The 53,556-nt window shown below is 45.2% G+C and overlaps 1 protein-coding gene across 1 annotated transcript; it reads right to left on the bottom strand.

The window, feature by feature from the left end:
• Positions 1 to 2,152: 2,152 nt before the first annotated feature.
• Gr68a (Gustatory receptor 68a) lies at positions 2,153 to 18,573 on the bottom strand. Its single transcript, XM_075673718.1, has 7 exons — positions 18,387 to 18,573; positions 14,925 to 15,187; positions 10,931 to 11,196; positions 6,803 to 7,058; positions 6,233 to 6,301; positions 4,318 to 4,407; positions 2,153 to 2,685 (listed from the first exon to the last, which is right to left on the bottom strand). The coding sequence occupies exons 2-7, from the start codon at positions 15,138 to 15,140 to the stop codon at positions 2,584 to 2,586; spliced, it is 999 nt and encodes a 332-aa protein (XP_075529833.1). The 5' UTR covers positions 15,141 to 15,187; positions 18,387 to 18,573; the 3' UTR covers positions 2,153 to 2,583.
• Positions 18,574 to 53,556: the final 34,983 nt, after the last annotated feature.

Here is a 53,556-nt window from a genome sequence, read left to right on the forward strand (position 1 = left end):
CGACCGAATGAGTGTTTTGTACATGACTAATTTTGAAGATGGAGGTACTTTTGCGAAGTTACGATGGAGGTACCCCAAAATTCGATTAGCGTCGTTAATTATATACGAAATGCGGTCTGCCTAAGAGAGGTTTGATGTTATGTGAATTCCAAGGTATTTATACGAGAACACAGTCTCCAGAGCAGTATTATTGATGTGGCAAATGGACCAGACAGACGATGTTCTAGATATGCACATATCTTTGCATTTCCTTATGTTAAGTTCCATCAACGATATGTTACACCATTTGTTATAGCGCCAAGGTCAGATTGAAGGGCCTTAGTGTCATCAGCGCAGGTTATTTCTCGATAGACAACACAATCATCGGCAAATAAGTTAATGTAATGTGAAGAAACACAGGAAGATAAGTCATTAATGTAAACAAGAAAGAGCAAAGGGCCTAGTACCGTTCCTTGAGGGACCCCAGATCGAACAGCAGTATGCTCTGAATTAACGTTATTTTCAGACACGAACTGGGAACGGTTAGTAAGAAATATTTCTTGCCAAAAGAGTACTTCGGAGTTTATGTTAAGCTGGCGCAGTTTGTAGAGAAGCAGTTTATGACATACCTTGTCAAATATTTAGAAAAGTCTAGAAAAATGCAGTCAATTAGAGAACGATCAAGGACTGCATGAAGTTTGTGAGGAAAAGATATTAGTGGGATTTCGCAAGAGTATGATTTGCGAAAACCATGTTGTGATGATGAAAAAAACGAATTTAATTCGAGAAAGTTAGCAAGGTTTGAAAACAAAATATGCTCAAATATTCTGCAAGGAATGCTGGTGAAGGAAATGGGCCGGTAATTTAATGGTGATTGCTGGTTATCAGACTTGAAAAGTGGAATCACCTTGCCGATCTTCCATTCAACTGGCAGGGATCCCGTGTCCAATGACTGCTGAAATAGCTTGGTTAATATAATGGATGAATACACATTTGTGGCTTTCGAAAACTTTGTGGTAATCCAATCGCAGGCGGGTGAAGAGGAAATATTTAATTTGTTAATTATATTTTCACCACCGCTAAAATTCATTATTATAGGAAACGCAATGGTGTATTCGGAGCATGATAATTCTGGAAGTGAGACATTTACGCCATCAGAAAGGTTGCGCGAGAAAACGGTGTTAAGCACGGATGCACATTTCTCGGGCGAAATGTCACCACCAAAGCTATCGATAAGGGTTACTGTGTTATCAGCTTTGGGATTTACAGAGCGCCAGAACTTTCGCGGATCAGTTATCAGCATGCATGGTAAAGTGTTTTGTTGATAATTCTGCTTCGAGTTTTTAAGGGAGGTCATGTATTCTTCGGAAGCCTGTTTGTACGATTCCCAGCTCATGTTACTAGGACGTAGCCGGGATAATCTATAAAGCCGCCTTTTTTTCGTTTGCTAGCCGCTGAAGGCTAACATTAAACCATGGTGCATTGCGATTTAAAATTAGACGGTGAAGAGGGATGCACTTGTTGGATAATTCAGCGACACTGCTTGGACGCAGGGACCGCATTATCGATCCCTCTTGGACTTCATTAGGTCAGCAAATCTTTTTTCATTCATTTAATCATCCTTATTCACCCCCATCCCATACCCTTGTATGCCCTGATCATTTACCCTCGCATTAAAAAAAAAAATCTGCGACACTAGCTATAAACATGCTCCAGTTGGACTGAACACTACGGTCGCTGAAGTGGTAAAAGAGTATGTCTATAAAAGTGCAGAGCTCAGGGTTAATTGCCTCAAAGTTAGCGTTCTTGTAATCTCTAGTAAACTTATATCTTTTTGATGTTTAAGGTCATGAAGTGTTCATCTGAAAAGTAATGAGTAAATGATAATTTAAGCCATATAAGATGTAACGTTAGAAGTAAAATCGGGTTCAGATGTTAGCAGCAGACGAAGAGTATTCGACACGGATGGCGTTATTCTGGTAGGTTGACGGACTAGCTTGCCGGACAATTCGTCAGACATTACCATCACTTGTGATTTCATTGCACTGACAGCAACATCCTCATCCACTCTATTGTAACCCAACCTTGCCTGGACTCAGTCAAGTTGTAACCACTGAATATGTTTAATGTTCGTGCGTATATTGTGTCGGGCACACACGTCTGAATCATTCATTTCTGATCGTGGCGAATTAGCAGCTAGACTTTGATACTTGTCAGCATTAATTTATTTAATCACGTGTACAGACTTCCTACAGCGCTTAAAATATAGAAGCGAGAAATAGTGGTGGAGATCGAGAGGCGTAGAAGTGTGCTACATACATAGAGCACCGTGTTTCGAGTTAAGTTTACTTTAAATTTACGTTTAAGTTTATTGAAAACGTCTTCATTTAGGTTTTAAACAAGCGCCAAGCGCAACTTTTTTGTTTTTTCTGAGTCATTATTTTTGTTTGGTGTTTTTTCGTTGGTTTTACATGCACATAGGCATGGTGCCGTCACTTCTTGTTCTGTATTAGAAAACGAACAGGCTCCTGCTCACGTTGCGGTTTTGAGGGACCTCGTACTGTTTGCACACGGTGCATGCTTTGCATTTCTAGGTGTTTTTGCCTAGGCGATTGTATGGTTTGTGCACTGTTCAAGCGAACCCCTCAAGTAGCTTTCGTTCGTCTGGACCAACACGACGGTGTACGTGATAACAGCACCCATGATCTGAAAATAGAATGGGGAACACATGTGTCGGAATGTGCGCCATGGTGGCCCCAACCTTCGCCACACTTTCAGCAAATGTGCGAAGCGGGGCTTGCTATCACTCTCGCGTTCGATCTAAAGGCATTTGTCAAATCACAGCCAGTTGTGTATATGCGAAGAAGTGCGATTTTATCGATGTATCCAGCTTAAGACTAAACGTAGAAGACAGATGCACCCGGGCTGCGAAATTAAATTGCGGGGTTCACTATCCCGTAACAGTTCAGAATGCCATAGGGGACACCGTAGCGGAGGGATTCAGGTTCATTTTGAACACTCCGAGTTAACTTGGACCCGAGCCGAGCGGTACACGGGCGTTTTCTCGTTCCGCTCTCGTTGGAATGCATCCGCCGCGACCGAGAATCGAACCCGGGACCTCGTGGCCCAACAGCACGGCGCCATAGCCACCGAGTCACCTCGGCGAGTATACCGTATGGGATATTTCTGAGAGGGAGCATAAAATCAACGCTTCTCAATTAATCTTTGCTGTCCCGCGCGGTGCGTAATACCCCTGTTGCGTTCCGCTGGCAAGCGTCGTGGTGCAGTCGCCCAACGGGGGAGCGGTGCGCGATATGGCTCCGAGGTGCCCTCCAAATGACGTTCGGAGTGCACGCCGCGTCGTTTTGTGGTCGCCTCCGCACGACGGAGATTAGCCACACTGGAGTGCGCCCAACAATAGATAAAGAGGGGTAAAAAAGCAAACAATCAAGCACGAAACATTAAGCAAGTAAAGCAACAGTCTTTTTATGGTTCCATTCATAAATATAAAAAAATAATGTACACTATGGTCGGTACCCTAGTAGCGTACTTATTTTTTCAAGCCGATGAAGTGACGCTAAAGCGGTGACGTAAAACATGTTAAGTAAGCGAGCTGCCGCAGTTCTGTGCGAGTCCACCATAACATTGCGAACAAAGCTTCGAAATGGCAGTAGGTTCGTATCCTTAAGTGGGTGGGTGTGTGTATATATATATATATATATATATATATATATATATATATATATATATATATATATATATATATATATATATATATATATATATATTTCAAGGAAATGTTTCGTAGGCCCAGTGCATAGGTATAGTTCAACGGTTTAATGGTTTAACGGTTCAACGTGCCCTGGCCCCGGCACGTTGAACCACTAAACATGCAATTTTCTTAAGTGTGCCCCTTCGTTTCTTCAACCATATACACACATATATACTGACGCGATGATATCAATGTACGTGCGATTAGATAAACATTCGTTTTAAAACAACGGTGAAACGGTTCCGGGTCATAGCGAGAATACCAGGATTGAAAGCCTTATCGTTTTACGTAAATATTTTAGCTTTTAGCGATACGCAGTACATGCAGGCTCAATTGCAACACATCTCGGTCTTGAGCAGCTTGCTCGAACATGTATGTACTTGACGCGATTAAGGCTTCACATCGAGTCGTCATGTCATTCTTATTTTCGCGCCCTTTGTATGCTTTTGTTTTCCACACCCTTGTTCGATGTCACCCAGACGTCCATTATACGAAATACACCGACCTTTTTCATGCGCTATAATAATTCCCAAAGCGAACTACAAGGAGTCACAGTCGTTACTCACATCGGCAAACGTCGACAGGTCCACCACAAAGAACCCGCAGCCCGTAAACCTGAGGTCGTCGTGCTTCATGCTGTTCAGCATCATCCGCAGCTGCGAATAGGAATGTCTAGTGGCGCCTACTGCTGGAGGTCTCGGTGATCGCATGCCGTGAAAGCACATTTCGCGCTCGTCTGACGCATCTGCCTTATGTGTGACCTTGCGACCAAATCATGCCTTGAATAGGAAGGAAAGCAAGCCGCATTCGCAGTTTGAAGGGACGCCCAAGAAATGTACTTGATCAGTTCAACCTAATGAAGTACTCTTTCAAAACGCTATTAAAAATTAAGTGTGCCCGAGTAGACACTGTCAAATCCGTGACGCCACGGCGAGCTGGTGACGTCTAAGGTGCCGTCCGCCATCTTTTTTGGTTTTTGCGTTTTTTTCTTGCTTGCCCAGCCTCCTCCTAAGGGTGGCTTTTCTGTTTCCTTTCTTTTTTTGTTTCGATAGACAGGTAGTTCAGTCTAAGTCGAGAAAGAACATCTTGACAGTGACCCTTTCATCAGTTGAAATGTTTTTTATACCCCTGTTACACGGGCACTTGCAACGGCCGTTAACGCAAACGGCAGTTGAACGCCGCAACGGCCGTGGGAACGGTGGCGGCTGCGCTCACACGGCACTTTCCATGTTCAGTAGGTGCCCTGCCCTTTCAACGAGTTATCACGTGACTCTTGAACTTTTCACCTCGCCAACTCGAAAAACTTTTGTTTCTGGATCCAATTCGATCCATTGCGTTGCAAAATGGCTGCGTTTGTTGTGGTTTCAACGTGGTGAAGCGTCCCATTTTACGTTCCATCGCTTGTACTAACCGCAGCACCACTGTGCATTTCCTTTTTTCTTTCGTACCGCGAGTGACCATCTGCGCGATTCAGTAGGTGCAGTGTTTAACGTGGTGCAACTTTGCGACGCGCATCCGAGAACAGCCGTGGAATGGCGCTTAGCCGGCCGCTTATGAATGCGACCGTGATCGTCCACCCGATTTGCTTCTCCTGGTTGCGCACTACGAGGCCTTGTCTGCAAAAAGGGCTGAACTGCAAGCTGTGCGCATTAAGAAAGCGTCAATTAAGAAGAAGCGGAAGGCGGCCGAGAAGCGATGCCGCATCCTCGCTGCACTCTCTGTGGTGATGTCTGCCAGGCAAAGGAGTGTGTGGACGCTTTACAGACGACCGTCTTGGTACGACACCACCGTGCCGACGTTGTCGGATCAAGATTTCAAGGCCAACTTTCGCGTGACCCGTTCCACATTTGCCTACATCGTGAGCTCCTGTCCCTCACTAGCACGGGAGGATACGAACATGCGAGCTTGCACACCCCTACACCAGTGCTGCTCGCACCCCTCTCGCTACACAGACTGGCTGAACAGAGCTGGTTGAACAGTGCCGTCATCCTTGTGTACACGGGCGCATTGTGTTTCTGAGCTCGCAGTTCGGCAAAGTGATCCTGCCACAAGTTAAGTAAATGAGTCAGTGACGCTGTCCAGGCAAAGCGTTTTTGCGCCGGCGCGCTCGCCTGCAGCGGGGACACGTTGCTGCTGGGGACTGCCATCTTGCCTTTTTCACGAGAAAACAGACGGAAACGGTGGCAGAACGGAGACCGGCGAGTCAATCGCCGTTGGACTTCCAACGGCGCTGGCGCTGCCGTGTAACTCCGCCTAACGGCCGTTAAGGCGAACTTTAACGGCCGTTCGAGTGCCCGTGTAACAGGGGTATTAAGTGTTTCATTTGAAGCAGCAGAGTTATTGAAGAATATCATTGATGCTCTTGAATGTGTTACTGGGAACGTTCACTGCTCTTGATTATTTAATATAAACCGTTGCTTATCTGTGAGCAGGCAGAATTTAGCTAAGACATTAAAACGACGCAAGCCACAATGAACAAACCTGTGCTAGCAGGTCGTCGGAGTAATCAGCCATTGACACTCCTTGCACTGCGCTCCGCAAATCGATGACCTGAAATATAACAGCGTGTCCATTATGCCACATTTTTCAAGCCAAAAATTAAATGAAACAACTTTTGGTTACTTGACGCCCATGCGCTTATCTGTACACTCCAACATGGTATCCTGTTTATATTTGTAACTGCTAAGGTACGGTTGTAAACTTTGTGGGCTTCAATCTATTTTTTTTTTAAGTTACCCGCCTTGGTTGCTTAGTGATTTTGGCGTTGAACTGCTAAGCACGAGGTCGCGGGATCGAATCCCGGCCACAGCGGCCGCATATCGATGAGGGCGAAATACGAAAACACCCATGTGCTCAGTTTTATGTGCACGATAAAGAACGCCAGGCGGTCAAAATTAATCCGCAGTCCCCCGGCGTGCCTCATAATCAGATTGTGGTTTTGTCGCGTAAAACCCCATTTAAAGAAAAACCTTTTCTTATTTTTGCGATGTTAGGTAATTTCTCTGATCGATGTGCGCATCTCGTGTTCGGAATAGCCGCACAAAGGCTTACGGCTCCCTTCATCCGGTGCGTGGTGACGGTGGGCAGCAGGACGCTGAGCCAGTGCAGCGAGCCGAAGAAGAAGAAGAAGAGTCGGACGCGGAACTCCAGCTCCGGGATGATGGTGTAGTAAGCGGCCGCGCACAGGATGGCCACGCTGTACGCGTAGGCGTACAGCAGGCTCGGACCGAGCAGCGAGCTGGCCAAGTCGACGCAGTTCTTCAGCAGCGCCAACTGGACGCGCATGTGGTCCACCAGCAGCACTTTTCTGCGAACGCGCGCTCCGCATAATTAACGTGCTTCTGCCACCGCGTCGTCGTAGCTGGTTTTCTTAGCTCTCCCCGCCTTGCAGACTTGCCGGGCGTACTCGCTCTGCTGTGAAACGTCTTGCACAGGAGGAACAAGTTTGTGGCATTTGATCAACCACTTCACTCTAAATAGATTCTAAGATACGCATTGGGTCGACGTAATTTCTTTTTCTGTAAAATTCGGGGCCTTTGGCCGATGTGTTGATGACCGAGCGGCAGTGCATGAACTTTCTGTTACGAATACATTATTGTTATTCTTAACTTTCTGTTAAGAATACGGTACATTGCAAATCATGCGAGGCCAGATTCACCAGTATGAGCGTAATGGGCAGAAGTAACGAGGTGCTTCCACGATAAATGTTGGAGGCATAATACATGAAAAGAAAGAAAGATACCTGTGTTAGCGATACGTCTGTGGTGGTGTGCGATTCTGTGTTTGAATTCTTTAGATGCTTTTTTAAACTAGCACGTGTATTGTTATTGACCGATCTGTATGACGCGCAGAAACTTGCCGCGCATGTGTGGCTGGCTACATGTGACGCTGTTTTCTCAGAATAAAGGTAGTTGGCGCCAATTCCTTTCGCCTGTCTTATCCTTGGTGTTTTGCGTCTTTTTCGGTGTATAAAGCACGCACCAGCCAGCCCAACAACAAGCTTTATTCTGATACTCCCAATGCGCATTAAAAGTCTGGCAGTAGAACTTATCTTACGGCGACTGTGGGCATCAGTGCGATTATATATATAACATTCAAGCAATGTATCGGCGCACTGCATTGCTGATGACATGTTTACTTGAGCCTGTAAAGCAGGCTGAGAATGCTAATCGCATTAATGCACCCACTCGCCACAGCGCCACCACAGACCACAGCGCCTACACCGGGGGGCCCCAAACTGCGGCCCGCGGCTGGATCCGGCCCGAAGAGACCTCCGGACCGGCCCCCGCGGTGGTCCTTCCGATGGCGGCCGGACCGTAGGCAGGCCGTTATTCTTCGCAAAGCCCCCACTCTTCTCCATAAAACCTTGGGCTATGGGGCTTCTTCCCGAGAGCCGGCTTCACTGCAGTTACACGATCAAGCCGCCTCGCCTGAGGCAGCGCCGACGCATCCGCAGGCGCCTCGCGGCCAACGAGGTATCTCCTCGAAACGGGGAGAGGAAAGACTTCACTGATCGGGGACCAATCGTCGCCTGCTCGAGTTTATGCTACGACTGCTTTTCCCTCCGCGTGGCCGTCGCGTGCCGGCCTTCGACGCGTTCGTCGTCGCGCGTTCAGGTGCTGCGGTCGACGGTGGGGCTTTGTCGCCCTGATCCATCCCCTGTACAAGACGTCAGTAAAAAGACAAGTGCGGCAAGCTTTCCGAGACGTTAGTCACAAAATCTTAGTAGTTCGCGCTCGCAAGCATGCAAAATAGAAACGATAATGCTCCTTTTCACACATCTGGTGCAACGCTATGGAGGCTAGATAGGCTTTGGCTGTGGCTGCGTTCGCGCCTAGAAACAGTTCGGCATTTTCTGACCAATATTTGCGAAAATGTCCTTCACAGTATAGGCTCAGTTACGAATGAAAAGGAAAATATCTTAGAAATAAATAAACCACGTACTTATGCGGCTACTAACACGTTGTCTTATATCACTTTGCTGTTCGTTGTTTTTTTATTTTTAGCGTTATTTATTTGAAACCCGCCGCGCAAATGCTGCTGGCCCGCAGTGAAGTTCTTATGAAAGAACGCCCGCGGAGTGATTCATTCTGGTAACCGAACTTCTTGCCTAGCCTTCACAGCGTTACACCTAGTGTATGAAGCCGAGTACAGAACGATTACTCGACAAAAGCTTGTTTTTTACTCGTCCTGAAACAATAACATAAAAACATGCACGGAAACATCGCTAAAGCCTTAAGTACAAGAATTTCAAAGTATGCTGGTGCATTCCATAAATTTCTGCGATATACGGACATTAACAGGTAATTTAGCGGTAGCAGAAAACTATTCGCTTAGTTTCACGATCGTCATCGATGGTTTCTTTACATAAGTTTTCGTCTGTTGCGAACACATTTATTGCCGTTGAAGACGCCCTAATGTGCATTATAAAGGATGCGGTCATATTCCGTATTTCTTGTCGGTAAAAGTTCCAAAATGAAATCGATCGCCAGCAAGTTGTGTTCGTCATTTTCTAGCTAACAACAATAAACGGCTAAATTGTTAATTATAATGAGGTTTGAGAATTCTGATTACAAGTTCTCTCTTTTTGCCACTTCGCGGTTTTTCCGAGCGAGCGTGCGCGCGCCTTCGTCGCTGGCATTTGGCGGTAAAAACAAAGTTCTATAATAACTGTAAAAATGCTTATTTCGCTCCTTTTCTCGTGCTTATGCCAGAAGGTCAGCACTGCTAGTTAAGATTAGCAGTTCTTTGAATAAAGCAGGTCGCTTAATTGGAGCAAAATACTAATTTACCCATTTTATTTGTGTCTTTATTGTCCGGTCCTATGGCCAGAAGGCTTCGAGACCTTGGTCAGGTAAAGAGCATGAAACCTTCGAGATGAAACCTTCGAATGTCACAGTGAATAAAAGTTCACCAAACGTGTCCTGCCAACCGAAGCCTGCTTTGGCGCCGACCTTCGTTCTTTTTCGCTGCCGCCGCTGGCACTGCAGTTCGGGATAGCCGACTCCCGAGAATGAACTTATAGCGGCAGCAAGCATCTTTGTCGCAACAGAATTGCGCAGACGCTCGAGTCTACACGAGGCAGGTGCTGCTGGCACGCGTCGGCACGGGCTGTCGTTCGGATCTCTCTCTCTCTCTCGGAAGGCCGACGCTTCACCGGCCACAAACCGTGCGGCCAAACGGAATCTGCTGAACTTTCAGCGTCGGCTAAAACAGCGCACGTCCTCACTTTTATCACTGGGACGCGTAACTTCCTCTTTCGTTTCGCGAGCGGGATCAACGTTTCAGGGACCAGAGCCGCAGCAAGCTAAATGTGAGCGGACGGCAATTGAATTAAAAGCAGCGAGATGAAAACGTATGCACGATAGGAGACACAGACGTTGGTGAGCTGGGTACAAATGTCCACCTGCTTCAGTTTTCACGTTTCCCTCACTGCCCCGTCTTTCATGCTGCCTAATAATCGCAAAAGCCCAAACTCGATTCATTTCGAAGCCAGTCGGTCTCGCGAGCTCTCTGAGTCACCGCTGTAAGTTCGCGTTCAAACTTCTAGGCACGACGTCCTGCAGTACCGATTCCTTTGTCACTGTTTGAACGGCACACAGAAGCGCCGTTTGGCGCTGTGCGTGCATTTGATTTTGTCGCAAGCCCCGTTAAGCTTTACGCGTTTCCCTAAACTGGGTTTTTTCGCATTATGCGCAACTACAGTGCTGCATTTTGTGAAGTAAGAAGCGCGCAAGACTGGCATGGCAATGATCGACCATGTTCTCCTTACCAATAAGACGTTCTGCAGATTTTCAGTCGATCTGTTATTGTATCTTTTTTCGGTTGAAGTGTTTTTAATCAAGTAAGGTCGACACCACGTCACTGCACGCCTCCAGCAGCGCCGGCATACTTGGCATACGGTCCCTTTGTCGCAGTAATGTATAGCAACAGTGAAGCTTCTGTCGTGGGTTAACATATTGCTTTCAACAAGTGCGGGCAAAGTGCGTGCAATCCTAGCATGCGTGTCAGACAGAATAAAAAGCATTTGATGAAGACTGAAATGAGCGAATACGTTTCTGCGCTGTCCTGAACGTACATTTACGAGCGCCGATTGGCCTAAGATTAGTTTGTTCTGCACGGAACATTGCGCACCACCGTGTGTGCCGTCAAATTACTTGTTCAAACACAAAAGTCCACCTGCTTTCCGGAGTGCTCCTCGATCGCAGGCACTGGTCCAGGTTCCTGTAGATGCAGCCCAGGTAGAGCGCGACGGCCCTGGAGATGTACATGAGCAGGAGCCGAGTGCTGAGGCACATGGAGGACAGGTACACGACACCCACGAACCCATTGCTGACGGCTAGGTTCATGACAAGCGGGTCCAGCTGGCGACCATCTTCTGCCAGCAGCACCGTGCCGAAGTGGGAGTGGACGTTCAGGGCCACGTTCAGGATGATGGCGGCAACCTGCGTGGGACACGCTTGAAAAGACTGCTCCGCTCTTGGTCCACTGACAGCGGAATCATTAATGCGAACGCACTGTATGGCTCGCGGGAAATCCGGCGTTGGCGTGACCACGCCGTTGTCCGAAAAGGCTACGGTCCCACCGACCCTTGGCGTTAATTAAGGTGAATTAAGGCAAAGTTAAGTAAGATAGAGTTAATTAAGGCACTCGAACCCACAACCTTTGGGATTAAGGCGCAGTTCTTTAGGGCGCTCCAACCCACGACCTTCGGTGGGAGTCGAATCCACGACCTTTGGTGTTAATTAAGGTGTTAAGGCACAGTTATTTAGGTAGAGCTAGTTAAGACACTCGCACCCACGACCCTGCGCTGTGCGCACCTTGTGGCAAACACCGTTGGTCACGTCGCGGCACTTCTCCTGGCGCGGCCGCAATGCTTTCGCATTCATCCACGTAAGTTCCCCTTGAATATTTGTCTTTCACTTTTGTACTTTGATGAGTCTGTATATATCTGATAATCACGGAGTAAAACCGTAAGTGCTCCAATGTGACTGATAGCATAATTAATTAGGATCGATTTTAACGTCACTTAGACTGCCCACCCGAAGCCATAATAGTGGGCCCAACAATTTGAGGAGCACGCTTGTGCAATTGCCAGTTGCTGAACATCCCTGCTAATTGCGAGCGTGTCGTCGGCCTCAGAATCGTGGTCGTCGTCATCCTGGGTAAAGTGAGGCCGATAACTGCGTGCCAGTCGGAACCACTGCCGCAGTACACACGTAGCGAACCGTTTTCAGTTGGGGCCCCTCACTGCAGCGGGTTCGAAATTGACAGCACTGCAAGTAGAACATGAAAACGTATGCACTGGCAGCCATAAAAAAGTGAGCACAAAAGAAATAACAAAATGATGCGGGCAAATTGTGTTGCTCTTCCTTGGTGTCCTTTTATTCCGAGCCTTGCTGAAAGGGAAGTCAACCAACTGTTGTCGGTGTTCCGCGGGAGGAAACGAACGATTCGCCTGCTGCGGTGCCATCTTTTTGCTACGATGGAGACAGCTGCAACCCGCGCACCGATGCCTCGTCATGCCGGTATGTTCAGACTGCTGCTACACACGGTGTGATTTCGCTGCTATCGTTCGTATACCACTCATGGCCACTGGCCGTAGCTGCTTAGTGGTTTTGGCGTCACGCTGATTAGCACAAGGTCACGGGGTCGAATCCCGGCCGCTGCGGCCGCATTTCCATGGGGACGAAATGCAAACGCCTGTGCACGAGATACTGGCTGTTCGTTAAAGAACTCCAGGTGGCCCAATTTAATCTAGAGTCCCCGACTACGGCGCGCCTCATAATCAGATCGTGGTTTTGGCACGTAGCACCCCATAAATATTGATATTATGCCTGGCCATCCTACTTGCCGCATGTGCGCAGTACAGATATGAAACGGGCGCGCGAGCGACCGTGCGCAGCGCAGACTCTGGCCAGATTCAGCGTCACTGCATGCATGCATGCACGGTCGCAAAAGTTCGTATCGTCATCAGGAAGTACAAGATGAACTCATTTGCACGACGCTCCTTAGTTTTGCACGAACATTGTCAATAAAAGCATTTCACAGCTAGCGACTAGCAGTTCACAAAGGCGCGTCGTCCACTGGCGCGCGGCTCCGATGACACCCGCCCATGAATCCAGTGGCCACCGCAGCCGATGGCGCTTGCGACCCGGCCGGAGCTTATAAGTAGAGTACTTATTTTAGAGCACAGCTATTGTAGGCGCCCTGAGCGTCGGTGTCGGCTTCCCTCGTAACCGAGCGAACGAGCTCAGCGAAGGATGAAAGACTGAGCGTGGAGCGCAGCGGGAATGAAAGACGGCGATAGCGAAGAGAGCGCGAGGAGGAAAGCGGAAGAGGTGACATACCCGTGATATTTTGGTGTAGGTGCGGGATATAAAACTATTTACACGGTGTATTTACAAGAGATACATAAACATCAGCTGAGAATCCCGAGAGATGATGATGATGATGATGGCCTCATGTTATGGCTCATACCCACACTGGGGGATTGGCCAAGAATTGGGTGCTGAAACGTTCACCTATTCTTTTGAAGTGCCACTTATTCGATGAGAAAAAAAAATTTAACGAAAGAGAGATAAGAAAACATACAAAAACAAACAAAATGCAAGAGAAAGTGAAAAAGTTATTCGTTTTGTTGACTGGATGTAACTGCAAACGGCATCAAAAACGTCCCTGTGGCTGCCCCCTATAACTGACGCACCGAAAGATAGTATAATTTCTGGTGATAACATTAACCCTAATTTTGCGAACGGAAGTTCTAGATGTCTTCTTCTTAACAATTTGTATCTTCGACATACCAAAAAATAATGATCTAGTGATTCTGTTTCTTGGCAGTATGGACACAGAGGTGACAGCGTCAGACCAGTCCTGTGTAAATATAGGTTTAATGGAGGGACACGGCAGCGTAATCTCGTGATTGCTACTTCTGATTGTCTTGATGGACACCACTGGATTTTCCACGGAAATTTGAGGTGCTGATATTCTGTCCATGTTGTTATTGATTCACTGATATCTCTATGAAATGAATATTTTCTATATCTAATTGCTGTTATGTGAGCCGAGGCTGTTGCCACTTCGTCGTCTTCACCGTCGTCGACATTGTCCTCTTTTCCCACCGTAACAGTATTACGCGTTTAGTGGCTGCTTGGGCTCTCTTTGACGTTCGCCAGCTCCACGACTATTATTGGCTTCAGAGATCGGGATACTTGTGCACAGCACCACGGGACGCTGCTTCCTCGCTTCCATCTAGGGCTGGTCGTCTGCTCGCACGAGGCACACGGTACGATCTGTCCACGGATCGGGCGTGCGACTTGTGGCTACTACGACGTCCAACTATTTCCAAGTTCCAACAGGATGTAGCGTTAGTAGATCGGACGCCGTACCCGTGACGATATAAATATATTGTTACGGGTACGGCGATGTCGCGAGGTGCTGCCAACTCAAATCAGCCGCTCCACTGCTGCGCAACCGTTTTCGTGCCGCAGCGGCAACGTGTGGCGCCGCAGTCGTTATCGAGGAAGCACCATGGAGGTCGTAGCGCAATGTGGTACCGGCGCTGTAAGGTCAGTGCATGCAGCATACACGAACACGCCTTGGACGTAGCGTGCAGTGTGGAAGTGCAATGTTCGGATATAATGAAGCGAACAAAGAGACTTGGGTATCGCGAGGAAATTTCACCAGACATAGGCAAGTGTTTGCAAAGTCTTGGGTATGGAAGATTATCTAAGGAATGAGAGAGGTCATCTTGAGGCAGACAGCTCTACCCTAGCTGCTGCTATGCGCCGGGATCAAAGAAATGGAAAACAAAGAGGGCTGTGAGTGATGATGATGATGATGTGTAGAGAAGGTGTCAGTAAAAATTCTATAAGATGAACTTTCACAACCGCGAGTCGAAACCGTACTGTGCAGGAATGCAAGTAATGTGCAAATTGCTCTGAAATTGCATTTGCTGTCTGGTCAAGGTTCCAGTATTGCGTCTTCCGTAAAATACCAATCGGTGATATAGGATAGAGAATCAGCCAGCGTATTCTGTTCACGTGCACTGGGGGATAGTGGGGGCGATGGCAAGCCTTTCTTAGAGGCAGGAATTGTCCAAATTTGCATACATCTGCGAATGTTCCTTTATTTTCCTTTCACGCGCGGTCAAGTGCCAACATCAGCGCCTTACCTGGAAGGTCACCATGGCCCATGCGAAGCGGACTGTCTGTCGCTGCACGTAGGGAGGCACAGCAGTATGTAGCTCGATGAACCCACAGATTCGCAAGAGCTCGACAAACTTGGGCGCCTGGACCAAGAGGAGCACGTTGTTGAGCGCAGCCTCCACGATGAGCGCCGCCATGAAGGCGATGAAGATGGTCTTATTCAGCCGGTCCGTGTCCTTCATGGCGTGTTTGTGCCGCTCCGAGTCCACGAACAAGGTCAGGCCGACCGCTGCGTTCGAGAACATCGCGCATACCCATCTCGTGGTGTTCTATTAGTTTAGAGAAACGCACGTCTGAACACAGCCATCGAAACATCAGGACGGCGGTGCACTGAGATAGTTATGAGGTGAAACTTCGATAAAACATTTATCTTTTAGGGCCTTTCAATCCCTCATACCCTCCCCCATGCAGAGTAGTATATGTAGGACACTGTACGCATGTCGGCAGAATCGTTTCATTAGAGCTGTCTCTCTCTCTCTCTGCTCTTGAAAAATACACGGAAAGGATACTCTGCCACGTTCTTATGCCACGTACATATGTAGAAATAGGAAAAAATAATAGATATTCTGGCGTTACTTAAACTAGTCACTTGAATTTCACTGCAGATATCTGAAAGTCATTCCTCCGCGCTACAGAAATAGCGTATTTTACAGCGAAGCTATTAAGAGCTACTTTCCCCACTATCGTGTCCGTGTGTAGAAAAAAAAAAAAAAAACTCGAAGATAGTGCAATGCCGGGCTGACCCGCGGCGAAGGTGACGCAAGCGTTGAGCACTCCCTTTACATGAGCCAATACCGGAGATGGTAGTTTAGAACTTCTTGCTGGACTAGTTGGGGCATTGCTTTGAAGAACCAAGTTGCGCATTCAAAAAATACGACCACAGGAAAAGGCGACGGAGACGGAAAGAGCGCTCTTTCCGTCTCCGTCGCCTTTTCCTGTGGTTGTATTTTTTTAATGCGCAACTTGGTTCTTCAAAATTCGAATATGGTTCAATACTGGGCCGACCCACGGTGGAGGAGAAGCAGGCTTTAAGCACTCCCCATACGTGGGCCGATCCCGAAGATAGTGAAATGCCGGGCCGATCCGCGGCGGAGGTGCAGTTCGCCATTAAGGGTCACACACACACAGCTTCGTTGGTCATCCTTCTTCACGGAGTGGAATGGAACTGAGCTTTTTAGAAAAGGAAGTTAAGTCAGGTTATACAGTTCAAGGTAAACTACAAGCTTCAATGATAATGCAATTATTAGTCTGAAGTAAGAGTACGTGTATGTAGTACGGGAGCTTTGCGTGAAAACACAGATTCACCGCTTAGGAATGGTACCGAGGAGAGCGGTTTGGAACATATTTAACAAATACAAAAGGATAGCCTCACCAACTTACAAATAGTATACCTACACGAGTGCCACGCTGCAAAAAAAATGGGCCGTGTGGTATATTTGCGAAGTATTTTGCTTGGATTAATCACTGTAAGCACACCTTTGTCTAAAGAACCCCTGACAACACGAACGGTCACCACACTCACAAACACACTACGAGAAAGTTGTACAATAAAAGCAGCTTAGAAACAGTTTTTTCCCCGTTTACAGTCTCAGCGCACTGGAACTCTCTCGCTGAGCATGTATTTCAGCCTGGTAGCTTTCATGAAGTTGTTCAATAGTATTTACCACACAAAATATTTTTATCACGTTATTTTTACAGCTCTACTTACTGCTGTACTGAGTATTGCTAAATGGTTTTGATTCTCCAAGTGCGTGCATACTTTGTGTATTATATGTATGTTTTCTTTGTTTTTACGACGCCTCGTTAAGCCACAGAAGACTTGCAAAAAACAAATAAACAAATAATAAAGTTGAGTGTGACTTACGTATTTAAAGTCATACGTTCAATGTTGTAGTCGCTGTTAGAAGCAACTTTCTTATTTCGGCGCTTTATTTTTTACGCACGCGCTGCCAACGTGCACGTCTTCGCCGTCTACGGATTCGCGAAGCGGCACGTGACGCCGCTGCCGTGCTCTTCGCGGTCTTCGCGTGCGAGTCTGGTGTGTGCGCGCTTGGGTGGGGTTTTTCTTTTTCGTCTTCAGCGACAGCCACAGCGAAGGCGTTGCTGTTACAACTCGGTTCAGGAACCGCAAGTGGTCGATCCTGCTGAAGGAAGTGGTCGCGAGCAACCTATCAGTCGATTATTCTCAAAGCCCCCATCTTCTCATTGCTTAGGCAAAATGTAAACCAGTTGACTACTTGCCTAAAAGCATTTATGCCTTTCACATGCATTTTGACACATCTGGTAAGCCCAAAACAAAAATTTTTCTTTAATGTATCGCAGCACAGCAAACAAAAATGACAGAACGCATGTGCTGTACTTCCAACTGATTTTTATTACATATACACGCATATATTATGCACACATGTATGAAAAAGAAAGATTATCTTACACCATGATTTTACTTAGAATCAACAGCAAAACAGAAGAATTACATGAGTGAAATTGTGTATTGTAAATCTAACATGTTTAAAGAGGGAAAGAACCGCGACTTGAGACGGGACGTGAGACGAAGTAGTACGCAGGACGAGCGGTAACTAGCGACTGAGGTTTACTACCATGAAACACACAGCAGCAAAAGCACGCATCATATCAAGGCACGCTGCGCGCTGATGCGTCCTTTTGCCGCTATGTGTTTCATGGTAGTAAACCTCAGTCGCTAGTTACCGCTCGTCCTGCCTACTACTTCGTCTCACGTCCCGTCTCAAGTCGCGGTTCTTTCCCTCTTTAAGCTTGTTGGACCAACTGGCCCAAAGTTCCCCCCTCTTAAACCTAACAATTTTGCGCAGACGTGTATTTGCTTATTTCACTTGTTTCAAAATACTGTGAGCCCATTGCGGGCGTTTACAGGCTGAAAAAAGGAACGCAAACTGCGTAACTACAGAAGACATGAAATGTTTCGTAATACGGAAATCAATGATGCATTAAAACAGATATAATTTCACAAGAACACATCAGACAAGCAGCAGTTGCTGATTTCTCGTAGAGGCGACAACGAAATCCGTAGCGGCCTAAATGTCTGAGTTAAGATTGTTCCACTACAAAATTATTTTAATTAAAGAGAGTGTTTAAATTATTAACTTTGGTTGATTAGGGCATAAAAAATATCAGCATAACTTGTACACAGAGAAATACTGGCAGGGGGTCATAAGTGCACGCTGGGGGATATCTTTCGTGCGATCGGTGCAAAAATTATTAATCTCGAAGTTTCTCCGCGAGTTTCAAGATACGGCAGGTGCGCTCTCGTAAGTAACACGGATTAAATATCGCTTGGAAGTGCCGTGCACGTGTTTTGTCCCTTTCTGTTTGCCGACATGCAAATGAAATGGCAGTGCTACGAGAGCTCGTCCAGACCACGTCAAACGCTTCTCGTCGTCGTGCGGGCTTACTCAAGTGGTAGCACCACACGCAGAGCGGGTAGAGCAGGTAGAGGCTCGCCCTCTTGGCCCGCACGCGCTGCGGGTCGGCCGAGGCCAGGTTCTCGAGGAAGCAGCAGCCCAGGAGCCGCTGTGCGCGGCCGATGACGCGGAATCCGGCGTAGAAGGGCCGGCACTCGTTGCGCAGCAGCTCCCGCGCCAGCAGCGCCTTGCTGGCCGCGGGGCTTCGCTGCTGGGCCGCGGGCGCCACTCGGAGCATTTTGGTGTCCCCAGCCTCTGGTCGCTCAAGGGGAACGGCGCGAAAGGTTGGTTTCTTCTTTCCCGACTATTGCGTTCGTTTGACTCGTGAAGAGAACGAAAGAAAGAAAACAGGCAAGGAGATTAAACAACAAGACATTTGGCTTGGCACTCTTCGCCGGAAGTGTAGAGCGATCGGGAAAAGATAGCGAGACAAGAAAACAAGCACACGATACCTGCCGGTCCCGATCATCGCACACGATAACGGCACAGGATCACGAGTAGAACAACGAACAGCAATTAGGGCTGAAACGTTGGTGCAGTTTTTGCCCTTAAGAACTGTAACGGTGGCTTCGTCACCATCTAGTTCTGCGCCATTTCGAAATAGTTTGTTCTGGTAACGGTTTGCGATAAATGTTTAGCTCCGATACATCAGTATCATCATCATCATCATCATCATCATCATCATCATCATCATCATCATCATCATCATCATCATCATCAGCCTGGTTACGCCCACTGCAGGGCAAAGGCCTCTCCCATACTTCTCCAACAACCCCGGTCATGTACTAATTGTGGCCATGCCGTCCCTGCTAACTTCTTAATCTCATCCACCCACCTAACTTTCTGCCGCCCCCTGCTACGCTTCCCTTCCCTTGGGATCCAGTCCGTAACCCTTAATGACCATCGGTTATCTCCCCTCCTCATTACATGTCCTGCCCATGCCCATTTCTTTTTCTTGATTTCAACTAAGATGTCATTAACTCGCGTTTGTTCCCTCACCCAATCTGCTCTTTTCTTATCCCTTAACGATACACCTATCATTCTTCTTTCCATAGCTCGCTGTGTCGTCCTCAATTTGAGTAGAACCCTTTTCGTAAGCCTCCAGGTTTCTGCCCCGTAGGTGAGTACTGGTAAGACACAGCTATTATATACTTTTCTCTTGAGGGATAACGGCAACCTGCTGTTCATGATTTGGGACTCCCTGCCAAACGCACTCCAGCCCATTCTTATTCTTCTGATTATTTCCGTCTCATGATCCGGATCCGCCGTCACTACCTGCCCTAAGTAGATGTATTCCCTTACGACTTCCAGTGCCTCGCTGCCTATTGTAAATTGCTGTCCTCTCCCGAGACTGTTAAGCATTACTTTAGTTTTCTGCATATTAATTTTTAGACCCACTCTTCTGCTTTGCCTCTCCAGGTCAGTGAGCATGCATTGCAATTGGTCCCCTGAGTTACTAAGCAAGGCAATATCATCAGCGAATCGCAAGTTACTAAGCTATTCTCCATTAACTTTTATCCCCAATTCTTCCCAATCCAGGTCTCTGAATACCTCCTGTAAACACGCTGTGAATAGCATTGGAGATTTCGTATCTCCCTGCCTGACGCCTTTCTTTATTGGGATTTTGTTGCTTGCTTTATGGAGGACTACGGTGGCTGTGGAGCCGCTATAGATATCTTCCAGTATTTTTACATATAGCTCATCTACACCCTGATTCCGTAATGCCTTCATGACTGCTGAGGTTTCGACTGAATCAAACGCTTTCTCGTAATCAATGAAAGCTATATATGAGGGTTGGTTATATTCTGCACATTTCTCTATCACTTGATTGATAGTTTGAATATGGTCTATTGTTGGGTAGCCTTTACGGAATGCTGCCTGGTCCTTTGGTTGACAGAAGTCTAAGGTGTTCCTGATTCTATTTGCAATTACCTTAGTAAATACTTTGTAGGCAACGGACAGTAAGCTGATCGGTCTATAATTTTTCAAGTCTTTGGCGTCCCCTTTCTTATGGATTAGGATTATGTTAGCGTTCTTCCAAGATTCCGGTACGCTCGACGTCATGAGGCATTACGTATACAGGGTGGCCAGTTTCTCTAGAACAATCTGTCCACCATCCTTCAACAAATCTGCTGTTACCTGATCCTCCCCAGCTGCCTTCCCCCTTTGCATATCTCCTAAGGCTTTCTTTACTTCTTCCGGCGTTACCTTCGGGATTTCGAATTCCTCTAGACTATTTTCTCTTCCATTATCGTCGTGGGTGCCACTGGTACTGTATAAATCTCTATAGAACTCCTCAGCCACTTGAACTATCTCATCCATATTAGTAATGATATTGCCGGCTTTGTCTCTTAACGCATACATCTGATTCTTGCCAATTCCTAGTTTCTTCTTCACTGTTTTTAGGATTCCTCCGCTCCTGAGAGTATGTTCAATTCTATCCATATTATACTTCCTTATGTCAGCTGTCTTACGCTTGTTGATTAACTTCGAAAGTTCTGCCAGTTCTATTCTAGTTGTAGGGTTAGATGCTTTCATACATTGGCGTTTCTTGATCAGATCTTTCGTCTCCTGCGATAGTTTGCTGGTATCCTGCCTAGCGGAGTTACCACCGACTTCCATTGCACACTCCTTAATGATGCCCACAAGATTGTCGTTCATTGCTTCAACACTAAGGTCCTCTTCCTGAGTTAAAGCTGAATACCTGTTCTGTAGCTTGATCTGGAATTCCTCTATTTTCCCTCTTACCGCTAACTCATTGATCGGCTTCTTATGTACCAGTTTCTTCCGTTCCCTCCTCAGGTCTAGGCTAATTCGAGTTCTTACCATCCTGTGGTCACTGCAGCGCACCTTGCCGAGCACGTCCACATCTTGTATGATGCCAGGGTTAGCGCAGAGTATGAAGTCTATTTCATTTCTAGTCTCGCCGTTCGGGCTCCTCCACGTCCACTTTCGGCTGTCCCGTTTGCGGAAGAAGGTATTCATTATCCTTATATTATTCTGTTCCGCAAACTCTACTAATAACTCTCCCCTGCTATTCCTAGTGCCTATGCCACATTCCCCCACTGCCTTGTCTCCAGCCTGCTTCTTGCCTACCTTGGCATTAAAATCGCCCATTAGTATAGTGTATTTAGTTTTCACTCTACCCACCGCCGATTCCACGTCTTCATAGAAGCTTTCGACTCCCTGGTCATCATGACTGGTTGTAGGGGCGTAGACCTGTACAATCTTCATTTTGTACCGCTTATTAAGTTTCACAACAAGACCTGCCACCCTCTCGTTAATGCTATAGAATTCCTGTATGTTACCAGCTATATTCTTATTAACCAGGAATCCGACTCCTAGTTTTCTTCTATCCGCTAAGCCCCGGTAGCACAGGACGTGCCCGCTATTTAGCACTGTATATGCTTCTTTTGGCCTCCTAACTTCACTGAGCCCTATTATATCCCATTTACTGCCCTCTAATTCCTCCAATAGCACTGCTAGACTCGCCTCACTAGATAACGTTCTAGCGTTAAACGTTGCCAGGTTCATATTCCAATGGCGGCCTGTCCGGACGTCACAGTATGACGTCACAAACTTCCAAGTATTTTCGTTCATTTTAGCCGTTTTTAGATTGGTAACGTTCTTAATGTTTTTAGTTCAAGTATACTTGGCTTCCGTAGAATGCAATGCAGTCACCTCTTTTACCGGCAAGTTAAATTCCATGACTTCACGGCTCGGCTGTATCGCGGGAGTCGAGGTGGCGTCGCCACTCCTGCTTTGTTGGGCGCCTTTCCTGGCCTATCAAGCTTTCACTCGAACGACCTCAATTTTCTTCTTTTTCTCGTTCTATGGGCAGCGTATCAATAAGTGAAAAAAAAAGAGTAACACTATGTTATGCTCACATGAATGGCAGGAATTTTCATCTCCTGGGACTTCTCTTACTTTATGCGCAGCTTTTCCTAAGTCGATGGCCTGGTCACTCGTCATTAGGGAAAAGCACGCCACCGAGAAACGCGTCACTTTTTCGACTCGCCCGCACATTGCCGACTGGCATCAAGTGGCGCTTCGGTCAATTACGAGCTCCTCCGAGCAGAGTGAAAAAGCCCGGTGTGCCCGCCCACTTCTTTTCGCGAGAATATCGAACTTCGTGCGCATCCGGGGCGGTGGGCGTGCCCGCCCGCCAGTAGGAACGCATCGATCCCGGCGCGCCATCGTGAGGCTGTTCACTGAAACCCATCGATTGGCCTTTATCCCAGTAGTGTTGCACGCTCGCTGGCTGTTTAACGACGAGACAGAAGAAAATTGATCGTGGTGCACTTGCGTGTGCGTAACCCTATCACACGCCAATTAATTATGTTCATTAAAAATTTTGTTTGAACACATTTCTTGCCTCTTCACTATCATGAAAAGAAACCAACTGCAGAATGGATTAAGAATGTTTCATTCTTCAGCTAGTTCTGTCAAGTTTACGGAATTTGGACTCATCTGAGAACTCTACACAAGATCGTCAGATTTGAGGATATCATCTATATTACGTCTTGCATACTTGAAAGCATTTATTCAGCCATGAATAGTGGGAACGCACCTATTCACCCATTTGAAAATTCTACTTTACGTGAAACGTTGTGAAAAATTTGGCAGACTCCACTGTAGTTGACGTCTACGTAATGTGAATCAGTCATAATTTGCAGAGAAGGGTTGTATGAATAATGTAAATGTTGGGTTGCGAACAATTATGCAGAGATTGTATGTAAGGCAAAGAGAGAGAAATTTATTTACAGAAAGGCAGAGAGGTCGGCCTGAGCTATAACTTGCTCTGGCCTGCTACTCTACTCTGGGAAAAGGGACGGGGAGGGAAAGGGCTGATGAATGATGATGGTGTTAGGAAGAGATGCGTATATACAAATTCACAGAGTTGTGGCATCTCTAAAGCCGTCCGTCCAGCCCAGTGGCTTGGAGAAAAGCTATAGCGGCTCTTGTTACCAGGGCTTCGCTGGTTGCATTAGGCCAAGGACCTAAAAGAAACTCGTCCGATAGCGGTCTCTCGTGGATCTTTGCTATGGAAGAGACAAGTTGCTGTCGTTCTTGCGCGTACGCGGGACACACGCAAAATGTATGTTCAAGTGTTTCTGGCACCTCACAGCATTCACAGTTTGGGCTAGTATCACTGGCACCTATCATATTTCCATAACGGTTGGTTTTTCCAACGCGAATCCGGTGCACCATGCTCGTGTGGTTTCTTTTGAACTTGTAAGGCATACGAAATCTCATTTCTTGGTCCCATTTGTGCAATCGCTTGTGTCGTCGATCTGGTTGGGTCCAGTGTTCCAACGTAGAGTTGCGGTTTACGCGACGAAGTAGGGCGTTTGTGTCTGTTCGTGAGAACGGAATGCGTACTTCACAAGCATTATCTAAAGCAGTTTTCGCTTCAGCGTCTGCCTGTTCGTTCCCCATCACGCCACAGTGTGATGGTATCCACTGAAAGGTGACATTGTGGCCATTTCTAGTTGCGTGGTCGAGATACTCTGTGATTTCTATAGCCATAGAATAATACGGGCCCCGTCTGAGGACACAGTCAATCGTTTGCAGAGCTGGCTTGCAGTCGCAGAATATCGTCCATACGTGAGGAGGCTCCTCAGAGAGAAATCGAAGTGCCTCCCGGATAGCAACAAGTTAGCAACAGGATAGCAACAACGGATAGCGGCAGTTGATGTTTAGCTATGGTCTAGTTTAAACCGCCGAGCGATGATCATATGTGGAATGACGAAGGCTGCAGTGGAGGCATATGGTGTGACAGAGCCATCGGTATGCACATGTACAGTATCTCCGTACTCTGTAGAAATGTGCAACAGGGTGAGTTGCCTGAGGCCAATAGATGCAACGGATGACTTTTTACTAATTCCAGGGATCTGCAATGTAACGACAGGTTTAGGCAGAACCCACGGGGGTATTCTCGGAATACGGTCGGGAGAAAATCTTGACGGTAAAACACTCTGATGCCGCGATATAGTCCTTGAAAAGCTGGAACCTGGGTGTGTGGTAGGGAGCGATGACAGAGGATGGTGCCTGTGTCGGGTCAACACGCGAAGGTACATTCGAAGAGGCTCGCAGAGCAAGTACACCCGAATAGGACAAGCACGAGCTTCCGCTATTGTTCCATTGGTTGACGTGCATCGTGGGAGTCCCAAACATGTGCGCAATGCTTGAGCTTGAATGCTCTCCAGCGCGCGCACACAACTAAGTCCCATGCTTGAGAGCGCCGGCATACCCGTATATACCCTACGAATAGTGCTTGGTGCAATTGGAGTAATGACGACTCCGAGGAGCCCCATCTTGTTCCTGCCACTACGCGAAGGACGTGAACAAAAATCTTCAGCTTTGACTTCAGTGCGGCGACGTGTCTTGACCAAGATAATCCCCGGTCTATGACTAAGCCAAGGAATCTGTGGTGTGTAACCGTAGGTATCGCTACGCCGTTAACAATTATCGGATACCTGGTCATTCGTTTTCGCGTGAATGTAATCACGGAACATTTTTCTGTTGAGAGTCGGAGGCCTTGAGGCCGAAGATACTTAGCTGTGATTGTCACTGCACGTTGAAGCCTAGCACGCATTCGGGGACGGGTGGCTCCAGATGCCCATATGCATATGTCGTCGGCATACGTGCTAATCTTCACCGTGCTAGGAAGTTCGGATGCAAGGCCAATCAATGCAACATTGAAAAGAGTTGGACTGAGAACTCCCCCTTGTGGAACACCTCGATGTATATGGTACTGTCCGGTGTCCATCACTTGTCGACATATACACCGTGCGGCCACTGAGCTAGCTGACAATCCATGCATATAGTCGGCCACCGATGTCTAAATCTTCCAGTGCATCAAGGATTGCATAATGAAGTACATTGTCGTATGCACCCTTAATATCCAGAAAGACAGCTCCAACTAACCGACGTCGACTCCTTTCCTGTTCAACAGTGGAGACCAAGTCGATAACTCCGTCAATCGAAGAACGGCCTCTTCTAAATCCGTGCATAAAATCAGGAAAGCAATTATTTCTCTCTAGAAACCATTCCAGTCTTGACAAGACCATTCTTTCCATTACTTTGCCGACGCAACGAACGGAATGTTTCTAACGGAAAGATATAAGACTGAAAGCCAAGTAAGACACAGCGGCGCATACCAAGCGGCCAACGTACCGATGGCAACGTTTTCCCCTCGAGCGAAAAATAAAACAGAATAAAAGTGAGCGGTAACCTGCGCCAATAAGAGGTGTGCCGGGCATTAATACCAATTGTAAAATAAGTGAAGAGGTCTTTTTCTATGAAAATCCTATATGAAATTGAGAATAAAAAACCAATTAAATCTAACTTAAAAAGAAACGTACGCAGCTTGCACTAGTGGTGCAAGGCTGGAGTCAACAGTGGAGCTTGGGATCACCTAGCTTTTACGTGGCTTTCGTAAGTTGTTTGTAGGTTTTGCGAGGTTATGTTAGGTTATCTTAGTTGTTGGTAGGCTTGACTATGTCGTTTATAGGTTTTGCGAGGTTATGCTAGGTTTTGCTAAGTTGTTGCTCGGCGGGCTTGGCGCTGGAAGTTTTCGAGCAGCTGCAGGCCGGGATCGCTTTCTCGGCGACGTCGAGGGTTCAGGCGCCGACTCTCGCGTTCCCTGGACTGAAACTCGGCATCCTCAACTCGGCGTCGCCTCTTCTCAGCTGCAGCTTCGGCTCGGTGTTCCGGACCAGCTCGGCGGCGACGCATCGCTTCTCGCTTGGAAGTACGGCGCTCTTCCTGGTAAGCCGCTTCTTCTTCGGGCGTCCGGACTTTCTTCGGTCTTCCTATGGCAGCAAAACGTACGCATGGAGTAGATGTGTGTCGCCGCGCTGGCTGTTCCGAGCTTTTTCTCGCCTGTGACGTCAAGACTCCGCCCTACGCGCGTGGGGAGTGAGGAGGTTACGTGGCTCGGTGCTCTCGCAGGTGGTTGCTAGGCAACACGAGGCGACGCACAGCTGGGCTGAGTTTTCTGGTAACGCTCCACGGCGGAAGTAAAAGCTTAAACAGCTCCGCTGTTAAAAGCAGATTTGAAGGCTAAATCAGTGGAGAATAACAGGATGGTAACGTTAGGTCATGGACGAAGCAGGCTGAGTAGCACAATGTTTGGCCAGCAACAGGAGTCGTCCTCCTGACCATCACATGTAGATATTGTGTAATACTGATTGGAAAAATTTGTGTCAAATATAAAGGTATTGTAATGCTCGGCAGTGATTTTCTATACCAGTTCTACAAATCTATTTCCAGTGCGATTTATTGGTTGTATCAGTTTCCCAGAAAAGTGCCCCGTTGCCCCTGGTGATAGATGTAAGCGATGCTTCATACAGTATTGCTTCAGGTAGATATTAATGGCGATCATCCGCTGGCCAAGCACTTGCGAAATTGGCTGGGAGGCCTCTTGTCTTAGCAGGCCGCAAAACTTAGGCCAGAAGGAAATCGTTTGAAATCATGACAGAGACAAAGTAAAATAAGTAGTAAAGGGGAATACGCAGGTGTAAATGAAGTAATAAATAATATAACAAGATGTGGCGTAAATATGAAGCAAATATTTGTTAGAGCCAGTTGGCGCGGGACCAACCCCACCATGGTTGGCGTAATCCGCGATAATGACAAATAACAGGCATGCGAACATAACATGAAAATAGCGTAAATGAGGAAATGATTGAACACGGGACAGAAGTAAGTGTCTAGATCAAGTGGAAAGCAAAGAACAACATCACGACCCGCCTGAATGTGATGATAGAGAAGTAGTGATGGGGACAGGGGCGTTAATGACCCGAACAAGCTGCAAAAGCATTCTCTACTAGCGCAGGGCATTGAACAGGACGTTTTCGTTCATCATTCACAACACATATTGTCACGACGATGTGCGCGGTGAGGGGGGACAGGAGGTAATGTGACGAATTTTCACTTGAGTCACGTACGCACAAGTTTCCACGGGCATCAGATTAAATCTGTGTAAGTAGCAGAGGAAATTACCATGTCCGTTTAGTAAATGACTCTAGTTTTTATTGGGAGGAAACAATCGCGGTATGGCGTGCACGCTTTTAACCGAATTATGCATGCTATGGTGTTTGCACCCTCCGACTGTCAATAGCAATAAGAAAAAGAATTCAGCGATCATATAGAACTTTGCGCGAATCGATTGAGTCGATTGCACGCTTTCCCTAACGGTCCGGTAAATAGATGCAGACGAAGCTGTTGTGTCCATGAGTTCATTGCCCGAAATATCGCTGCGACCCCATACATGAAATAAATGTTAACAATAACCATTTTGTGTTTGCGAATGCAACAGACACTTAATGTGATGGATGCGCGACTCTGTATCATTAAGGTGCGAGAGAGCTGTTAAGATACAGTCTGTGTACAGATACGCACTTTTCGTGTGATGTGTGTCTGCTACAAAACAAAGCGCTTCCGTGAAGGCTACCGCCTCGGTGCTGTAGCTCATGGCTTTGTCTACTCTGTATTTTTCGACGCAGACTAGTCTGCCTTCAGCGGTCAAAAACGACCTAAGCCGCACCAGCTGCATTAGTGGTATAAGCGCCGTCCGTATAGATATGATACACATGGTTTCATGAAACTTGATGGGCTTGTGACACAGTTGACCACTTAAAATGAAATCTGAATTCTCGACTGGGGTGGTCTTTCCATGGGTCCCAGGGGAAATGAATTTGGGTAGGGCAAGCCGTTCGTGGTCCGTAGTGAGTGATACTGTGCTATACAAACAGTGAGATTTCTGCACAGAGCCTGTCCAACTCAACTCTTAATGGAGAGGAATTTCCCAGAACCTGCAGTGCGGCGGTTCGTGTGGTGTGATATGCACTAGTAACAGCCAGAAGAATTGATGGCAGAGCTGAAAGTGCCCTGGTTGTCAGATAGATGGTTGGAAATGAGGGCCACGGTGCAGGTTGTACCATTAGCGAGTTTTAGTTTAGGGGACGCGAGCGGCTTGCGTACGCAAGAACTAGGGGCGACGGTACTGCGCATGCGCAGACCGCTACGTCTACTTGCGTCCTTGGGTTGTTTGGCTGGCCGAAAACATAGCTGCCCCTAAGTGGTCACGTTACCCACGTGACTCTCGCGGTCTAGGAGAACTTACGAGTAGCTAGAGGGCAGATAATCTAACTCTTTCGCCAAGTGTCGACAGACGTCATTTTTATATATATTAGAGAGGTTTAGCGTGTCCGGTATTCGGATAAAAGCCTTTGGGGCGTTGGGGTGGAACGATAAACGGGAGCGGTCTGCATGGTGCAGCCACCTGGCGGCGCAAAGCTCAAACGGACAAAAGCAGCTCATGTTGGTGTAACCAAGTCTATTCTACTTCGCTGCTGGTGTAAATTTTCGGCACTGGCGTAATTGTGTTGTTGCAAAAAATTTATACCCGCAGCAAAGTAAAATACACTTGTTTACTGCAATATTAGCTGTTTTTTGTCTGTTTGAGCTTTGCGCCACCAGGTGGCTGCACCATGCAGGACGCTCCCGTTCATGGCTACGCCCCAACGCCCCAGCCTGCGTTTACCCGAATACCGGACACTCTAAACCTCTCTATTAACTGCTTTTAATAAGAATAGTTTTATGTGCTTTACTTCACATGCTTGATTTTGTGCTTTACAAAATAATAACGCAGCAAAGATCAGACGTTGATGGCGCTGCGAGCGCATGCGACCTCACTGCGGCTTGCGTTTGGGGCCGCTAACCTATAACGTGTTTCTGCTTGCGTACGCAAACGCAAACGCACCCAATCGCTAGGGGCCCCAACGCCTTGCGTCCCCTAAACTAAAACTCTCTATTATTGCCTTACTGCCGGCAGCAAAACTTCGTCTGCACAGTCGTCGGATTATGCCAGGATTTAACGAACGATGGGACCTAATGAAACTCAACAGACGCACAACCAATAGCTCAGGCGCTGACTTGATGTAATCTACATGTTCATGAAAATTTATTTTTTAATCGAATACAGTTCCCAGCAGTTTTATATGATATTTGTGTTTTAGAAAGGCGCCATCCAGTTTGAATGATGGACGAAGCTTTTAAGTGCCAATGTGTCCATTATCAAAAAACAAAAGTAGAATACTAATGGAGTCTAATTGTGACCTTACTTTTGCTCGCCCAATTGGAAACAGAAGAAAGGTTTTGCTGTGGCCTGTAGCTGCAGCCATGAGCAGCCGGCAAGAAGTATAATCGTTTCACCGGCTTGCAGGCGCACGCCTTGTGGAAAGTCTCGGCCAAGCAGACTCTGAAGGACCCACAGTACTGGGCGCGTTGGCAATCCTTGTGGGTGGATGGATGCGTCAAGACTTCACCCGCGTCACTTTCCGGTTCTTCAAAAATAACTAATAAATAATAAAGATTCGTGGGGCAGCGGTGTTTCCTGAAGAAGTCAAGTACAGTGTCGTGCCATGACGCTATCAGCGGCACCGGTAAAGTTCAATTATACTATTATTTCTGGTGTTCTTTGTGTATATACACTCCAGTCAACCATTACCGCAACGCGTACAGGGCTAGAGAGGAGTTTTTTGCGTGCGTGAAACTGAATTCCTGTTTAGAAAGACAGAAATTTAGTAAACGTTCGAGAATCTTTTCAAACAGGGAGTTCCTTAGGATAGGTCTGTTTGCCATAGGAAAGATAGCACATCGGCCAATTTTTGAAATAAATATAATATCGCCTTGCTTTCAGCAGGTGGGGAAATGACCTAGTTTAGGCGCGGCGTTAGATAACAATAGAAACAATTTGGCATGTCAATTCAATAAATTGAACATGGCCGTCTAGACCTAGCGCGGAGCGGGTGTTTCTAAACAGAGAGCATGTTCCGTTTCAGGTGAAGGGACGGTTCTGCGGACTGCGGGGTGTCGGCACGGACGCGGTAATACAGCGTACCCGACGAAGGTACTCGCTGTCACCTACCGCAGTGCGTGTGTGTGTGTTCAGTAACAGTCTTGCGGATTCCGAGGCGCGCGGAAACTTCCATCGGGTATAGACGGCTAGGGGTATGAGGTGTGTAGTCCGAGTCTGCTTCTCAAACGCCAATTTCTGTCCACAAGTGTGCTTGATGGCTGACTCGCGGCATATTTCTTCGTCAAGTAGGCCTTAGACTTTTTTGATATCTTGTTTCTACTATGTGCAAGCACTTGCACATTCTTTTTTGAATCTCTCGCAGGCGCGCATCATCTGCATGCTGAATTTTCATCGACATGGCCCTCACCGTTTTACGCTCCTCGATTAATTCGGGAGTCCACCAGGCTTTGTGATGACTGTTTCGAGGTTTCATTTTACATAAATAATTATGTATAAACCTTCACAGATCTTATAAAATCTCACACTAACAAAGTCGAGGGTAAGGCCAGAGTAAAAAATGCAGTGGCCGCATACCCACAATTATTTTCTGCATAATCATTCCACGTAATCACTACAGTTATTAATACCGCACTTGGAGGTTACAAATTCACATTCTGTACAGAATGTGAAATGAAACAAACCAATGTATCGCTAATTAGAGTGCTTACTTCTAATACAAGCAATGCTCGACGTGTCCAATCTTTCATCATCGGCCACGTCGCGTACGTTGCAGCCTACCACAGATGGCTGCAACACGAACGAAACAAAATCTACGTGCTCATCAGAAGAGCGTACAAGACAGCGCTGGGCCTGTTCGAGTCCACAAGCACGACCCGCTTGTTACAACTCGGGCTACACAATACGCTCGAAGAAATAGCCGAAGCGCAACGGACCTCTCAACTGGAGCGGCTGTCCATGACCAAAGCCGGGAGGAAGATACTGGACGATCTGGGAATAAGACGCTCGAACGAGGTGGAGATGAAGCTCCCCGTCCCCGAAGAGGTCCGACGCCAGACCAGAATCGACCCCATACCGAAGAACATGAATCCCGAGTTCAACAAGGGAAGAAGAGCGGCGAGGGCCAAGGCTCTCATCGACCAGCATGCCAACGACGAACACGCACGGTACGTGGACGCGGCCGAATACCAACGGAACGCCTTCGCAGCGGTCGTCATAGAGGCGTCAACCGGCGCCACGAGGACGGCAGCGAGCGTGAGAAGCACCGAAGCGGAGCAAGCGGAGGAGGTAGCCATCGCCCTGGCCATCGCCGACGCAGACTGCCACACGGTGCTGAGTGACTCAAGACAGGCGGTGCGAAACTTCGCCAAAGGGCAAATCTGCAGGGAGGCTGAGCGCGTACTGCGAGCGGTAAAACTAGACGAACGAAAAGTACGACTCAAGTGGTTCCCGGCGCACGCGGGCGACGCGTCGGAACGCAATGAGAACCATAACGAGACGGCACACGCCGCGGCGCGAGCGCTAACCAACCGCGCCCCGGCGACAGACCGTCCGACGTGGTTCGGAACCAAGGACCGCATGACGGATTACAATGAAATCACGAAGGCCTACCGCTTGGCTCGCAGGACTCTTCCACCCCCGCACCCGAGACTGAGTCGAGCGGAGGCGGTAGTACTGAGACAGCTGCAGACCGGATCGCTACCGAGCCCGAAACTGTTGAATCGCATGTACCCGGAGACATATCCGACAGATATGTGCAGAGTCTGCCGGAGGGAGACCGCAGACTACACGCACATCTTGTGGGACTGCATTAAATATCCAGAAGGCGCTAACTCAAGAACACTCCCACCGCGGCTCGAGGCAGCCGCGAAGAGCTACGACCGAGACGATCAGCTCTGGGCCGTCCAGCAGGTCCTCGAGGCGCTCGAAAGGCACGGACCCAGCGCGCCGGCAACGGCGAGCGGAGACCCGCGCCGAGTAACGGCACCTTCGAGGATGACGTAGGCCCTCGTCGGGGCGCGCGAGCGCCCAACTGCAGGCATAAATAAAGTTTCTCCAATCCAATCCAATAAGCAAATCCGCGACACAGGTCTGGTCTGGTGATCTGCACACGATACCTCCGCGGCCGAACGGTCTCACCTCTGTGATGGTCTGGTACGCAGAAGTAGCAGCACGGAGAAATTTCTAGATAGCCTGGGGTTTGGTCAACCGTATAGAGTATATGGGTTCCTCCATTGGAAGGAACCCGAGCCACAGGGATGCTGCTCCCGCCACTGCGGGTAAACAAATCCAGGGGTAATTCGTCTGTCGGAATAGATGCTGTCCAAGGGGAAACACCCCTGCCAAGGGAGTTTTTGGACATCAGCCTAGGATGATACAGGCGCAAGAATAATAGGAAGATCAACCAATAAGCCTATAAAAGCCAAATACCACCCAAAACTTGGCCAAGTAACAGGAGACGCAGACAGGTCCGAGGAACGTCCGAAGAGCGTTCGAAGGCTTCCATCCAGCACGGGATTCCCATTTGCGCGCGCATTCTTTGTTTTTCTTTCCCAACCAGGGCACCGTCTCGCACACTATACATGTCACAGAGTGGTATATCTTTATTCGATGCTTCTTCATTGTCAACACAAGATATTGCGGGCTGATTAGTCATTAGTGCAAAGATTCGTGTAATAATGCCACAGCTGTCAGTCCACTGAAGAGGAAGCAACCTCACTCAAATATGCGCATACAGCATAGTTACAAGTTTTTTTCTTTTTTTTTTAATGTGGGGTTTACAGTCTCAACCAGCCCGGCAGCTTATGAGGGAAGCGGTACTCTTGGGGCTCCTGATTGATTTCTGCAATCCGGTGTTAATTAACGTGCACCTAAATGTAAATTTTAGGCGCCCCCCCCCCCCTTACCATCAGAACGCGGCCGCCGCGAGCGGGATTCGACCCGCCGCCGAGGCAACGTCGGCTGTTGTGGCAAGTAGCTGTGAAGCGGCGAAAGCACAGTCTCGCTTATAGTGAGCGAACAAGCTGGGGAAGAGGGTCTATGCCGTGCACGTATAAATAGGAATATATTGATTTCCTACCAACCATGACAAGGAGGCCGGCCTTAGTGACGAAAACAGCGCCATATCTGACAGCCACCGTAGGCTGCCAATAAATACGTCGTTATTTTTTTTCCTGGTTCTTATAGCAACTGCTGAAATAAAGCGGTGCAGTTTTCCACAAAGATGCGGCATAAATGGAAAGCTAGCTGTCGAACCTTGTTATTGCTGACGTACGCGTCAAGGTATTCAACAAAGAGCCCCCCTATGCGCTCTTATTTTTATTATGATTCCATACAGTCGACCCTTATGGGATATTCAACAAAGAGCCCCCCTATGCGCTCTTATTTTTATTATGATTCCATACAGTCAACCCTTATGGGTTCATGTTTCTTGTTTCTAGTTCGTTTTACTCTCTACTGATTCAGTGGCTCTTGCAACAACGCTTCATTCGTCATTTGCTCGTTTGCAGTTGATCCGTTTCCAGCCTTTGAGGCGGTTGGCAGTGTGCCCCTTCTTGTCAGCGCGTTTTATCATTTTTTGTGTTTTTCACTTGGAACATTAATCGACCTAGCCTCCATTCTTCCGAAATAACAACGCGCAATCGCAGCCTTCGTCAGAACACGTCGCGGTACCTCACAGCGGTGCCCGGCGCGACGTGGCAGAAACAAAGCCGCAATGATCGCGACTGAATGGTCACGATCGAAACGAAAGCTCGGAGCTCAGTCATCTTGCATGGAAACCCTTCGACAATTGCACCAATGGTGTACCTTCAGCTGGCCCCAGTTTACAGCACAAGGCGAGCGGATCCTGGGCAGCAGTCCCATTAATTTGACGAAGAGCCTGGAATAAACTCGCTGCACCGCAGAACACACTGAAAAATCCGAGTGCACCCTGTACCAGTGGAGCACCATGATGCGACAACGGACGGGATGCAGATACTGGAAAAAAAAGTTTGTAGGTAAATCAGCTGTTTCTATAACTGTTTCATTGAATAACTTATGAATGCATTGATTGAGTGATTAATAATCCATCGATTAATTATGTATTACAATGAATTACTGCATAATGAATGAAATGATTCTTCGCGTTGATTGATTAATTAATGAAGGCTTACAGTTATAGGGCTATTTTCTCGAGAAAATTATTCCGAGCCTCTTCGTTTATTTACCGCGTAATTCGGTGTCAGCACGTGCGTGGGGATTGATGTATGCGAAGAACGAGCGCTTTTGCGTGAACTTATTTTTCCCGGCTGAGACTATGTTTTCAAGAGGTATAGGCTTAGTGTTCATTTTTCCTAAGAACATTATTCTGGGTCTCTTCGTTTATTTATCGCGTAAATCGGCGTCATCGCATGCATGGGGATAGATATATGCGAAGAACAAGCGCTTTTGGGATAACTTTTTTTTCGCAGACGAGAGGATATTTTCATGGGCTTAGTGTTTCTTTTTTTTCATTTTCTCGAGAAAGTCATTTTGGGCCTCTTCGTTTATTAATCGCGTAAGTACGCGTCAGCGCGTGCGTGGGGATTGATGTATGCGAAGAATAAGCGCTTTTGGAAGAATTTATTATTCGCGGCTGAGACGATATTTTCATGTGCTTCGTGATTTTTTTTTCATTTTTTCCAAAAATTATTTGGGCCTCTTCGTTTACTTATCGCGTAAATTAATGTCAGCGCTTGCGTGGGGATTGATGTATGCGAATAACAATCGCTTTTGGGAGAATTTGTTTCTCGCAGGTGAGAAGATATTTTCATGGGCTATAGGCTTAGTGTGTTTTCATTTTTTCGAGAAAGTTAATTTGGGCCTCTTTGTATATTGATCGCGTAAATCGGCGTCAGTGCGTGCGTGGGGATTGATGTATGCGAAGAACAAGCGCTTTGGGAGAATTTTTTTTTCACAACTGAGACGATATTTTTATGGGCTACAGCATTAGCGTTTTTTCATTTTTTCGAGAAAGTCATTTTGGGCCACTTCGTTTACTTATCGGGTAAATCGGCGTCAGCGCGTGCGTGGGGATTGATGAATGCGAATAAGCGCTTTTGGGAGAATTTATTTTTCACAGCTGAGACGATATTTTTATGGGCTATAGCATTAGTGTTTCTTCATTTTTTCGAGAAAGTCATTTTGGGCTTCTTCGTTTAATTATCGCGTAAATCGGCGTCAGCGCGTGCGTGGGGATTGATGTATGCGAATAAGCGCTTTTGGGAGAATTTATTTTTCACAGCTTAGACGATATTTTTATGGGCTATAGCATTAGTGTTTTTTTCATTTTTTCGAGAAAGTCATTTTCGGCCTCTTCGTTTACTTACCGCGTAAATCGGCGTCAGCGCTTGCGTGGATTGATGTATGCGAATAAGCGCTTTTGGGAGAACTTATTTTTCACAGCTGAGACGATATTTTTATGGGCTATAACATTAGTGTTTTTTCATTTTTTCGAGAAAGTCATTTTGGGCCTCTTCGTTTATTTATCGCGTAAATCGGCGTCAGTGCGTGCGTGGGGATTGATGTAGGGGAAGAACAAGCGCTCTTGGGAGAATTGATTATTCACGACAGACGATATTTTCATGGGGTATAGGCTTAGTGTTTTTTTCATTAGTCGAGAAAGTCATTTTGTGCCTTTTCGTTTATTTATCGCGTAAATCGGCGTCTACGCATGCCCGGGGGCTGATATATGCCCAGTACCAGCGCTTTCGAGACACTTTATTTTTCCTCTCAAAAATGAAATTTTCATGGGCTTAGTGTTTTTTCCATTTTTGGCGAAAAATTATTCTTTGCCTGATCGTTTATTTATCGCGTTAAACGGCGTCTACGCATGCCCGGGGGCTGATATATGCGCAGTTCCGGCGCTTTCGAGACACTTTATTTTTCCTCTCAAAAATGAAATTCTCATGGGCTATAGTGTTTTTTCCATTTTTGGCGAAAAATTATTCTTTGCCTGATCGTTTATATATCGCGTTAAACGGTGTCTACGCATGCCCGGGGTCTGATATATGCGCAGTACCGGCGCTTCCGAGACACTTTATTTTTCCTCTCAAAAATGAAATTTTCATTGGCTATAGGCTTAGTGTTTTTTCCATTTTTGGCGAAAAATTATTCTTTGCGTGATCGTTTATATATCGCGTTAAACGGCGTCTACGCGTGCCCGGGGGCTGATATATGCGCAGTTCCGGCGCTTTCGAGACACTTTATTTTTCCTCTCAAAAATGAAATTTTCATGGGCTATAGGCTTAGTGTTTTTTTCCATTTTTGGCGAAAAATTATTCTTTGCCTGATCGTTTATATATCGCGTTAAACGGCGTCTACGCATGCCCGGGGGCTGATATATGCGCAGTACCGGCGCTTTTGAGACACTTTATTTTTCCTCTCAAAAATGAAATTTTCATGGCCTATAGGCTTAGTGTTTTTTCCATTTTTGGCGAAAAATTATTCTTTGCCTGATCGTTTATATATCGCGTTAAACGGCGTCTACGCATGCCCGGGGGCTGATATATGCGCAGTTCCGGCGCTTTCGAGACACTTTATTTTTCCTCTCAAAAATGAAATTTTCATGGGCTATAGGCTTAGTGTTTTTTCCATTTTTGGCGAAAAATTATTCTTTGCCTGATCGTTTATATATCGCGTTAAACGGCGTCTACGCATGCCCGGGGGCTGATATATGCGCAGTACCGGCGCTTTTGAGACACTTTATTTTTCCTCTCAAAAATGAAATTTTCATGGCCAATAGGCTTAGTGTTTTTTCCATTTTTGGCGAAAAATTATTCTTTGCCTGATCGTTTATATATCGCGTTAAACGGCGTCTACGCATGCCCGGGGGCTGATATATGCGCAGTTCCGGCGCTTTCGAGACACTTTATTTTTCCTCTCAAAAATGAAATTTTCATGGGCTATAGGCTTAGTGTTTTTTCCATTTTTGGCGAAAAATTATTCTTTGCCTGATCGTTTATATAAAGCGTTAAACGGCGTCTACGCATGCCCGGGGGCTGATATATGCGCAGTTCCGGCGCTTTCGAGACACTTTATTTTTCCTCTCAAAAATGAAATTTTCATGGGCTATAGGCTTAGTGTTTTTTCCATTTTTGGCGAAAAATTATTCTTTGCCTGATCGTTTATATATCGCGTTAAACGGCGTCTACGCATGCCCGGGGTCTGATATATGCGCAGTACCTGCGCTTTCGAGACACTTTATTTTTCCTCTCAAAAATGAAATTTTCATGGGCTATAGGCTTAGTGTTTTTTCCATTTTTGGCGAAAAATTATTCTTTGCCTGATCGTTTATATATCGCGTTAAACGGCGTCTACGCGTGCCCGGGGGCTGATATATGCGCAGTTCCGGCGCTTTCGAGACACTTTATTTTTCCTCTCAAAAATGAAATTTTCATGGGCTATAGGCTTAGTGTTTTTTCCATTTTTGGCGAAAAATTATTCTTTGCCTGATCGTTTATATATCGCGTTAAACGGCGTCTACGCATGCCCGGGGGCTGATATATGCGCAGTACCGGCGCTTTTGAGACACTTTATTTTTCCTCTCAAAAATGAAATTTTCATGGCCTATAGGCTTAGTGTTGTTTCCATTTTTGGCGAAAAATTATTCTTTGCCTGATCGTTTATATATCGCGTTAAATGGCGTCTACGCATGCCCGGGGGCTGATATATGCGCAGTTCCGGCGCTTTCGAGACACTTTATTTTTCCTCTCAAAAATGAAATTTTCATGGCCTATAGGCTTAGTGTTTTTTCCATTTTTGGCGAAAAATTATTCTTTGCCTGATCGTTTATATATCGCGTTAAACGGCGTCTACGCATGCCCGGGGGATGATATATGCGCAGTTCCGGCGCTTTCGAGACACTTTATTTTTCCTCTCAAAAATGAAATTTTCATGGGCTATAGGCTTAGTGTTTTTTCCATTTTTGGCGAAAAATTATTCTTTGCCTGATCGTTTATATATCGCGTTAAACGGCGTCTACGCATGCCCGGGGTCTGATATATGCGCAGTACCTGCGCTTTCGAGACACTTTATTTTTCCTCTCAAAAATGAAATTTTCATGGGCTATAGGCTTAGTGTTTTTTCCATTTTTGGCGAAAAATTATTCTTTGCCCGATCGTTTATATATCGCGTTAAACGGCGTCTACGCATGCCCGGGGGCTGATATATGCGCAGTACCTGCGCTTTCGAGACACTTTATTTTTCCTCTCAAAAATGAAATTTTCATGGGCTATAGGCTTAGTGTTTTTTCCATTTTTGGCGAAAAATTATTCTTTGCCTGATCGTTTATATATCGCGTTAAACGGCGTCTACGCATGCCCGGGGGCTGATATATGCGCAGTTCCGGCGCTTTCGAGACACTTTATTTTTCCTCTCAAAAATGAAATTTTCATGGGCTATAGGCTTAGTGTTTTTTCCATTTTTGGCGAAAAATTATTCTTTGCCTGATCGTTTATATATCGCGTTAAACGGCGTCTACGCATGCCCGGGGGCTGATATCTGCGCAGTTCCGGCGCTTTCGAGACACTTTATTTTTCCTCTCAAAAATGAAATTTTCATGGCCTATAGGCTTAGTGTTTTTTCCATTTTTGGCGAAAAATTATTCTTTGCCTGATCGTTTATATATCGCGTTAAACGGCGTCTACGCATGCCCGGGGGCTGATATATGCGCAGTTCCGGCGCTTTCGAGACACTTTATTTTTCCTCTCAAGAATGAAATTTTCATGGGCTATAGGCTTAGTGTTTTTTCCATTTTTGGCGAAAAATTATTCTTTGCCTGATCGTTTATATATCGCGTTAAACGGCGTCTACGCATGCCCGGGGTCTGATATATGCGCAGTACCTGCGCTTTCGAGACACTTTATTTTTCCTCTCAAAAATGAAATTTTCATGGGCTATAGGCTTAGTGTTTTTTCCATTTTTGGCGAAAAATTATTCTTTGCCCGATCGTTTATATATCGCGTTAAACGGCGTCTACGCATTCCCGGGGGCTGATATATGCGCAGTACCTGCGCTTTCGAGACACTTTATTTTTCCTCTCAAAAATGAAATTTTCATGGGCTATAGGCTTAGTGTTTTTTCCATTTTTGGCGAAAAATTATTCTTTGCCTGATCGTTTATATATCGCGTTAAACGGCGTCTACGCATGCCCGGGGGCTGATATATGCGCAGTTCCGGCGCTTTCGAGACACTTTATTTTTCCTCTCAAAAATGAAATTTTCATGGGCTATAGGCTTAGTGTTTTTTCCATTTTTGGCGAAAAATTATTCTTTGCCTGATCGTTTATATATCGCGTTAAACGGCGTCTACGCATGCCCGGGGGCTGATATATGCGCAGTACCGGGGCTTTTGAGACACTTTATTTTTCCTCTCAAAAATGAAATTTTCATGGCCTATAGGCTTAGTGTTGTTTCCATTTTTGGCGAAAAATTATTCTTTGCCTGATCGTTTATATATCGCGTTAAATGGCGTCTACGCACGCCCGGGGGCTGATATATGCGCAGTTCCGGCGCTTTCGAGACACTTTATTTTTCCTCTCAAAAATGAAATTTTCATGGCCTATAGGCTTAGTGTTTTTTCCATTTTTGGCGAAAAATTATTCTTTGCCTGATCGTTTATATATCGCGTTAAACGGCGTCTACGCATGCCCGGGGGCTGATATATGCGCAGTTCCGGCGCTTTCGAGACACATTATTTTTCCTCTCAAAAATGAAATTTTCATGGGCTATAGGCTTAGTGTTTTTTCCATTTTTGGCGAAAAATTATTCTTTGCCTGATCGTTTATATATCGCGTTAAACGGCGTCTACGCATGCCCGGGGTCTGATATATGCGCAGTACCTGCGCTTTCGAGACACTTTATTTTTCCTCTCAAAAATGAAATTTTCATGGGCTATAGGCTTAGTGTTTTTTCCATTTTTGGCGACAAATTATTCTTTGCCCGATCGTTTATATATCGCGTTAAACGGCGTCTACGCATGCCCGGGGGCTGATATATGCGCAGTACCTGCGCTTTCGAGACACTTTATTTTTCCTCTCAAAAATGAAATTTTCATGGGCTATAGGCTTAGTGTTTTTTCCATTTTTGGCGAAAAATTATTCTTTGCCTGATCGTTTATATATCGCGTTAAACGGCGTCTACGCATGCCCGGGGTCTGATATATGCGCAGTACCTGCGCTTTCGAGACACTTTATTTTTCCTCTCAAAAATGAAATTTTCATGGGCTATAGGCTTAGTGTTTTTTCCATTTTTGGCGAAAAATTATTCTTTGCCCGATCGTTTATATATCGCGTTAAACGGCGTCTACGCATGCCCGGGGGCTGATATATGCGCAGTACCTGCGCTTTCGAGACACTTTATTTTTCCTCTCAAAAATGAAATTTTCATGGGCTATAGGCTTAGTGTTTTTTCCATTTTTGGCGAAAAATTATTCTTTGCCTGATCGTTTATATATCGCGTTAAACGGCGTCTACGCATGCCCGGGGGCTGATATATGCGCAGTTCCGGCGCTTTCGAGACACTTTATTTTTCCTCTCAAAAATGAAATTTTCATGGGCTATAGGCTTAGTGTTTTTTCCATTTTTGGCGAAAAATTATTCTTTGCCTGATCGTTTATATATCGCGTTAAACGGCGTCTACGCATGCCCGGGGGCTGATATATGCGCAGTTCCGGCGCTTTCGAGACACTTTATTTTTCCTCTCAAAAATGAAATTTTCATGGGCTATAGGCTTAGTGTTTTTTCCATTTTTGGCGAAAAATTATTCTTTGCCTGATCGTTTATATATCGCATTAAACGGCGTCTACGCATGACCGGGGTCTCATATATGCGCAGTACCGGCGCTTCCGAGACACTTTATTTTTCCTCTCAAAAATGAAATTTTCATTGGCTATAGGCTTAGTGTTTTTTCCATTTTTGGCGAAAAATTATTCTTAGCCTGATCGTGTATATATCGCGTTAAACGGCGTCTACGCGTGCCCGGGGGCTGATATATGCGCAGTTCCGGCGCTTTCGAGACACTTTATTTTTCCTCTCAAAAATGAAATTTTCATGGGCTATAGGCTTAGTGTTTTTTCGATTTTTGGCGAAAAATTATTCTTTGCCCGATCGTTTATATATCGCGTTAAACGGCGTCTACGCATGCCCGGGGGCTGATATATGCGCAGTACCGGCGCTTTTGAGACACTTTATTTTTCCTCTCAAAAATGAAATTTTCATGGGCTATAGGCTTAGTGTTTTTTCCATTTTTGGCGAAAAATTATTCTGTGCCTGATCGTTTAGTTATCGCGTTAAACGGCGTCTACGCATACCCGGGGGCTGATATATGCGCAGTACCGGCGCTTCCGAGACACTTTAATTTTCCTCTCAAAAATGAAATTTTCATGGGCTATAGGCTTAGTGTTTTTTCCATTTTTGGCGAAAAATTATTCTTTGCCTGATCGTTTATTTATCGCGTTAAACGGCGTCTACGCATGCCCGGGGGCTGATATATGCGCAGTTCCGGCGCTTTCGAGACACTTTATTTTTCCTCTCAAAAATGAAATTTTCATGGGCTATAGGCTTAGTGTTTTTTCCATTTTTGGCGAAAAATTATTCTTTGCCTGATCGTTTATATATCGCGTTAAACGGCGTCTACGCATGCCCGGGGGCTGATATATGCGCAGTTCCGGCGCTTTCGAGACACTTTATTTTTCCTCTCAAGAATGAAATTTTCATGGGCTATAGGCTTAGTGTTTTTTCCATTTTTGGCGAAAAATTATTCTTTGCCTGATCGTTTATATATCGCGTTAAACGGCGTCTACGCATGCCCGGGGGCTGATATATGCGCAGTTCCGGCGCTTTCGAGACACTTTATTTTTCCTCTCAAAAATGAAATTTTCATGGGCTATAGGCTTAGTGTTTTTTCCATTTTTGGCGAAAAATTATTCTTTGCCTGATCGTTTATATATCGCGTTAAACGGCGTCTACGCATGCCCGGGGTCTGATATATGCGCAGTACCTGCGCTTTCGAGACACTTTATTTTTCCTCTCAAAAATGAAATTTTCATGGCCTAGGCTTAGTGTTTTTTCCATTTTTGGCGAAAAATTATTCTTTGCCTGATCGTTTAATATCGCGTTAAACGGCGTCTACGCATGCCCGGAGTCTGATATATGCGCAGTACCGGCGATTTCGAGACACTTTATTTTTCCTCTCAAAAATGAAATTTTCATGGGCTATAGGCTTAGTGTTTTTTCCATTTTTGGCGAAAAATTATTCTTTGCCTGATCGTTTATATATCGCGTTAAACGGCGTCTACGCATGCCCGGGGGCTGATATATGCGCAGTACCGGCGCTTTTGAGACACTTTATTTTTCCTCTCAAAAATGAAATTTTCATGGCCTATAGGCTTAGTGTTTTTTCCATTTTTGGCGAAAAATTATTCTTTGCCTGATCGTTTATTTATTGCGTTAAACGGCGTCTACGCATGCCCGGGGGCTGATATATGCGCAGTACCGGCGCTTTCGAGACACTTTATTTTTCCTCTCAAAAATGAAATTTTCATGGCCTATAGCTTAGTGTTTTTTCCATTTTTGGCGAAAAATTATTCTTTGCCTGATCGTTTATTATCGCGTTAAACGGCGTCTACGCATGCCCGGAGGCTGATATATGCGCAGTTCCGGCGCTTTCGAGACACTTTATTTTTCCTCTCAAAAATGAAATTTTCATGGGCTATAGGCTTAGTGTTTTTTCGATTTTTGGCGAAAAATTATTCTTTGCCCGATCGTTTATATATCGCGTTAAACGGCGTCTACGCATGCCCGGGGGCTGATATATGCGCAGTACCGGCGCTTTTGAGACACTTTATTTTTCCTCTCAAAAATGAAATTTTCATGGGCTATAGGCTTAGTGTTTTTTCCATTTTTGGCGAAAAATTATTATTTGCCTGATCGTTTATTATCGCGTTAAACGGCGTCTACGCATGCCCGGAGGCTGATATATGCGCAGTTCCGGCGCTTTCGAGACACTTTATTTTTCCTCTCAAAAATGAAATTTTCATGGGCTATAGGCTTAGTGTTTTTTCGATTTTTGGCGAAAAATTATTTTTTGCCCGATCGTTTATATATCGCGTTAAACGGCGTCTACGCATGCCCGGGGGCTGATATATGCGCAGTACCGGCGCTTTTGAGACACTTTATTTTTCCTCTCAAAAATGAAATTTTCATGGGCTATAGGCTTAGTGTTTTTTCCATTTTTGGCGAAAAATTATTCTGTGCCTGATCGTTTAGTTATCGCGTTAAACGGCGTCTACGCATACCCGGGGGCTGATATATGCGCAGTACCGGCGCTTCCGAGACACTTTAATTTTCCTCTCAAAAATGAAATTTTCATGGGCTATAGGCTTAGTGTTTTTTCCATTTTTGGCGAAAAATTATTCTTTGCCTGATCGTTTATTTATCGCGTTAAACGGCGTCTACGCATGCCCGGGGGCTGATATATGCGCAGTACCGGCGCTTTCGAGACACTTTATTTTTCCTCTCAAAAATGAAATTTTCATGGGCTATAGGCTTAGTGTTTTTTCCATTTTTGGCGAAAAATCATTCTTTGCCTGATCGTTTATATATCGCGTTAAATGGCGTCTACGGATGCCCCGGGGCTGATATATGCGCTGTTCCGGCACTTTCGAGACACTTTATTTTTCCTCTCAAAAATGAAATTTTCATGGGCTATAGGCTTAGTGTTTTTTCCATTTATGGCGAAAAATTATTCTTTGCCTGATCGTTTATTATCGCGTTAAACGGCGTCTACGCATGCCCGGAGGCTGATATATGCGCAGTTCCGGCGCTTTCGAGACACTTTATTTTTCCTCTCAAAAATGAAATTTTCATGGGCTATAGGCTTAGTGTTTTTTCCATTTTTGGCGAAAAATTATTCTTTGCCTGATCGTTTATATATCGCGTTAAACGGCGTCTACGCATGCCCGGGGTCTGATATATGCGCAGTACCTGCGCTTTCGAGACACTTTATTTTTCCTCTCAAAAATGAAATTTTCATGGGCTATAGGCTTAGTGTTTTTTCCATTTTTGGCGAAAAATTATTCTTTGCCTGATCGTTTAATATCGCGTTAAACGGCGTCTACGCATGCCCGGAGTCTGATATATGCGCAGTACCGGCGATTTCGAGACACTTTATTTTTCCTCTCAAAAATGAAATTTTCATGGGCTATAGGCTTAGTGTTTTTTCCATTTTTGGCGAAAAATTATTCTTTGCCTGATCGTTTATATATCGCGTTAAATGGCGTCTACGCATGCCCGGGGGCCGATATATGCGCAGTTCCGGCGCTTTCGAGACACTTTATTTTTCCTCTCAAAAATGAAATTTTCATGGGCTATAGGCTTAGTGTTTTTTCCATTTTTGGCGAAAAATTATTCTTTGCCTGATCGTTTATATATCGCGTTAAACGGCGTCTACGCATGCCCCGGGGGCTGATATATGCGCAGTTCCGGCGCTTTCGAGACACTTTATTTTTCCTCTCAAGAATGAAATTTTCATGGGCTATAGGCTTAGTGTTTTTTCCATTTTTGGCGAAAAATTATTCTTTGCCTGATCGTTTATATATCGCGTTAAACGGCGTCTACGCATGCCCGGGGGCTGATATATGCGCAGTTCCGGCGCTTTCGAGACACTTTATTTTTCCTCTCAAAAATGAAATTTTCATGGGCTATAGGCTTAGTGTTTTTTCCATTTTTGGCGAAAAATTATTCTTTGCCTGATCGTTTATATATCGCGTTAAACGGCGTCTACGCATGCCCGGGGTCTGATATATGCGCAGTACCTGCGCTTTCGAGACACTTTATTTTTCCTCTCAAAAATGAAATTTTCATGGGCTATAGGCTTAGTGTTTTTTCCATTTTTGGCGAAAAATTATTCTTTGCCTGATCGTTTAATATCGCGTTAAACGGCGTCTACGCATGCCCGGAGTCTGATATATGCGCAGTACCGGCGATTTCGAGACACTTTATTTTTCCTCTCAAAAATGAAATTTTCATGGGCTATAGGCTTAGTGTTTTTTCCATTTTTGGCGAAAAATTATTCTTTGCCTGATCGTTTATATATCGCGTTAAATGGCGTCTACGCATGCCCGGGGGCTGATATATGCGCAGTTCCGGCGCTTTCGAGACACTTTATTTTTCCTCTCAAAAATGAAATTTTCATGGCCTATAGGCTTAGTGTTTTTTCCATTTTTGGCGAAAAATTATTCTTTGCCCGATCGTTTATATATCGCGTTAAACGGCGTCTACGCATGCCCGGGGGCTGATATATGCGCAGTACCTGCGCTTTCGAGACACTTTATTTTTCCTCTCAAAAATGAAATTTTCATGGGCTATAGGCTTAGTGTTTTTTCCATTTTTGGCGAAAAATTATTCTTTGCCTGATCGTTTATATATCGCGTTAAACGGCGTCTACGCATGCCCGGGGGCTGATATATGCGCAGTTCCGGCGCTTTCGAGACACTTTATTTTTCCTCTCAAAAATGAAATTTTCATGGGCTATAGGCTTAGTGTTTTTTCCATTTTTGGCGAAAAATTATTCTTTGCCTGATCGTTTATATATCGCATTAAACGGCGTCTACGCATGACCGGGGTCTCATATATGCGCAGTACCGGCGCTTCCGAGACACTTTATTTTTCCTCTCAAAAATGAAATTTTCATTGGCTATAGGCTTAGTGTTTTTTCCATTTTTGGCGAAAAATTATTCTTAGCCTGATCGTGTATATATCGCGTTAAACGGCGTCTACGCGTGCCCGGGGGCGGATATATGCGCAGTTCCGGCGCTTTCGAGACACTTTATTTTTCCTCTCAAAAATGAAATTTTCATGGGCTATAGGCTTAGTGTTTTTTCCATTTTTGGCGAAAAATTATTCTTTGCCTGATCGTTTAATATCGCGTTAAACGGCGTCTACGCATGCCCGGAGTCTGATATATGCGCAGTACCGGCGATTTCGAGACACTTTATTTTTCCTCTCAAAAATGAAATTTTCATGGGCTATAGGCTTAGTGTTTTTTCCATTTTTGGCGAAAAATTATTCTTTGCCTGATCGTTTATATATCGCGTTAAACGGCGTCTACGCATGCCCGGGGGCTGATATATGCGCAGTACCGGCGCTTTTGAGACACTTTATTTTTCCTCTCAAAAATGAAATTTTCATGGGCTATAGGCTTAGTGTTTTTTCCATTTTTGGCGAAAAATCATTCTTTGCCTGATCGTTTATATATCGCGTTAAATGGCGTCTACGGATGCCCCGGGGCTGATATATGCGCTGTTCCGGCACTTTCGAGACACTTTATTTTTCCTCTCAAAAATGAAATTTTCATGGGCTATAGGCTTAGTGTTTTTTCCATTTATGGCGAAAAATTATTCTTTGCCTGATCGTTTATTATCGCGTTAAACGGCGTCTACGCATGCCCGGAGGCTGATATATGCGCAGTTCCGGCGCTTTCGAGACACTTTATTTTTCCTCTCAAAAATGAAATTTTCATGGGCTATAGGCTTAGTGTTTTTTCCATTTTTGGCGAAAAATTATTCTTTGCCTGATCGTTTATATATCGCGTTAAACGGCGTCTACGCATGCCCGGGGTCTGATATATGCGCAGTACCTGCGCTTTCGAGACACTTTATTTTTCCTCTCAAAAATGAAATTTTCATGGGCTATAGGCTTAGTGTTTTTTCCATTTTTGGCGAAAAATTATTCTTTGCCTGATCGTTTAATATCGCGTTAAACGGCGTCTACGCATGCCCGGAGTCTGATATATGCGCAGTACCGGCGATTTCGAGACACTTTATTTTTCCTCTCAAAAATGAAATTTTCATGGGCTATAGGCTTAGTGTTTTTTCCATTTTTGGCGAAAAATTATTCTTTGCCTGATCGTTTATATATCGCGTTAAATGGCGTCTACGCATGCCCGGGGGCCGATATATGCGCAGTTCCGGCGCTTTCGAGACACTTTATTTTTCCTCTCAAAAATGAAATTTTCATGGGCTATAGGCTTAGTGTTTTTTCCATTTTTGGCGAAAAATTATTCTTTGCCTGATCGTTTATATATCGCGTTAAACGGCGTCTACGCATGCCCCGGGGGCTGATATATGCGCAGTTCCGGCGCTTTCGAGACACTTTATTTTTCCTCTCAAGAATGAAATTTTCATGGGCTATAGGCTTAGTGTTTTTTCCATTTTTGGCGAAAAATTATTCTTTGCCTGATCGTTTATATATCGCGTTAAACGGCGTCTACGCATGCCCGGGGGCTGATATATGCGCAGTTCCGGCGCTTTCGAGACACTTTATTTTTCCTCTCAAAAATGAAATTTTCATGGGCTATAGGCTTAGTGTTTTTTCCATTTTTGGCGAAAAATTATTCTTTGCCTGATCGTTTATATATCGCGTTAAACGGCGTCTACGCATGCCCGGGGTCTGATATATGCGCAGTACCTGCGCTTTCGAGACACTTTATTTTTCCTCTCAAAAATGAAATTTTCATGGGCTATAGGCTTAGTGTTTTTTCCATTTTTGGCGAAAAATTATTCTTTGCCTGATCGTTTAATATCGCGTTAAACGGCGTCTACGCATGCCCGGAGTCTGATATATGCGCAGTACCGGCGATTTCGAGACACTTTATTTTTCCTCTCAAAAATGAAATTTTCATGGGCTATAGGCTTAGTGTTTTTTCCATTTTTGGCGAAAAATTATTCTTTGCCTGATCGTTTATATATCGCGTTAAATGGCGTCTACGCATGCCCGGGGGCTGATATATGCGCAGTTCCGGCGCTTTCGAGACACTTTATTTTTCCTCTCAAAAATGAAATTTTCATGGCCTATAGGCTTAGTGTTTTTTCCATTTTTGGCGAAAAATCATTCTTTGCCTGATCGTTTATATATCGCGTTAAATGGCGTCTACGGATGCCCCGGGGCTGATATATGCGCTGTTCCGGCACTTTCGAGACACTTTATTTTTCCTCTCAAAAATGAAATTTTCATGGGCTATAGGCTTAGTGTTTTTTCCATTTATGGCGAAAAATTATTCTTTGCCTGATCGTTTATTATCGCGTTAAACGGCGTCTACGCATGCCCGGAGGCTGATATATGCGCAGTTCCGGCGCTTTCGAGACACTTTATTTTTCCTCTCAAAAATGAAATTTTCATGGGCTATAGGCTTAGTGTTTTTTCCATTTTTGGCGAAAAATTATTCTTTGCCTGATCGTTTATATATCGCGTTAAACGGCGTCTACGCATGCCCGGGGTCTGATATATGCGCAGTACCTGCGCTTTCGAGACACTTTATTTTTCCTCTCAAAAATGAAATTTTCATGGGCTATAGGCTTAGTGTTTTTTCCATTTTTGGCGAAAAATTATTCTTTGCCTGATCGTTTAATATCGCGTTAAACGGCGTCTACGCATGCCCGGAGTCTGATATATGCGCAGTACCGGCGATTTCGAGACACTTTATTTTTCCTCTCAAAAATGAAATTTTCATGGGCTATAGGCTTAGTGTTTTTTCCATTTTTGGCGAAAAATTATTCTTTGCCTGATCGTTTATATATCGCGTTAAATGGCGTCTACGCATGCCCGGGGGCCGATATATGCGCAGTTCCGGCGCTTTCGAGACACTTTATTTTTCCTCTCAAAAATGAAATTTTCATGGGCTATAGGCTTAGTGTTTTTTCCATTTTTGGCGAAAAATTATTCTTTGCCTGATCGTTTATATATCGCGTTAAACGGCGTCTACGCATGCCCCGGGGGCTGATATATGCGCAGTTCCGGCGCTTTCGAGACACTTTATTTTTCCTCTCAAGAATGAAATTTTCATGGGCTATAGGCTTAGTGTTTTTTCCATTTTTGGCGAAAAATTATTCTTTGCCTGATCGTTTATATATCGCGTTAAACGGCGTCTACGCATGCCCGGGGGCTGATATATGCGCAGTTCCGGCGCTTTCGAGACACTTTATTTTTCCTCTCAAAAATGAAATTTTCATGGGCTATAGGCTTAGTGTTTTTTCCATTTTTGGCGAAAAATTATTCTTTGCCTGATCGTTTATATATCGCGTTAAACGGCGTCTACGCATGCCCGGGGTCTGATATATGCGCAGTACCTGCGCTTTCGAGACACTTTATTTTTCCTCTCAAAAATGAAATTTTCATGGGCTATAGGCTTAGTGTTTTTTCCATTTTTGGCGAAAAATTATTCTTTGCCTGATCGTTTAATATCGCGTTAAACGGCGTCTACGCATGCCCGGAGTCTGATATATGCGCAGTACCGGCGATTTCGAGACACTTTATTTTTCCTCTCAAAAATGAAATTTTCATGGGCTATAGGCTTAGTGTTTTTTCCATTTTTGGCGAAAAATTATTCTTTGCCTGATCGTTTATATATCGCGTTAAATGGCGTCTACGCATGCCCGGGGGCTGATATATGCGCAGTTCCGGCGCTTTCGAGACACTTTATTTTTCCTCTCAAAAATGAAATTTTCATGGCCTATAGGCTTAGTGTTTTTTCCATTTTTGGCGAAAAATTATTCTTTGCCCGATCGTTTATATATCGCGTTAAACGGCGTCTACGCATGCCCGGGGGCTGATATATGCGCAGTACCTGCGCTTTCGAGACACTTTATTTTTCCTCTCAAAAATGAAATTTTCATGGGCTATAGGCTTAGTGTTTTTTCCATTTTTGGCGAAAAATTATTCTTTGCCTGATCGTTTATATATCGCGTTAAACGGCGTCTACGCATGCCCGGGGGCTGATATATGCGCAGTTCCGGCGCTTTCGAGACACTTTATTTTTCCTCTCAAAAATGAAATTTTCATGGGCTATAGGCTTAGTGTTTTTTCCATTTTTGGCGAAAAATTATTCTTTGCCTGATCGTTTATATATCGCATTAAACGGCGTCTACGCATGACCGGGGTCTCATATATGCGCAGTACCGGCGCTTCCGAGACACTTTATTTTTCCTCTCAAAAATGAAATTTTCATTGGCTATAGGCTTAGTGTTTTTTCCATTTTTGGCGAAAAATTATTCTTAGCCTGATCGTGTATATATCGCGTTAAACGGCGTCTACGCGTGCCCGGGGGCGGATATATGCGCAGTTCCGGCGCTTTCGAGACACTTTATTTTTCCTCTCAAAAATGAAATTTTCATGGGCTATAGGCTTAGTGTTTTTTCCATTTTTGGCGAAAAATTATTCTTTGCCTGATCGTTTAATATCGCGTTAAACGGCGTCTACGCATGCCCGGAGTCTGATATATGCGCAGTACCGGCGATTTCGAGACACTTTATTTTTCCTCTCAAAAATGAAATTTTCATGGGCTATAGGCTTAGTGTTTTTTCCATTTTTGGCGAAAAATTATTCTTTGCCTGATCGTTTATATATCGCGTTAAACGGCGTCTACGCATGCCCGGGGGCTGATATATGCGCAGTACCGGCGCTTTTGAGACACTTTATTTTTCCTCTCAAAAATGAAATTTTCATGGCCTATAGGCTTAGTGTTTTTTCCATTTTTGGCGAAAAATTATTCTTTGCCTGATCGTTTATTTATTGCGTTAAACGGCGTCTACGCATGCCCGGGGGCTGATATATGCGCAGTACCGGCGCTTTCGAGACACTTTATTTTTCCTCTCAAAAATGAAATTTTCATGGGCTATAGGCTTAGTGTTTTTTCCATTTTTGGCGAAAAATGATTCTTTGCCTGATCGTTTATATATCGCGTTAAATGGAGTCTACGGATGCCCCGGGGCTGATATATGTGCAGTTCCGGCACTTTCGAGACACTTTATTTTTCCTCTCAAAAATGAAATTTTCATGGGCTATAGGCTTAGTGTTTTTTCCATTTTTGGCGAAAAATTATTCTTTGCCTGATCGTTTATTATCGCGTTAAACGGCGTCTACGCATGCCCGGAGGCTGATATATGCGCAGTTCCGGCGCTTTCGAGACACTTTATTTTTCCTCTCAAAAATGAAATTTTCATGGGCTATAGGCTTAGTGTTTTTTCGATTTTTGGCGAAAAATTATTCTTTGCCCGATCGTTTATATATCGCGTTAAACGGCGTCTACGCATGCCCGGGGGCTGATATATGCGCAGTACCGGCGCTTTTGAGACACTTTATTTTTCCTCTCAAAAATGAAATTTTCATGGGCTATAGGCTTAGTGTTTTTTCCATTTTTGGCGAAAAATTATTCTGTGCCTGATCGTTTAGTTATCGCGTTAAACGGCGTCTACGCATACCCGGGGGCTGATATATGCGGAGTACCGGCGCTTCCGAGACACTTTAATTTTCCTCTCAAAAATGAAATTTTCATGGGCTATAGGCTTAGTGTTTTTTCCATTTTTGGCGAAAAATTATTCTTTGCCTGATCGTTTATTTATCGCGTTAAATGGAGTCTACGGATGCCCCGGGGCTGATATATGTGCAGTTCCGGCACTTTCGAGACACTTTATTTTTCCTCTCAAAAATGAAATTTTCATGTGCTATAGGCTTAGTGTTTTTTCCATTTTTGGCGAAAAATTATTCTTTGCCTGATCGTTTATTATCGCGTTAAACGGCGTCTACGCATGCCCGGAGGCTGATATATGCGCAGTTCCGGCGCTTTCGAGACACTTTATTTTTCCTCTCAAAAATGAAATTTTCATGGGCTATAGGCTTAGTGTTTTTTCCATTTTTGGCGAAAAATTATTCTTTGCCTGATCGTTTATATATCGCGTTAAACGGCGTCTACGCATGCCCGGGGGCTGATATATGCGCAGTTCCGGCGCTTTCGAGACACTTTATTTTTCCTCTCAAGAATGAAATTTTCATGGGCTATAGGCTTAGTGTTTTTTCCATTTTTTGCGAAAAATTATTCTTTGCCTGATCGTTTATATATCGCGTTAAACGGCGTCTACGCATGCCCGGGGGCTGATATATGCGCAGTTCCGGCGCTTTCGAGACACTTTATTTTTCCTCTCAAAAATGAAATTTTCATGGGCTATAGGCTTAGTGTTTTTTCCATTTTTGGCGAAAAATTATTCTTTGCCTGATCGTTTATATATCGCGTTAAACGGCGTCTACGCATGCCCGGGGTCTGATATATGCGCAGTACCTGCGCTTTCGAGACACTTTATTTTTCCTCTCAAAAATGAAATTTTCATGGCCTAGGCTTAGTGTTTTTTCCATTTTTGGCGAAAAATTATTCTTTGCCTGATCGTTTAATATCGCGTTAAACGGCGTCTACGCATGCCCGGAGTCTGATATATGCGCAGTACCGGCGATTTCGAGACACTTTATTTTTCCTCTCAAAAATGAAATTTTCATGGGCTATAGGCTTAGTGTTTTTTCCATTTTTGGCGAAAAATTATTCTTTGCCTGATCGTTTATATATCGCGTTAAACGGCGTCTACGCATGCCCGGGGGCTGATATATGCGCAGTACCGGCGCTTTTGAGACACTTTATTTTTCCTCTCAAAAATGAAATTTTCATGGCCTATAGGCTTAGTGTTTTTTCCATTTTTGGCGAAAAATTATTCTTTGCCTGATCGTTTATTTATTGCGTTAAACGGCGTCTACGCATGCCCGGGGGCTGATATATGCGCAGTACCGGCGCTTTCGAGACACTTTATTTTTCCTCTCAAAAATGAAATTTTCATGGCCTATAGCTTAGTGTTTTTTCCATTTTTGGCGAAAAATTATTCTTTGCCTGATCGTTTATTATCGCGTTAAACGGCGTCTACGCATGCCCGGAGGCTGATATATGCGCAGTTCCGGCGCTTTCGAGACACTTTATTTTTCCTCTCAAAAATGAAATTTTCATGGGCTATAGGCTTAGTGTTTTTTCGATTTTTGGCGAAAAATTATTCTTTGCCCGATCGTTTATATATCGCGTTAAACGGCGTCTACGCATGCCCGGGGGCTGATATATGCGCAGTACCGGCGCTTTTGAGACACTTTATTTTTCCTCTCAAAAATGAAATTTTCATGGGCTATAGGCTTAGTGTTTTTTCCATTTTTGGCGAAAAATTATTATTTGCCTGATCGTTTATTATCGCGTTAAACGGCGTCTACGCATGCCCGGAGGCTGATATATGCGCAGTTCCGGCGCTTTCGAGACACTTTATTTTTCCTCTCAAAAATGAAATTTTCATGGGCTATAGGCTTAGTGTTTTTTCGATTTTTGGCGAAAAATTATTTTTTGCCCGATCGTTTATATATCGCGTTAAACGGCGTCTACGCATGCCCGGGGGCTGATATATGCGCAGTACCGGCGCTTTTGAGACACTTTATTTTTCCTCTCAAAAATGAAATTTTCATGG

This window comes from Dermacentor variabilis, chromosome 11 (genome assembly GCF_050947875.1).
Source record: "Dermacentor variabilis isolate Ectoservices chromosome 11, ASM5094787v1, whole genome shotgun sequence".
Lineage (NCBI taxonomy): Eukaryota > Metazoa > Arthropoda > Arachnida > Ixodida > Ixodidae > Dermacentor > Dermacentor variabilis.

What these genes read in the sequence shown, in the direction of transcription:
- Gr68a (XM_075673718.1), bottom strand. Translation starts at nt 15,140, where the DNA reads ATGAAGGACACGGACCGGCTGAATAAGACCATCTTCATCGCCTTCATG. An exon ending in GGGCCATGGTGACCTTCCAG is followed by an intron (nt 11,197 to 14,924) that starts GTAAGGCGCTGA and finishes TGTCCCACGCAG; the next exon opens with GTTGCCGCCATCATCCTGAA. An exon ending in CGCACCGGATGAAGGGAGCC is followed by an intron (nt 6,302 to 6,802) that starts GTAAGCCTTTGT and finishes GTTATATTTCAG; the next exon opens with GTCATCGATTTGCGGAGCGC.